Source organism: Chamaea fasciata, unplaced genomic scaffold, assembly GCF_029207755.1.
Source record: "Chamaea fasciata isolate MVZ Bird 193981 ecotype frontalis unplaced genomic scaffold, bChaFas1.0.hap1 SCAF_3, whole genome shotgun sequence".
Classification (NCBI taxonomy): domain Eukaryota; kingdom Metazoa; phylum Chordata; class Aves; order Passeriformes; family Sylviidae; genus Chamaea; species Chamaea fasciata.
This window is the reverse complement of record NW_027094088.1, coordinates 32959805-33014369: the sequence shown is the minus strand read 5'-3', so window position 1 is coordinate 33014369 and position 54565 is coordinate 32959805. Positions and strand designations below refer to the sequence as shown.

Sequence of the window (54565 nt, the reverse complement as noted above, 5' to 3'; positions counted from 1 at the left end):
AGAAAATAAATATTTATGAAATTCCTAGAATTAAAACCTTGTCCTCCCTACAGCAGGTGCTTGTTTGTCAAATGTTCGGTTTTGCAAGGCCTGTGTGGATGACTCCTCCTCACACTCGGTTCCACCCCTCAAACAGTTAATGATGTCCTCAGTATTCATGGAAGCCCGGAATTTCAAAAAACACATGGAGCACAAACAGGACTTCTTTGATTTTAAAAAAAAAAAAAAAATAAAAAAAAAATCACATTTTTTAACATTTTAAAATTTGCTATTTGCCTTTCAGCCACTTATTTTTGCATTTTTATTGAACATGGCTCAGAGTAAAGAGGGTATAATAGATACCCAAGAGAATACATCTTCATTCAGTTGGGAAAACAGCTGATTGTGCTCTCTAACAAAGCTGATCTCTCTGAAAGGTTATCTACTGACTTGAGCAGTTTATTAAAGTAACTAAATATTTCAAACTACATGTTTGACTACAGGAGGAGTACAGATTTGTTTCTTCTCAAATTGCTAACAGACATTTTGGTAAGAACAGCGTGGCAGATGAATTTAGAGGATGCAGCAGCAGAAGAAAAAGCTTTCTCTTTCTTACTCCCTTAACTCCTCCACACAGAAAACCTGTCTATGGTGGTGGGTCAGTCATATGTCTGAAACTGGAGAAAAGTGCAAAATACATTGTTTTGGCAAGGATGGACCTCTCTTATCTCTTCCCTTCCTTACCTCAAATGTAGAATTTCATGTTCTTGAATACTGTGCCCAGCATTAGAATTCTTATATCATTTTCCAGATCATTCATAATAGGACACTTACAGTTCTTCTACAAATGCTACACTAATTCAATGTATTTACTGCATATCCCTAAAAAAAACTTAATAAAATCCTGTTCTAGTTGTTTGGGTTTTCATGACAAGTCCAGGACCAAATATGAACAACTCTTGGTCTTAAAATAAATACAAGCATTGAATATTGTGCATATTTATCGAGATCATTGTGTGTTTGTAGTAGACTTTGAATGGAAAAGAGTCACTGCAACTGTGACATGATAAGACAGTAACTCCACTCAGGCATCCACCTTTAACATCTTCCCAGCAATTTCTCCAGGGCTTGCTCTTGGGTTTCCTCACAACCCTTTTGTGTTTGACAGGCTCTAATCATTGTTTCCTCCAAGAGGGATGATAAGAAAAGCAGTGTGTAAATGCTGATGAAGAAAGGGGAAATTGTGAAGTATGCCACAGCTGTGATGTGTCATCTACACCAAAACATCCATGTCCTGTTGTAGCTGCTGACTCTGGCCCTCGTGAGCTGCTAGAATAGCTGCTTGGGGAAAGTGTTGTTATGAGTACCTAAAGGCCTTGCTCAAATCCTGGATGTTCATATCAAATTTGTTGAGTTTCATAACTTTAGCCTAGCTGCAGAATCCTCAGTGACACAGAACTCATACAAATTTCAGTAAACAGCATTTTGCACTATCCTGCCAGTGTTGTTGAGATTCCACTCAGGACAATTACTGTAAATCAAAGTGCCTCATTTGCATTGTCCACTCGAGCCTGGAGTTTCCTTTTGCTTCCAGTAGCTTGCAGCCAAGCATCCTTATTCTTCCAATTCCTGACACATTGGGCTTTGGTGTCTTGCCTGTCTCCAGGAGCAGAACAAAATATGAATGATAAAGCACTTCAAAATGAGAACTCATTGCTTTAAAATTTCTTGGCAATGTATCTTGAAAAATCTGTGTAGGGAAAAAAAATATTAACAATTATAATGCAGATCAAAAATTGGACCTGAACCATATAGCTTTACCTTTTAACTTAATGCACAGATATCTCAAACCAAGGATATGAGTGGGCTGAAACAACTAATCACATTTTGGCACAGACAAGTACAAAAGGAAACCCAGAACTACTTATTCAACAGCTTGAAATATCAGCTGCTGCATGCAAGATCTTTACAGAGCTCCTCTGAAGAGAACATACCCTTTTAAAATTGTGATTTTTCATTTTAAAAATGTCAGAAAATATCTCAGGAAAATTACGGAAGAATCCAGCATTATTGATATAAAGTGTGAATCCACTGAAGTCTCATAGACATAAGGTCCCCTTACCTCCACTCCTAATTCCATCACATACATTCCTCTCAGCTATCAGGGTCCTATCACACATTTTGCATATTTTCCATACATATGTTCAGAAATGTTATTCAGCAATAAAAAACAGGTCTAAAATGGGAGAAGTGATGTAAGAGAGAGCAGTTCAAAGAGGTATAATAGTATCCTACAAAGCTGTGTCCCCCCATGGCTTTGGGGCTGCAAGCATCTCCGCATATCTTTGCTCCAAATATTTGCCAAAGACCTTGACTATAGGACTCCCTCTGTGGGTCCTTGGAGACCAAATAACTGAAGGCACAAAGAAGCATATTCATTTGTCCTTCACAGAGAAAGGAAGTGGATAACTATGATTCTGTGACAGGACTTTTACCTATAGCTCCTCTGCAGCTAAAGGGCTACAGCTGTGCTGCTCAGTAGGGGTTTCCATGTCACTGAACCCTTTTCCACCAATGTGACATGAATGACCCAAGTGTACCTTCATTCCACTCTTCGTCTGGAATCAGCAGCTGATTTCAGTGACTCAGACTCTTCAAAACAGAGTAGTATCTAAACATAAGCTGTTCACCCAAATGATACCCAGTAACCACATAAAAAGGAGAAAAAGACTCAATCGTTCCTTGCCTGTACTGTATCTTGCCCTACAGAATTTAGGTAAATTACATTTGAGAGCAGCTACCTCATTCCTTCATGTGTAGGAGGGGAAGACAGCTTCTCCTCTGGCTTGTTCTCTTTGTAACTGCAGGCTTTGATCCTGTGCTTGGACTAGATGAGAGAAACCTAACAGAGTGGGCAGAGACAGACATACAAGCATGCTCTCCATTATTTCCTCTACCAATGACCTCTTCTGGGCTGCTGGTATATTTATATTAACCTTATCTGACATAATTTTGCTCTCTTTCAAAAAAATAATTCTTCCTGTTCTCACCTACAGAGCAGCAAAAAGTACATAATTTCACAAGGGATTTCCTTTACTTCTTATACAGATAATAAACCTAGAAGCCCAAAATATGACCTCTTAAATAAAATGTCAGTGTATGATTCCTTGGCACATATGAAGTTCACCACACCTGAAAGGGGAAGATCCAAGTCTTGCCCTTCCTTCCCTCCTGCTGGCTGCACATCTTCCTTTTACCTTGTGCTGGGTCTGCCATTCACTGAGAGCAAATATGAGTCACAGAGGTAGTATAAATACAATCCATTAAAAAGTGAATAGTGTTTTGCCCTATTAAGAAACTCAGAAAAGGATCTGACAAGCATCTCAATCAGCACATCCAGGAAGTTGGACCCTGAAATTAGAAGAGAGGAAGAAATAAAGGGGAAGGCAGGAAGGTCGAGATGTTCTTTTGGAGGGAAAAAGCTCAGTGTCTGTCTGAGTCCACAAGTAAAACACTGAAGGCAGAAAGGGGGAAAATCAAGTTTGAAGGTTGCTGATAATAGCAGCATCTCAAACCCTTCTCAGTCCATGGGATGGCTTTGAAACTGTCCTGGCAAATACCTCTTACTGCTCATGTAAAGCTACAATCCTATGGATCTTTAAAGCTCCTCCTGTCCAGCTTCAACAAAGCTGCATTTGAGGAAAAGTGACTGAACATACATTAAAAATGAGTTGCTAGGAAAAAAGAAGCATTTCTTTACTGCAGCAATATTCTTCAATGTCAAGGAGCTGCTGGCAGTGCTCGGCCTCTGGGACTATGCCTAAAGAGCTGCAGCAGAAAAAAGCTCTTTCTTTTATATGCAAGTGCCAGGATACTGTTCCCCATCCCACCCAGGCACAGAAATGGCCCTAGAGATCCATAGATTTTAACCTTCAGACTTTATTACCATTAATTATATCTGGAAGTGAAGCCAGGATCCCCAAGAACACGGTAGCAGGAACAAAACAAATCATCCATCTGCCTAGCAACATGGGTTGCCATGAGTACCTCTCCCCATGCTCCACAGGCAGCAGGGGCTCGCCACTGAGTGCCGAGCCAAGCTCAAGGGCCCCGTACTGGTAAAGAAAGCTTGCTTCCTCAGGTGAAGACCTTGCATTCCATCTCCAAGACCTTCCTCTGGAGCCTAGAATGTGTCAGCCAGCAGCCTGAAATTTGGAAATGAGGGACTTCCAGAGTACTGAGAAAATGCCAGTGGAATTGTTCTTGCAAGAAGCAAAAGCAATGAAGTTGGGAACATCAATGCTATTAAAACTCCATTCTTCCGTTCTCTGTTCTTTTGAGAAAGTTCTTTCCATGTTTTAATATCATGTCAAAAAAAAAATCCCCAATAACATACTATCAAATCACTGACTTTTCACACTTGAGAAGAAAAGAAGAAAAACCCGTAAGGGGTACTGAAGAAATGGAAATACTTTACAACATCCCTAGCTCGCAGATCTTTGAGTCACAAACCATTCGTAGGAGGTTGAGAGACAGAGTATTTAAGATAGTCATTTGTGTGGTTCTCCACTGAGCACCTGCTTTAGGCCTCGTGAGGAGAAAGGATACTCAAAGAGACAGGTTTTGACATATCTCAGAACGTTCATTTTGCTGTTCTTAAAAAAGCAAAAGATTACTTGATAATTAATATTTAATGTGGTTATCTAGAAGTGTTTTAAAAGTAGAGATTCATGAGGAAGACACAAATTCAAGGTTTCAGACTGACAGTTGGACAATTGTAATTGAATGGGACTGTTGTATACTGGAATTATATTTATGTTACCAATATTGCGAAGCTAACCTTAAAAAAAAAAAAAAAAAAGCTCTTTGTTGTTTGCTATATCATAACATGCAATTTAAGAGTATAAAGGCCATAGCAGAGATAAATAAGCCCAAAGTGCATTTCACAAAGATGTCAACCATGACACAGAAGTAGTTAACCTTGGGATGAGAGGAGGAGCTAAAGGTTATACATCTGAATGATCATATATGGCCCATAATCAGTTGAGGCATGATATAGTACTTATTAATGCTTAGAAAAATCTTTCTAGCCCATGAGTAGAAGAACTACTTCCTTTTCTACACCTGTCAGGATTATTTGGGCATGAAAATGTTGCTGTACTCACTAAGTTAGTAAAATCAAAACCAAAATGAACCTGGGTATAGAAAATTTAAGCACTTCTGATTATTCTACTTTCTTCAGAATGCAGATCTTCAGTTATTAAAAAAAATCTAGACCATCTGCTTGAGAAGATAATGTTTGGATAACTGATGTAACACTAGCCTTTTAAATCTACAGTAGGATAGTAAGGGAGAAAATAATTTTCCATAACAAGTCCCATTATCATGTTCAGGATTTTACTTTACAAGTCTGACCCCGATACCTGCTCAGGTTAACTTCAGAATTTCAGTGGGAATAAAGTTAAGGTCTGGGGGACTGATCTTAATTCACAATTTATTCATCTCCACTAACACAAATGGTACAGGATTAAGCCTAGTGTTGTAGCATAAGCACCACCTCAATTCTCAATCATCTCAGTGTTTTTTTTATTCAAAAGACTAATTGCATGGCTAGCTTGTTTTTCCAGGTTCATGAATTACATTTATTGCTTAAATATAAACTTTAACTTTGCAGATATCAAATGTATTTCCATATTTAAATAAATTTAACTCTGCTCTAACTAGAGATACTGTACAGAGTATGTTATGTAGAATTCCTATACAGACTTACTATTGTAAAATGAAAGTTGCTTTGAAATAAAAATATACTTTTTAAGAGGGGGAAAAAAGAAACAGAACTAAGATGCATCCCAGAAACATTTTCTATACCTTCAGAATAAGAAAGAAATTGAACTCGTATTTGATTCCCTTAGGAGTGATAGGGAACTTTGATGCCCTGTGGCAAGAAGATATATAGCTATATTAATGAAAATCTAATCTGTGCTCAGAGACTTTGCATGTTGGCTATAAATGTAAAATATTCATACCACAATAGACTGTTAGACTGTCAAAAGCTGAAGTTCAGCCAATTTTACCAGAAAGAGTTGACATTTTGCTGTATTCTTCATTCTAGGGAGCTGAGAAAATAAGCTATCAAAACCACTCCTCCACTTGTAAATTTTGCCAGTGCAACTATTTAGATTTGGCATAAATCTAGAAGTAGGAAGTGTTTGTCTAGTGCACTGTTCAGACACAGTAACTCAAACTAAGAGCAGTAACAAATACTTTGGATTGGTGAGTTTTCGTGTCACTGTGCTAGGACAAGCAGAGGCAACACCTCCTTTTGTATCACCTTCTCTGCCCTGACCCAAGAAACGGCCTTGAAAGGATCTGAGGAGAAAACTGATTCAGCTAGAAAATACGCCTTTTTTGTGGTTGTGGTTACCAGGTTGGCTAGTGAAGCAGAGAGGAGAGTGTAAGAACAACTGACAGGGGCTGAGGAAACAGACTTGCCACGGAGGAGCAGCCCGACGCTTTTGGCGAAATCCTCCAAGAAGGGGCTTTTGTTCAGTCACTGGCTTGCCTTCCCCCAACTCAGATGGCTACTGAGCTATCTTCCAGTCATGCTCCATCCACATGGAGATGCACAGAAGAAGCAAAAGCAGGGCTTGGAAAAAGAAACATCATCATTTATTAGACTAGCTGACAGAGCTGAGGGGATAAAAAAAAACCAAAACAAGCAACACAGTGGTTTGGGACATATAATCCTTTTTTCTGCTCTGAAAAGAAATTGCATCCCTTCAGCAGAGCCCATTGGTCATCATTTCCAAATAACTGTAGCTTTATTACATTATTTATTACCTCATTCAGATTGTTGGAGTGAAATGGCTAGGTGGGAGCAGCAAGGTAGAGGTGAGTGTTTGCAAAGGAAAACATGGTAAGGACATTTGCCTTGGGGGACTAAAAGACAAGCGGTTGTTACATGCAGAGCCCTAAGGAGCAGAAAACTGCAACATGCTAAACTGATTCTAATAGATCCCCCTGACAAAGGAGACTTAACAGGAAGAGGCACTTAAGCATCCTGATAAAGCCATTTAAATTGTCTTTGGTTTGGACATTCAGAGCTATATCACTTAAGAATTTATGAAATCATGCAATGAACCACACCAGGGAAATGAGAAACAACCTGAGAAATAACCCAGGAAATACAAATAGGCCACAAAGTACTAAGGGGTTATTACTCTGTAAGATGAGTTCTCATTTGCTGAATAGCCACATAAAGACATGCACAGCGTAATATAGGGAGCAACAGCTGCTTAAGCCATGGCTGCTGATGAGACAGTTGCTTGTCAGACACACTGATCACACACAGGTCAGTGAGTAAAATTATTCCAACATATAAAGATTTAAAGTATAGGAAAGCTGTGATCAATGACCTCCTCACTTAGGGAAGTCATGGCTAAGACTACACAGGATAGCAAAAATGGACTACTTAATATATATGTAAGTTTCACCTGCTAGTTGAACTTTCCAAAGTGGAAATACAAGTTTAATCTGAAACTCTGGATCTGTAAACCCTAGATAGGTAAACTCTTCCCAGTTCTATTTCATTATCACCATGATTTACTCTCAGGAACAGGATGGCTATGGAAATAAACCTAAAAGTGGTATCACTTACAGTGCAAGATATTTTTTTTTCTTATTGCTTATTGAAATATATATTAAAACAGAACAGTTCTTATCTGGTTTATATAGACTTGCATGATACAACAGTATTTATTTAGACTTGCATGATACAACAGTATTTATTGGCATTGCTGTATGTATCAGCAACACCTTGAGAGCTGGAGTTATTGTCAGTTCAGATTAACTCAACCAGACAGAATCCAATTTTTTAACTGAACCACAAATTCTGGAGACCTGAAGACCAAACCTTGCTGCAGTGGTTTGAGGCAATAATGTCTTTTAGTGACCCTACCCTCCACCAGCAGCTCACATCTCTCACTCTGTAACAGAAGAATCCAGTAACAGTGGGTGGGGATGTCCTGGTATGTCTCTTTCCACCTCCTTTTCCCTCACCTTGGCTATTCAACACAGCACAGCATATTTAATAATTTAAATTGATAAACATAGCTCTGGCCCAAGGAGTGGTCCCAGGACACATCCCATTTTGTCACTTCTCAAACAATGCAGCTTCTGGGACAGTAATATCTTAAATCACTGTGGCTAAACTAGAGACAATCTGCCATTGAAGTTATTAAGTGTGGGTTCTCTGTTACCAGACCTCAGCTGGGAGCCTGGATAAGTATTTTAACTCTCATTTTTCAAAGACCAAGACATGTAAGTGAATGTTCATCTGCAATTGTTCACCAGATTAAGAACCAACCTCCAAGAGCTCAGGATACCCCATCTGAAAAGTGTTGTGTTGTATATCCATTGCTTGTAGGCTGACTATCAGTGTATTTTACACTGACTATCAGTGTATTTTAGGACAGTATTTGTTTGTTTCTCTCCATCCCCTTTGCAACTAGTTTGTCTTTTATGTGCAGCGTGGAGCACCCAAGATGCATTGAAGGTACAGATGGTATCCCCAAGTGCTGAACCTTCTGAAAGGGTTCTCCTTTTGTGTCCTGTGTGCCTCTTTAAACATCCAAAGATGCTTCTGGAAGCAGACACAATACTTGAAGCCTTCCCTTCAGTGGCACCACCGCTTTTCCTCCTCCTATAATGAAATAGCTGCATGCTAGAAGTAGAGGTTTCACAGAACTGTAGACAGACCCGTGATCGCCAGATCCCAAGACACCAAACCAACCACACTATTGATCTCTAGCCCTGACACCAGCGAGTTTAACAGGATCAAGTAACAAGGTGGTGCAGTAACAAGTTCTCCTTTCTAACTCATGGTCAAATATTTACAGCCTTCAGAGTGGTTAAGGTTGGAAGGGACCACAGATGGGGTCATTTGGCCCAACCTCTCTTGGTCTCCCCAGCAAGCTTGCATGGCCACAATAGTCTTTTCATTAAGCAGTTTATCTATGAGACCTTTCAAAATGGCTACCAGAAATCTGCCAGGATGCTCATGAACTAATCTGGTAGCCATGGAGATACACATGATTCTTCTAATCTAAAATTTCAGAAGTCTGAGAACCTCTTGTTCTCCTAAACAATTCTAGCAGTCAATTTTTTCATATATTTTCAGAAGTCCTGTTCCCAGAGTGACTGAAGAGCTCCTCAGTAAAAACAACACAGTCCCAGAAAGAACTAAACAAGGTTTTTTGTCGTGAATTACTTGCATTTGGTAGTAAAAGCAAGAAGCTGATTTTCAGAGCTCTGTTTTTATCACTTTCCAACCTATGTTCATTGACATAAAATATAAATGCATAAAGTTATCAGCCTAGAGCTATTGGCTTCCCTGTAGATTTGAGAAATGAGAAACACAGAGGAGAATGTCTGATTTGAGACTTTGAAAGAAATAAATACCCATCCCTTTTTTTCAGTAGGGACAATCTTCAGTAATATCAGAGTTAGAAAGGAGTTGGAGGTGGGGGACCTCCATAAATTCATAGATCACACAAACCTCCTGGCCTGGCATCTTATCTGCATAAGGTGTGGTTGGTTTTGAAGGGGCCAGTGCCATTAGCAGCAATTCAGAGTTTGGGAAGATATCTTTTGTTTTTAAGAGAACCATTGCCAAATCCTTTTCTCCATCCTCCCCACATCTTTCAACAGCCTGGTGGATTGCAGCAGATAAGAGCTGGATTTATATTAAGCATAAGGTTTCATAGACAAATCTAGCTTGTAAGAGCCCTTTTTTAGTCAACTTTGTGATTACAAATAATTGCCTGGAATTAATCACTTATATTGTCACTTGGAAATCAAGAATAAAAGTGCTAATTTCTGGAAGCTGGAGAGAGCATACGTGCTATCTACTGAGAAAAACTGATGGAAATATGCACTGAGAAGAAAAAGATCTGTGAGGTATTGCTGTTGGAGGAATTAGAATGAAACCTAAATGAGAGGATTTTAAAAAAGAACAAAAATGAAGAACAGAAGTGAAAAAACCCACAATCAAATACTTGAAACAGAAGCATCAGGAGAAAATGAAAAAAATGAAAGTAAAACTCCAAATAGATAGTCAGATAGAAAAATTGTATTTGTCAGAGTGATATATAAAGAACCTTTAAGTTCTGGGACGGGGAGGTCCAAACAAAAGCCAAAACCAAACAAAAAAAAATTGAAGAGAGGATGATCTACTGATACAAAATATCAGCAGATCTAAATGGCTAATGGAAAAATCCCAGTCTTGAGGCATATACTCATACTCCATCCCAGTCATAAGGCAAAGATATATGCTTAGCTTTACCTCACACAACACCAGTGAGTTCAGCAGTAAGCTCCACCAGTGTAAATCACACTTCTCCCTCTCTTACACCCCCAGTTTCAGCAGATGCAGCCACAGTAAAGGCTGGGGAAGAAAAAAAAAAGGCAGGAATGAAATGCAATTTCCAATTCAGATAAAACATCAGACTGTTAAAAGTACTGAAAGGAAATACTTCTTTATCCTTACAAATGTGGTTCCATAAAGACCTAAAGGGCAGAAAGGGGAAAACCAACATACTGTTACCCAGCTTTAAATCTTTTAATTTTGAAAAAGAGACTGTTAGGGTTTTAAGAGATCCTGGTGCCCTGCAATTAGCAACTTTATTGCTAATTGCAACACTATTTAATAAATTTTCTTTTCTTAATTCTAAGGAGTTTTCTCAGTTTTGATATCCTCTAGAATCAACAGAATCGCTGAAGTGACTCCAGAAGGAAAAAGCAGTAAGTTAGTTTAATAAACTTGATAAAAGAAGGAAAGTAAAATTCAATTTTCAACAAAAATGGTTAAAATCCAGAACATTCTGGAAGAGCACAGTGTTTACCACTGGTTTTTTGGGGTTTTTTAAAACTTTGCTTTATTCCAGAACATTCCGGAAGAGCACAGTGTTTACCACTGGTTTTTTGGGGATTTTTTTTTAAACTTTGCTTTATTCAAACTTGTTCTGGATACTACCGAAGAAAAAACCCTTAATACCCCAGCATGAGGCAGCTGACAGCCCACCCTTATGCATGTGTGCAGGCAGGCCCCCTGCTGCTCCACCAACCCTTCTCCTGCAGCCCACACAGGGTGAGCTGCTCCAGCTCCTGCACTTCTCTCTCTTCCTTCCTGCCCTCTGACTGAGAGCCACAGACTCCCAGTAAAGCCATAATACACATCCCAACCAAATTTTTCCCTTTCTTGTGTCAGGCTGTAGACTTCTTCCAGCCTTGGCTCAGAGGTACGTTTGGTCTCCAGGCACTCATTCCCGAGCAGATCAGGCCCAAAGCGCTGCTGGCTGTGGGTGATGAGCGCATACCAGCTCTTGGCTGTGGCAGGGTTTCATTTAGCTGTCTTGCAAAGGGAAGTGCTCTGTCCCTGGGTCCAAAAGTGCAACATGGCCCCTCATCACACCAGTAACAGTTTGTATGCTGGGGAGAGGAGGAGGAAGGTATGAGAGAAGGAGGGGTATTTTCACAAGTTTTGCTGCTGAGTATCGAAATGGGTTTCTGTGGATTTGTTACCTGCTCACAGCAAAGAAAGTGGAAATGACTCAGCACCCATGTTCATTCACTTCTTCCCAGGCTGTCAGTTTGGGGGTTATCTGGGGTAGAGTTCTCCTAAGCAGCCTTCATTCACTTGGAAGCAGACGGAGATATTCAGCTCATTTCATGTGGGCTGCTGCAAGCTGTGATCCACTGCCAGTGCAGGTCAGGTTCAATCCAGATTTCTCAATTTTCCAGCAAAGCTCTGCATCATTATGATAAAGTATTTCAAGTATATGAAAGCATTTTAGATATATACAAACGGGTGAAGAATATAGGGAAAGCTATAAATCAGCAAGTGAGAAGTACAAAGGAACAAAAGGAAATATTACCAGAAATGTTTCCTCATAATAAGGGTGCTTCAAATAATCAATGGACTTAAAACTTGCTTCTGATTTATTGCTGTTTGCAAAATCATGGTATTAGGTAGAAACTCATCTTGTTAAGCCTAAGCACTTGGACAGGGATGGCTAGAGTTAGTTACTATGGAGTTAAAAAAAAATGTTGGCTTTTGTGATGAGACCAGCTTCAGAGAAGAAAGAGAGGATAAAGGAAAAGAAGCTGGTTTTAAACATTCATTTAAAGATTTGCCATCTGAATGCTCTGCATTAATTTACTTTAAAGCTGATCAGTTATAACAGCTTTTCTCCATGTAATTGCTTATTTTTCAAGTGCTTTGTGGTTATTTTGGTTTGTTTTTTACTAGAATATCTGTGACTTTCCCAAGTGGAACATACTGGTGATAAAAAAATTCTTTTAGATATTGTGGCCAATCTGCATCTTCTCTGTTTTGAAGGTGTGAGATTTGTGCTTGAAGTGCATGTCTGTTTTCACTCCTTTTTAACGATACTTTTGGTTGTAAATCTTTCAAGTTTGTAAAGGACAGACAAACCCACTATTGTCACACAGAAACCAGTTTTTATTTCAGAAACACTGTCCTGTCTATGGTAATAGGATTGTTAAAGCAGTTCTTTGCTAAGACTGGCATACTGTGCTCACCTTGCTTCCTACTTTCTTAACTTTTGCTGTTAAGGATCTCTTATTTTGCTGGTACGTGAAGCAGGAGAAACAAGTGCAGATGCTTTGTCTCAACAGAGGAACTGCCAGGCAGTTCTGTTTTCTTTTGTATGAAAAAGAACTCATAAAATCCAGAATCTCATTGAGGCCCTGACCCCGTAATGAACTCAGCAGTCACACGGGTCTGGGGACACAGGAAAAGCTATGGATAGAGAGCCCTGGATTGCAAATACTGCGAGTTCAGGATGCTGCTCAAAACATGTTGGCCTGATGTTATTTGAAAGGATAGCTTTATGTTCCTATCAGAAAATCTTAGCTGGACAGTTGAAGAGCTTGTTAATTCTTGGATTAGCTACCTTACAACAGAAAACCCTTAGAAAACTTTTGACCCTCCTCCTCCCTGACTTTACTGGCACTGTTCCTTCAGAACTGTGTGACCTGATGGGATACCTGGTTGTTATTCATAATATGTGCTGGAAGGGCTGTCTGTCTTCTGGCCGTGGTGCATCCCAGAAATATTCTTAGCCTGTGGATGTGGAACAGCAAGGTTACATGACAATGCTTTTCTTCTGCTGTTTATTGTCAAATAATTGTTCTCAGAGACTTTGAGAACTCTCAGACGGAGGTTTTTTATGCTTTCCTAGGAAATTACCTGTAGTCTAGCATTTGCTAGCAGTTGCTTTAATGTGTTGCCAGAAGAGTTTCTGTTGCTAAATCTTTCATATGAAACGATGCTGGTTTCCCTCAGCCTAAAAAAGAAAAAAAAAAAAAAAAGAAAAAAAAAAAAAAAGGCTGAAGGCTGAGCAGATTTGCTCCAGCAGAGTGGGTTAAAGAGCAGTCTATGACAAAATGGCTTTCTTTCCAGGGAGCATTCTACAGTGAAGTTAACTCCACTAATGCAGTTTCCTAAAATGAATCGACTGGCCAAACCTCTGACCTAATTTCTTTATCCTCCTTTTAAAGATGATATAGTGTATAGTCTTAAGGTTTGGTAATGGTTATGCTGTGATTTGCCAGTGCATAGTTAGGTTTTGTGTAGTTTTCTGAGCCAATCATGTGTGATGGGAAGCGAGTGGGCAGAAAGGAACAGGCTCCCTTTCCTTTTCTTGCTCACTGTGCAGAGGGGTTTTCCTTTTCTTTTTCGAGCTGACTTCATTTGGGGCTTAAAAGAAAAGTAGCTGGACTTGGGATACTGATTCCAAAGGTAAAAGCCAAGAAATCTGCAACCAAGACTGTGAGAAAAAGCAGTTCTGTACTCTCCAAGTTACTTTTTGGTGCTTTGGAGTCTGCTTAGCAGACCTCAGGATTTTGTAACAGCTGCCTTGTAGGATTGCCAAGGCAGTGCCTAAACAGGGAAAGCTACCTGAGGTCTACCTATCTGTCTGGGCTCCAGCTGTGTGTCATACAGAAGTGACCGTCCTGAAAGTGTACTAACATGTATTAATGAATATTTTAAAATAGTTCACTTACTCCGCTTTGCCTATCACAGATTTAAGGTATGCAGTTGGACCACAGTAATACCTTTAGTTACCATAAATTATTCTTTTAAATTCTAGGGGGTTTATGTGGGTTTTGTAGCATGGCCTTCCCATGCAATCTGTAGAAGCCACTCTTTGTAAACTGAGGGGACAAAGGAGATGGTCTAACAGCTCGCAGTACTCTGCTGCCACAAAAATTGTGTGGAGACTTCTCTTTTTTGGCAAGAGCATCTGATGAGGGAAAGGAGAAAGCTGTATTGAAGAAGCTTAAAGAGTAAAATTATGATAGGCATGTACTGTGTGTACTACAGAGATGGTTAAGTACCAGGAGAGAAAACTAACCCAAAAAGGTGGTTATCTGGACATCAGTGGGGGTTGTTTTTTCAAAGTCAGGTTGAACAGAAAAGTCACATTTAAGTAAGAGCTGGTCTGTGACTGCCAGTTGTGAATTGTCCTGTCTCCATGATTGTTTGGGTTTAGTTACAGATCTTGACCATATGTGTGTTCATATGTGAGCAGAAAGGTACACTGAAGATGACAGTCAGCCTTAGAACCTACTTATGATTGTTTTAATAGTCCCTTAGAGAGATTAACTGATACTCCCTTGAAATGGTTCTTTGACATTGTCTTCTCACAGGAGAACCATATTTTTGGAAGCTGATTTACAATGCCTCTCTTTTTACCTCCTCTTCCACAGACTGACTGCTGTGCAGAGGGGTTTAGTCTATCTAAATTTCCAGAGTTCACAGCTCCCCTCTAGTGAATATGTGGCAAAAAAAAAATCTCCAGGAACTGCAGATGTCTGATTCGCAGAGCTAAGTATCTTCTTATGAACTAGTTCTTGAGGACTTGAGATATGTGTAGTCAATAAACTTCTGTATGGCTCTGAATAAAGCCAAAATGAATCCTGGTTTTAATGCTGGAGAACGCAGCCTTTTTTTCCAAAGCCAGGCTTAGAAATTGTGAGTCATTGATTGCTCTGAACTGAGAAACTGTTTCTCAGAAACTCATGAGCTTGGGTTTTGGATATTTTTGTTAAGCAAAAGAAGTTATTCCTTGGAAATGGGAAAAAGGGGGATTCTTTTTGGTATGGGGTCAGTGAGGGTGACAAACACGGGTTGTGGCTGATATGTGATGTCCTGGTGTAGCTTTGCAGTACTTCCTTCTGCTTGGTACATCATCCAGCCCACAGGGAAAGCAAAATAGCATTAGTCTCTTAAAAAGGACTTGTTTACTGACTCTGGGGTGACAGCTCACCTGGAGGCCCAAAGGGTGCTATGGCAGAAAGTGTAATAAAAGATGCTTCTGAGGAGAACTAGCTAACCAAACCAGTGCCAGAAACATGAATTTCAGTCCCTTGAACGCTGACAGATCTATTGTAATTAGACACTAACTACCACTTGGGTCCTGAGGATGCTTTCAGACCTAACTAATCTGGTTCCTGTGCAATTAATAGGCCTTATTTTGGCATATGACCACCTCATTTCTGAGATGAACTGAACTCCTTTGATATTAAAATATCATGGAGAGATTATAGATAGTACAAGGCAAGGGCAATCTAGTTCAGCATCCTGACTCTGATGGTGAGCAGTAGTGCATGTCAGGGAACGAGGAGCACAGTGCTATTTCTCCAAAACAAACTCCTGGCCTCCTGGAGATTCTAAGATTACCCACACCTATGGAGATAAATAAAGAGGGGCTAAGAAATCATCAGAGCTGCCTGTTAGTCATGCAACCTTGCTTGGGACAAATTAGCACTTTAAAAATGCCTGAAAATTTCTCATTGGGTCTAGTAATGATTAATGAGCATTTCATGAGCAGTGATGAAAAGGGAGAAAGAAAAAGACTCGCTCCACACACTGCCTGCTATCATAAAAGGCAGCATAGTATTTCAATAATGATATCCATTCTCTTTTAAAGCAATCGTGTCTTGAATGTGAAAATCTGAAGGCAGTGTTAATTGAGGGTAGATGGATTAAGGACACGCAGAAGAGACCAGGAACATACTGTGATGGTCAGATGTAGAGTAAAGCACAACAAGAGGAGCCAGAACAGGACAGACAAGGCTCTAAGAGAGCAGAACAGGGAAACACAAATGCCTGGGTTCTCCTGCAATACTGGAGGTGTGTGGAAAGGCTCAAAGCCCAGGTGGGACTGGACTCTTGTGGTTGTTCAGTGCTCTCCTGAAAGCTTGCTCTTGTTTTTGTTACCTTTTTGTCACTGCTGTCAATAAACAGGAAGAGGAGAGAGATTTGGAGGGCCTAAGGGTAAATAATGGAAAGAACATTATTGGTGAGTAGAGGAACTAATTGAAGTCTAAAGGAGAGCAAACAAAAATGAGGGAAACCAGAGTAACTGATCTGTTGCAGGGCCAAGTCCCAGAGGGAGGATCCCTAATTACTTTTGAGAGGGAAGACTGGTTTGGAAAGAAAAACAGTTTAGGTTAGAAAGTAACACAGGTAGGAGAAAAAATGCTATATGATTGATAAAAAGTGCATAGTATTGCATCTGTTATATATGGGGGCAGGTCACTTTTCATTTAAATGGAAAGGAAGATTATGTTTCAATATATTTTGGGACCGAAAAAGGCAATTTGAATGGAGAAGTATTGTGGTTACCAGCAATCACGTCTTGTTTTTCATATGGCCATCATCATACAAGTAGCAGGTTTGCACACTAAAGTTTAAAATGCTTTTGTTTAGTGCTTTCTTGTTTCAGGAGGTTTCATTACCAAACACTCATTTTTGATATGGCTGGCATCTATCTGTGTGTTCTATAAAAAGCAGAGTTGAAGGATTCACTCAGTATCTGAACTAAGAGAGGGTACAGCAACGAGGAGAGCATTCATCCTTAACTCATTTTTATCCTTCAAAGTATGAATAAGGCAAAGGCAAACTCTTGAAACACAGGACTCAAAGAGGACAGGGGAGTATCTTAAGAGAGATTTTTTCCCAGGGACAGATGTGTAATAAATATGTATTTAACTTACATATAGAAAAAGCTTTTTTTATTTTTAACACTGAAAGGCAGTCATTAAAGTTATGCATCTATTTCAGTGATGTATGTGTTATATTTACTTAGCTTTATGATTATTTACAACTATTTATTTATTGTTTACAATTGAATCAACTGACATCTGAAAATCAATTGGGATTTCTCACTTCTGTAATAACAGGTAACATAACTGTAGTCTGAAAACAGTCTTGCTATACCTGTTTGGTAGTGTAATTAAGTGTGTGGTTAGATAGTAAGCATTACCCTCACTATGATGGTATGAGTTAACCTCCTTTAAAAATAATAACTTTATCCTCCTAAGTGGTTTAATAATAGACAGCTGTAGTAACTTGAAAAAATGCCTCAAGTTAATAGTGCTTAATTTCAGCAGGGGGAGGGGAAATGATTTATACTTTATCTACTTGTGCCTTTATATACAGGCTTGGATGCTTCAGGGTAAAGAATCTCTCCATGTGCCTCAAAGCTGTTAGCTGTTTTGTTTCTCCATGGTAACAGGAGTATAAAGCAGTATGAGCATGTTACTGAAGTAGGGAGACATGACATCGTTTAGGAATGGGATTACATGTGAGGACTGCAGCTCTTGGGTGATTCTGAATGAGGGTGTTTTCTGGCACACAGGCACTGTCAATATGTGCAGATGTGCTCATTTAAGGCAAGGCTTAGGGATACAAAGCTGGCCTAAAAGAATCTGTCAATCCATAAAGTTTGTGGTGGTGGGAGGGATTATCAGACATCAGGGTCGATTAAACTCTTCCAGAAATATGACTCCACATGTGAAAAGCCCTGTGCAAGACCAAGGTCTAAACACAGGGCTCTGACTGAGGTTTAGATACAAATCATAAAGAGTTGATGATGTCTTTTGTTTAAATTTGTTTACATACCAAAAAACAAACAAACACACCCCCCAAAAAAGAGGGTTGGAGAGGTAAATGACATCCAAATTAATGCAGAATTATCTGTAAATTTCAGTCAGTAATCTTGCAATATTAACTAGTTTAATTTTGTTGTCACTTTGGCAGAATAGTATGTCAGGAGTCTCTCAGCAGACTAGCTAAGATTGTTCTTTCATGAAGAAATGGACAAAGGCAATGATTTAGAGTGGTACAAGTTAATCACACACTGACCTCTCCTTTGCATCGATGTACTTTTATCCTTTTCTTATGCAACTGAGGTGACTCTGACTTACTGGTCTGAAATAAAATCTACTAACTTGACCTTAAAGTAAGGAAAAGATTCTGGCAACTTTCTTCTCATCTGTACAAACTGCATCTCTCCCTGTCTCTGTTCCAACAAGCTGTTGTGCAGAGCTAGGTTGAGCTAACCTTGCCTACCGAGTCGTGTTTTCTCCAAGTAGATGTAGCCTGACTGAGGACAGAGAAGTGTGAGTGCGTACGTGTGTGAAAGAGCCCTTTCCTTGTCTTCCTTGTCTCTCTTCCCTTCCTCTGGGGCAGGTAAATGTAATTTGTTCTGGTTCAAGAGGCCACGCAATCTGTACCAACACAAGGCAACTTCGCGGCAAACACACCTTCCCTTCTGTTGCGCTTCATACCGATCCTCTGGCGGTTCAACTTGCATTTCTTTTCTTGCAAGTGAAAATTAGCTTTTTATCCGGGCTTCCTAAGGAAGGCGACTTGTAGGTCTGTGCTGCCTTCCGCTCGTGCGAAATCCTCTCCACTGTTTGTTTTCATGTTAATTTTGACTGAATTGGAAAAATCTAAAATTCTATGGCTGTGCAGCTTGTCTGGCTGGGGAGGGCCCCACATTAACGCTGTCCGGAGGGGGAGGCAGGGGGAAGAGGGAAGCCTGCGCAGTTTTGGCGAGCGGATTGGCCCCGTCCAGAGCTCCAGACAGGGAGCTCATGCACAGGAGAATCTTTGTTACCGCCGGCTCTGGTTAAGGCTCAGCCCCGCGCCTGCCTCCCGGCGCTGCGGGAACGGGGTAGCTCCGCTCCTGCCCTTACGTAACTGCGTTAGCAGGGCTGTGCCAGGGGAACTATTTCGAGCAGCAGTGCCCCTTTTCAAAGCCTGTACGCAATAAACCGTGCGGGACTAGGCCCGACATGGGCGCAGGGGAGCCAGGGGAATCAGGACAGGGCGCTGCGAGCCTGTGGTCGGAATGCGGTCCCGTGAGGCGAGGGCATTTCGGTCGAGCTGTGGCCTCACGCGGGCGGCAGCTGGCAAGGGGGAGGCTGACAACCCGGGGCGCGTTCATTGTGCAGGAGCGGCGTATCGGTCGATCCGCCGGCGCCGAGGAGCCCACCGGGACAAGGGCGGCGGGGTGCGCTGCGCTCGGGCGGGTCTTTACGGTAATGCGGTCGTTACGGTAGCGCGGGAGGGCCTACGTGCGCGGGGGCGGGGCGGCGCGCGCGCGGCGCCGGAGCGTGCGCGGCCCCGCGAGGCGCGTCTCCCTCGCGAGCTCGCGGTGAAAGGATTTGGCGCCAGGCGGGTCCGGCTCCGCAGCTCCCGCAGCCGCACGAACCCCCCGCGCCTCCCGCCCGCACCCACCGCCCGCCGGGGCACCAACACACCGCAGGCAGCGCCAGAGCCGCCCGTCCGTCCCTGCTCGCCGCCGCCCGCGCGCCGCCCAGGGACCGAGCCGCCAGTGCCGCCGCCGCCGCCATGAGCTGCTCGCCCGTGAACGTGAAGAAGCTGAAGGTGTCGGAGCTGAAGGAGGAGCTGAAAAAGCGGCGCCTCTCCGACAAGGGCCTCAAGGCTGAGCTCATGGAGCGGCTCCAGGCCGCGCTAGACCAGGAGGAGGCCGGCGGGGGCGGCCCCGCCAGCGGCGCGGCCGAGCCCGGCAACGGCAGCGTGGAGGGGGAGGCGGCCGAGATCGGCGGGGGCGCCGCGCAGCTCCGCCAGGGGGGAGGCCCCGGCCAGGCCGCGGCCTCCGCCATGGAGGACGACGACGAGGAAGGGCTTGAGGCCGCCGATGGCGACGCCATGGAGCTGGGCGAGGAGAACGGCGAGCGGGCAGGGGCCGGGGGCGGCCCCATGGAAGAGGAGGCGGGCGGCGAGGAGGAGGAAGAGGAGGAGGAGGAGGATGAGAACGGCGACGACCAGGGTTTCCAGGAGGGGGAGGACGAGTTGGCCGACGAGGAGGAGGCCGGGGACGGGGACGCCAACGGCCACGGTGACCAGCAGCCGCCGCAGCCCCAGCAGCCGCAGCAGCCCCCGCCGCTCCTCCCGCCGCGCGGCGCCGCCGCTGCCAAGGAGGCTCCCGGCAAGAGCGCCGGGGGCGCCTCGGGGCCCGCCGCCGCCTCCGGCCCGGCGGGCCCCGCCAAGCAGCAGCAGCAGCAGCAGCAGAAGAAAGCGGAAGGCGGCGGCGGAGGCGGCCGCCCCGGGGCGCAGGGCGCCGCGGGTGAGTGAGCGTGGCGGCGGGAACCGGGGTGGGGGGGCAGGGGTGGAGATGGGGGCCCATTAATCCCATCCCCCCGCCATGACGGGGGCTGCCCGGGCGGGGGTGGGGGGGGGCGGTTTCCGGGGCGCGCGCGGGAGGACGTTGGCGGCCCCGCGCCTCGTGCTGCCCCGGCGGGGGGGGCGGGGGAGGGGCGCGGGGGGAGGGGCGGCGGAGGGGCCGCTGGGGCGCGCTGTGCATTGTGCGCCGAGCAGCGCCGGGCGCGCCTGACGTCACTTCCGCGCTGGGCGCCGCCGCCGCACGGGATGGCGCTGGGAAGGCCTGGCGGTACAATGGAGGCGGGAGGAGGAGGAATCCCTTCCCTGGGGCTCCCGCCCGCGGCCCGCCGGGAGGAGGCGCAGTCGTGCGGATCGCACGGTGCCCTTGCGAGAGGCCGGCTGCCCCCGTGATGGGCGGGTGGTGATTGTGTTGTGGGTCTGGAGGCGCGGAGGGTCAGGAGGGGAGTTTTTTCTTTTTTTTTTTTTTTTTTTTTTTTTTTTTTTTTTCTTTTTTTTCTTTTTTTCTTTTTTTCTTTTTCTTTTTTTTTTTTTGGCCTTTTCAGTGGGGGTCGGAGCATTGAGGGCCGTATTGACTGCTGCATGCTGTATTGGCAATTTCCGTGTGCTAAATCGTTTCTGATGGGCGACAAGTTTTGAGTCTTCCGTGAAAATTCAAGATACGCGGTTTTACCTTAGTAACGCAGCAGCATTCCTTTTTAAGATGCTAGTGCTTATTTCGTGCTGGAGCTTGCTGCGGCGTACAAAGTCGAAGCCATCATATAGATTCTATTCCCAGTTAAACTAAAACTTAAAATAAATATTTGCTTCTGTTCCAGGAGATGGTAAAACGGAACAAAAGCCTGGTGAGAAGAAGAGGGGAGTGAAGAGACCACGTGAAGACCATGGCCGGGGATACTTTGAATACATTGAGGAAAACAAGTATAGCAGGTAAACAGAATTGGTGCCGGGCAGCATTTTGTGATGAGGAGAAATAGAGTACAGAAACGTTTTTTTACTTGGTGAAAATACATGTGACTTCAGTATGTTTTGTTTGGTTTTGTTTTTTCAGGGCCAAGTCCCCTCAGCCACCTGTGGAGGAGGAAGATGAACATTTTGACGATACAGTGGTTTGTCTTGATACTTGTGAGTAAACATGCTTTCCTTTGCTCTGGAAAGATATGGTGTTAAGGCTTTTAACCTTAATGCCACGCTTTCTGAAACGGGGAGGATACATTGGTTGATTTTCCTTACCAGGTAACTTTAAAAAAATTAGAAAAATACTGCATTTCTGCCCGTTTTTAGCAAACAAAAGAACAGAAGGATATATGAGTATATGAGCAGTAATAAGCTTGATTTTCCTGTGGAGTCTGTAGAGATAGATGGTTCTGTGAAGAAATCTTAACCAGAGCACTAATGTGGTCTGGAAGCTTGGGTGGGTAAGTGTAAGTGTAGAGTGCACACAGAACACCCTAGAGACAGCTTGATGAAACTACTGTCCAGCACCACTGCCCAGAAAGCTCAGAGAGCCAGTAGCACAACTGCTTACAAAACACAGTTTGAGAAATGAGCATCCTACATAAATTCCTCTGTTTATGTACCAACCAGTGGAGTGTTCTTTCTTCTAATAAGTTTAACAAAATGTGGTAATGCCTCCTCAAAACTGACCCATTCACGTAACCTGTGAGTATGGGCTTTTGGGTGGTGGTTTGTGCAAGTGGGGTGGCAGAGAAAATAGGTCAGCAGAGCATAGAAATTGAAAAGTACCTGCAAACAGGGTTTTGGGGTTTTTTTTTGAGGCAGATTAAAAACATTACTATTACTGTAACGCGCCATAATGGCAGAGTTGACATTTGTATTCTTGAGAGTAAGTATAAGGACACAGCACGGTATTAGAAAACTTGATCTCGAAGTAGTGCTTGAACTTGTTGGATTCTTATTGTGCCATGGAAGGAAAGCTTAACTTTTGGCATTGTCTGGTATATTTGTTAGGAGTTTCAGGTGGTTTTGTTCCACAAGAAATGGTTTGAAATGGAAGGAGGTATTAGTTTACAGTCACGTAAATTGCTGAATATACCATCCCTGACATTTTGCTAAGTAAGTCTCAAGTTTCTAGCTGCTAACCTGGTGAGTAGCCACTTCTGTGGGAGCTTTGGATTTTTCCAGTAGCTGAGTAAATAGATACTTTTCATTATTATTGTTTCTAGTAGTAATAATGTTTTATAGTAGAAAATCTTGTTACTGGACAAATTCTGATTTAAAGTGTTGACAGACTCTTTAGGGACAGGATTCAAACACAGCTGTAAGGCTGAATTGTGTAACAAATTGGCACACTCTCTCCTGGTTAGTGATCCAGACGTGTAAGAGGTTTAGCCACTCTTAAGTGCTTTTTATTTCCTGTGTCTTGCAAAGAAGCTGTGACTTCAGATTCTGTTCTCATCTCCCATTCTGAAGGTAGCCTGCAAAGGTGGGTTTCTTCTATGTGATTTTATCTGCTTTTCATGCAACAAACGAGTTAGCAGTACTAATGAGAAGACACTTGGATCACTAACAGCATTTTTGGAATTCGGGATGGTTGTGTGCAAACAAAACAAAATCTTGTGCATAAGAGTTGCCAGTAGTACAGGGCAAATTGCATTTTAGTATATTCTGGCATCATGCAGGTTTTACACCAGAGCAGAATTCCTCACCATTTGCTCATTTGCTCCTTTCTTGTAACCATCAGATAGGTTTGGAGCTGCTTCTGTGGATTCCTTGCTCTGGGGAATTCAAGTGCAGCGTGCTGCACCTCTTGTTACCATTTGGCATTGTTTTTCTGAAACCTGCTGGGAGATTCATTTGCAATTTCATTGTGTGCAGTTCTGAAGATGCTTGTAAAACCAAGGTTCTGCTTAGGTTCTTAGAGTGATAGGTGAATTCATAGTGTGTAGGTTGTGTTTCTGAGCTGAAGTTGGTTTTCTTAGCACACTCTCTGTGCTTAGCATATTTGCATCTGACTTAACTGCCTTTATTTTAATAGATATAATCTAATTTGACTTGCTAATTGACTATATTAACGAAAGACTACATTCAGTACTTAAAACATTTGTGTTCACATTTACTTCTCAGCAGCCCCTTACGTTTAGGCTTGAGCAGTGAGGCTGCTTCAGAATCAGGTCTCTAGAGGACACTGTGGAGAGCACAGTGCCAATGGTTCTTTACTGATGGAAAGAGGTAACTGACCAAGAGGATTCAGGCACATAAGGTGGAAGTTAGGGGGTTTTAAGCAGATGGAAAAATTGGAGGGAAATTGGGTTACAGAAGTGAAGATGGCACCTTGAAAATGACTTGTTAGCTAGCTTTTCCTAAGATTTTTGGCTGAGCTTCAGCCTGCAGTTCCATCTACACATGTTGCTTCTGTGAAAGATCCTGGGTACTTGCTGGCAGTTTTGTCTTAAAAATCACCTTTTGAAAGTTGGTATCATCTTTAATGCATAAAATTGGACACCTGTATTTTATTTTGTAATCAGAGTAAACAGAATGATTTTTATGTTAACAGATAACTGTGACCTACATTTTAAAATCTCAAGAGACCGGTTTAGTGCTTCCTCTCTGACCATGGAAAGCTTTGCTTTCCTTTGGGCTGGAGGGAGAGCCTCCTATGGAGTTTCTAAAGGCAAAGTCTGCTTTGAGATGAAGGTGAGTTAATGTTTATGGGAGACTTTTGCATGCTTAAATATTTATAATTGTCACATTTTTTGGACTTGGGTGAAACTAATTGATGTGAACAGGACTCTTAAACAGCCATCTCTTACGAAAAGATGGCTCAGTTTGCAAAACTGTTTTCTCTTTTATAAGAATTTCCATTTAACAAACAAAACGCCAGAAATTTAAAAAAAAAAAAAAAAAAAAAACCAAAACACAAAACACTGCATTCGTTCTGAATGTGAAACTTTTGGTTTCATTTTTTTAACCATGAGTTCTATTTGGCATCTCATGCATCAGCACTGAAAGTATTTCTATACTCTCCAGTTCAAAGTTCACTTGTACTTTCTGAAGATTACAGAAAGCTCGACTTTTTTATTTAAGGTATATAAATTATCTCAACAGTCCTTTCTGGTTCTACTTAGTCTTTGAGTTTGATCTTCTCTAGGCAGGGATTTGGGCTGGATGACCTCTAGAGGTCCCTTTCAACAGCATTAACTGACTGGATGCATAGAATGTGAGTATTTAGCAGGTAGTTGAATTTTGAGAGCAAGAGTTCTCTTGAAGGATGAGATTGGCAAAGAACAATCAGCCTTCTAATAAACTGATTTCTCCAGCCTGTTGATTGGCCTGTGTATATTAATCAGTGCTCTTCCTCTAGTGCTTTCAAATGTAACTGTTACCATGAGAATTGGATACTGATACTGTTATCCAAGCTTTCGCATGGAGTAAATTCTGTGTCTGTTGATACCTATAACTTTGAAAGGCTTGTGAAGTGAAATTTATGTCATTATTCATTGTCCTGTTCACTTTTAAATGAGTTTCAGCTCGGTCACTCGGAATAGTTGCAGAGCTTGTTAGGATACTGATGAGTTTTTCACTTTATTCACAGTAAAGTTTCTAAAGACAGTTAAACAGCTGGTTGCATGTTGATTCCCATGCATTTAGGTGGTTTATGGGGGTTTCTGGAGTGTTAGTTGCTTTTTTTCTTAAACCTGGTTATGGTGTTTGGAAGCTGGCAGCTTGCCCAGGAAGTCTGCTTACAGTAAAATGGGATAGTGTAATACTTTTCTAGTCTCCAAGAAGCAGATTTTTTAATACATTACACATTTTCTTAGCTAAGTAATTTACTGTTAATCCAAATTTCATAGCAACTGGGGTTTTTTAACAAATATACATGTTGTTTGTGATTTTAATACAGTGTCAAAAGGACTTCAGGCTTTTGACCACTAACAGGAACTGCTATGACAAAATGATGAAGATTTATGGTATCTGCAATCTTCATTGCTAAGTCAGGAGATAAAACTCTTCAGTCACTAGTTGTGTTTCATATTCGTAAATATGTTTTATTTTTGCAGAAGGTGATCACTTAGACTTAGCAAAGATTTAACCAAAGTGTAAAGGTTCCAAGTGTTACCGATTGTTCTTCCATCTTGTTAGTGTATAATAAATACTGCTTACCTTTTACTGAATAATTTAAAAATAGGTTACAGAAAAGATTCCTGTTAAACACCTGTATACAAAAGACATTGACATACATGAAGTACGAGTTGGCTGGTCACTGAACACAAGTGGAATGTTGCTCGGTAAGACTTCAGTGTTTACTTTTGTGTTGATGTGGCTGGAGTTTTAAATAACTTTTTCTGAAGCAGGGAGGACAAGCTTAGTGATTGTAGTCTGTGTTGTGAAAAGTGGTCTTAGTTTGAGTCATTCGCTGGAGATGGTGTGAGAAAGTTCATCACTAGGACCAAATAAAGTCAGAAAGTAATCCGACCTGTCAGGGTTAGGGCCATAATTTAAGAATTAATTCTTCCAGTGATCATGTGTGGGTTGTGGAGAACATTGTTGAATACCTGATGAGATAAAGGATTTGTCTTTTTCATGTAGTGTCATAAGTAGAAAAAGGGGAGTTGCCCTTCCCTCCACTTATAAAGGGTGGGGCATGGTATAAAATTTAACCCATGGTAACTGCATTATCTTCTTTTTTGCTTGGTGGGAAAATCTTAATTTCTGAACGTAGCTGGAAAGAAAGATGTACAACTTCATTATATATATGACAAATAATAATATTTATAACTTGATGCTGAAAAACATCTTTGGGGAAAATATTGGTGAGTTGGTATGTTCTGACATCAGCAACAGCTTTCTATTTAAGTTACGCCTGAGTCCTTGTGTTTGACACTTCTGTTAGCTTGTTCCTTGCAGCTTCATCCTCAGCTGTTGCATAGGCTGACTGTCTGCTAAACTCCCTTTAAAATGGGAGGGGTAAGTGGAGACTAACTTCAGAAAGCCTTTCTGACTACGTTACAGCAGGTATACCACTGCATAATCAGGTCTTCACAGTTTAAAAATATTTGTTCATGTGTTTATCTGACAGTTCAGCTTTTATTGTCAACATGAATCTGGAACCAGCAGCATAAGGCTTTTAAATAGGGATGAGGAAACACTGCTGTTCTATCTCAAGTGAAAGTATTGAATAGAAGAATGAGCTTGTATAGCTGTTGGGGGGCGTCATAGCTTGTTTAGGCATTAATAAAAATATTCTGAATATCAGCTTACTTAAGTAGCTGTAAGGTGAGTTATGTCTACAAGGTTAGATGGGGAAAGCCGAGTTGTAATTAGTTTAAATTGTTCCTTCAGGTGAAGAAGAATTTTCTTATGGCTATTCTCTAAAAGGAATAAAGACTTGCAATTGTGAGACTGAAGACTTTGGTGAGAAGTTTGATGAAAATGATGTGATTGGATGTTTTGCTGTAAGTTTTCACTTGTATTTTCTTTTGATGGAAAACATCCTTGAGTTTTTAGACTACTTTGATGTTAGAAGCAGTAAAGCAAATACATAAAATCGTGGGAGCAAGACAAGTTGTTTCACCTAGGCAGGCAGTAGAAGCAGCAGCTATTACTAACAGTGACTGCTGGCAACATGATTTCATATTCATGGACAAATGTCATTAAAGCCTTTTACAAAAATGCAGATCTTGAACAAGATGATCGTTGACAGTGACTCATTAGAAGAGAAAATTGGCTTTAGTTCTTTATGAAATAACAGTTGTTACAGAAGATGAGTGAACATAGCCAGTAGAGTGAAGTGACTAATTAACTGTGTAAAGTGAGTTAATTTCATCCAAAATAATGCTTTGTGTGAAAAACAGAATTTTGATGGTGATGAAGTGGAACTCTCATATTCCAAGAATGGACAAGAGCTTGGTGTTGCATTCAAAATAAGCAAGGAAGTTCTTGATGGGCGACCACTCTTTCCACACGTTCTCTGCCATAACTGTGCAGTTGAGTTTAACTTTGGTCAGAAGGAGGAACCTTACTTCCCTGTACCTGAGGAGTACGCCTTCATCCAGAAGGTCCCCCTGGAGGATAGGGTCCGAGGACCAAAGGGACCTGAGCAAAAGAAAGATTGTGAAGTAAGTTTCTTCTGATCATCTCAAAAGTTGTTCAAGCAGATGGATAGAAATGGTAGAGATAAGGAGACTATTCCACCTCACTCCTGACGTTTTTGTTCGGGAGCTTTAATACTTAGTGTCTCGTGACCTGTTGGCTAAAACTACCTTCCCCACCCCAACACCCCCAGATCCCTCCTCATCCCTCCTCAGTATCCATTAGGGTTGCTGGGCTAAGTTGTATATTAAAGAAAATCTTTGGACTAGAATCTCAAATACAGAACTTTTTGTCATAGGTGGTGATGATGATTGGCTTGCCTGGAGCTGGCAAGACTACATGGGTTACCAAACATGCAGCAGCAAATCCTGGGAAATACAACATTCTTGGGACAAATACTATTATGGACAAAATGATGGTAAGTGATAAGACATTTTATTTCTTGATATATTGAAAACTTGCTGTAAATCCATGATCTGTGGCTGCTGTGAGGTTCCTTTGTATCAAGGAAACTGGCTGCTTGTTAGCTGGTGACCATTCTTGTTGAAGAAAAGACTGGCTATGGCACTTAGTGCCATCGTCTGGTTGACAAGGTGTTGTTGGGTCATAGGACTCAGTGATCTCAAAGGTCTTTTCCAGGATAATGATTCTGTGTAAAGATTTTATTGCCTTGCTGAGCTACTAATTCACACACAGTGGGATTCTGAAGCTTTTTATGGTAATATGTAAGAAATAGTCATCTGTTATTGACTATTGAATGCATTTCTACTTCTCTGTACATCACTGTTCTCAGAATGGAACATTTAGCTGGAGTTAGTATTGTGATGAGTATACCTTGAACTGAATGGTACCAATTCTTGTGGAGTCTTTGTTGATAAATCTCTTATTGTCCTATAGAGGATTGAGAATTTCAATTATGACTTTGCAGCTTCTGTGGCCTTGAATTGAACAACCCTTGAAGTGTGGTGGAAAGCAAAGAAAAATGTCAGCCACGCGTATCAGGGCTGCAGTGACTGACTGTGGAAAATCTCTCCATAGGTTGCAGGTTTTAAGCGTCAGATGGCGGATACTGGAAAACTGAACACACTGTTGCAGAGAGCTCCACAGTGTCTTGGAAAGTTCATTGAGATTGCAGCTCGTAAGAAGCGGAATTTCATTTTGGATCAGGTAGAAGCTTCAGCGGAAAACGGTTGAGGAAATTTGTTAGAGGCTGTATTGTAGTAATTAATTGGGATTAAAGTTATGTTATAATAGCAGTTCTTTCAGTTACTGACTTACTACTCATTCAGGGGACACGAAGTTGAGATATTAGTACGAATGCTTGTCTGAACTTCTCTAGATTTATGGGATGTGGGAGGAATAGTGTTATAACACGTTGATACGAGCTCGTAACTTTGCATTATGCAGCATCTTTATGTCCAGTTATTTGTAAACTTCATTGCAAGCTCTTGTAGAGGTGAAGTCTATACACCATAAGTTGACTTCCTTAACTCTTACAATGACAGCTACGTGTAGTAAGTTACTGCATTTTTTTCAGACAAATGTGTCTGCAGCTGCGCAGAGGAGAAAAATGTGCCTGTTTGCAGGCTTCCAGCGCAAAGCAGTTGTTGTTTGCCCAAAAGATGAAGACTACAAGCAAAGAACACAAAAGAAGGCAGAGGTGGAGGGAAAAGATCTTCCAGAGCATGCAGTTCTCAAAATGAAAGGCATGGAACATAATCCTATACTGTGTTTTAGGATGCTGAGTATCTGTTTAAAGGATTAAGTAAACGTGAAGTCTAAAAAATCACTTTATCTTAAACAGTTGTACTTATACAAAACTGGAAGACTATTGTAACTTGGTAGGATAACACTATATTGTGTTCCCTCTGCTGCAGTCCTTAACACTACTCAGTTATGGTGATACGCTTCATGCAGATGCACAAAGCTGTCTTGGCATAAAGTGCCCTATATATGTGACATATTTGGCAGAAACTGGTGTTCTGAGTGGAGGCTTATAAAAGAAAAAAAAAAAGATAGGCAGAATGTTTTCGAGGTTTGGAACAGTACTGGCTACTCCATGAAGACCTGTTTATTTCCTTTGTCACTGTTATATTTCCTAAATGCTCAGATTATGTAATTTTGTCCCTATGCTGAGGGGATGGAGAGGGTGGGAGGAAGAATGGGGGAAAGGTGGTTAAATTGTGGCTTTGATTGTAGGTGAATGTAGATGCTGAATACTCAGTGTTTTTGCAATTATAGGGAACTTCACACTGCCAGAGGTAGCAGAATGTTTTGATGAAATAATCTATGTAGAGTTGCAAAAAGAAGAAGCTCAGAAGCTTTTGGAACAGTATAAAGAAGAAAGTAAGAAAGCTCTTCCACCAGAAAAGAAGCAGAACACTGGCTCAAAGAAGAACAAGAAGAGCAATAAAAATCAATTTAATAGGGGTCAGAGAGGACGTGGAGGATTCAACATGCGGGGCAACTTCAGAGGAGGAGGTGAGCCTAGAAATAAATCTGTGACTTCTAGAGGTTGCTGCTGCTGGGGAAGAAGGTAGTAGTACTTGCATAGCAATTATTATGCAGTGGGAACCTCAGTCTCAATTTCAGTAAGTTTAATGTTTTAGTGCACAGTTAATTGTCCAGCTTGAGTGAGAGGCTTGTCCTACCTTGGACTGTTTCGTTGATCTTTGTGTAGGAGATCTGTAAGCCCTATCAATGACTTGATTAAACTAACTTTATCCCTGCAGTCCCTGGCAATCGTGGTGGATACAACAGGAGGGGAGGCAACATGCCTCAGCGAGGTGGTGGAGGTGGCGGTGGCGGCGGTGGCAGCAGCGGAGCCATTGGCTACCCGTATCCTCGCGGCCCTGTCTTTCCAAGCAGAGGTGGCTACTCAAACAGAGGAAACTATAACAGAGGTGGAATGCCCAACAGGGGAAACTACAACCAGGTGATGCAACTGCAATACTTTGGATGATGTTTGAGACAGCTCTGGTAACCTGTGAGGAGTCACAAACTTGGTTGTGGTGCTGCACTGATGCCGCAGTGCAAGGCCATTCTAGTTTAGTGCATGTGCCCTGGACTCTGAGTGTTGTGTAACAATTGCTGATGTAGAGGGTTCATCTTAGGGCTGTTCATGTTCTGTCCTGTTAAAAATGGTTTTTAGTGCATGTGTGTGAAGGCTTGTCTTTGTTTTTTTTGCGAGTTTATTCCCTTTCCCCAATAATTGTAACTGTTGTTTGGGCTGAGGGTCAAAGTGTGTCATTATTAAACATGTAGGGAACTTCCTGAAAATAGCTTTGCACAGTCTTTGTTTTGGCGTTTGGTATCAAATGCAACTAGTAAAGACACACTAGCCTAGATTTTACCTGATGGAGTATCGGTGGAAGTATTGGAAAACAAAAATGGGATTACTGAAGAGCCAGCAGATGGAGCCCAAGCCAGTAAACATGGCTCAGGTTTGCCTAATACTGACAAACAGGGGAAAAGCAAAATTTTATCTAGTTATATCAATGTCCCTTTGTTATACCACAGCTTCTGTTTGAAGTTTTGTGGGCTAGCTCTTCTATTTTCAGTTGTGTGACCCATATCCTTTTGTCTGATCAGATAACATATTGTTGTAGCAACTACAGCCTTTCCTAACTAAAAATAGACAAGCTCCTGTATTTTTAGTTGTCCTGGTGCATTTAGCAGCTGGAAATAGGGTGAGTCGAAACTGGATTAGCCAGCTTTCCAGACCAGGCAATGGCAGTTAGAGCTGATTTATTAATTCTGAGGTTCTTGCCCCATGCTTAAAAAGCAGTTGCTTAGAGGAAAGGGAGGAGGCTTTTGGTATTCTGGTGTTTTTCCGGGAGGGGCTTTTTGGTGGTGCATTTTTCTCTTAAACTGGGCTGATACTTCTATATGGTATGTGGTATTTTGGTGGTAATAAAGATTGGTATTAGGACACTGCTGAAAAATGCATGTAGACGAAGTAGTTAAAAGCTGTTGTCTTCTTGCAGAACTTCAGAGGAAGGGGAAATAATCGTGGCTACAAAAACCAATCTCAGGGCTACAACCAGTGGCAGCAGGGTGTAAGTAGCCCCAACTTTACCTTTTTACTGATTGTTAACTTGAATGTTGCAAAATGTTGACTAAAATAAATAGATGCATAAGCAAAAGTGGATAGAAAAATCTTCTAATGCTAGGTAATATCACTATAAATAGCTTCCTTTGCAAAACTTAATCTGCCTTGATGGTCTTGATATATCAAATACCAGCTGTGGCTTAATGTTCTTAATGGTATGTAGTACTTGGCTTCACATTACTGCTGTGAAGTGAACTTAACTGCCTTCAGTTGTTCAGGAACTTGCAGCTATTGGAGAGGACTTTAATCTTCTCAAGTTCCAGGGGAACTAGATGTTTGTTAAATGCTTTTTTTTTTCCCCAAGTAAGAAACTTAACCATTATGTGATGATTACAGGTTAAAACTAACTATTTATTAATCTGTTGCAGCAATTCTGGGGTCAGAAGCCATGGAGTCAGCATTATCACCAAGGATATTATTGAATACCCAAATAAATGAACTGATACATATTTCTCCAAAACCTTCACAAGAAGTCGACTGTTTTCTTTAGTAGGCTAACTTTTTAAACATTCCACAAGAGGAAGTGCCTGCGGGTTCCTTTTTTAGAAGCTTTGTGGGTTGATTTTTTCTTTTCTTTTTTTGTACATTTTTAATTGCAGTTTTAAAGTGATTCGTAAGAGAACCTCAGCATTGTGCACGAAAAGAGAATGTGTCAGTATTTCAGGGTTCTACATTTTATCTGTAAAATGTGACTTTTTTTTTACCACAACAGAAGTAAAACGTTGCTTTGTACCTGGTGTCTTTTTATTAAAGAATTTTCTCCTTTCTCCCCATCCCCCAATTTCTAAGAAACAGTCGTGAGTCATGTCACAATACGATAGATATGTTAGCAACCAGATTCGTATGGAGGCATCTTAGTAGCCCTCAAATACCATGAGATTATGTAAAGCTCCCTATTACACTCCATCCTCTCTATGAAGCTCTTGGGTGGGGAGGGGAGGAGGGGGAGGCAAAAGTTTCTGGCAATAACTAGGACTTTTTTGTAACATTTGGAACTCAATAAGATGGTGGGGGCAAAGAGGAAACCTGGGGCTAAATAGTGATGGTGGAGTGTATGTAGAAGCTCTTAAAGTTGTAAAACTCGGTTGCTTTATTTGTGGAGGCTCAAACTTGTGAAGGTACAACACCATAATTTTTTTTCCATTTGTTCTGCATTTTGATTCTGAAAAGAAGCTGGCTTTGCCCATTTCTTATTAAACAAAACTTGTTGTAAATCCAGTTGTCTAATGGGATCTATATGAAGTTAGCTGTGTGTCTGTATAACTCTTTCCCCACAAAATACTGTATACCTAGTGTGCTTGTAGTAGTTACTCCACCATTTTGTAAGCTAATGAATCTGTGAGTCACCCATTTTATATCTTAATTTTTAATCATGTCAATTCTCAAATGGGTGTATCTCCTTAGCCTGCTGATTCCTTTTCTCTTTAAAGAAAGTGGGTGGAGAAGTTTAACTCTATAGACGTTTGTTTGCAATAAAATAAATTCATTTTACTCTTGTTTGGGATTGTCGCCATCAAGGTCTAAAATCCCGTTTAATGCTATAAAGAGGAAGAGAATGTACGAAAGCGACGATGTTGGACAGTTTTAACCTCATTACTGTACATGTTGAAATACTTGTGTTTCTTTAAAAAAACTGGTGGTTGCTCTGTTAGAGTTCTATCACATGTATAATTCACAGTTTAACATGGTTATATGTATAGGGCAAAAGTCTTTGAGTTGCGCTTGCATCATGTAAAATCCACTTAACCTCTTTATTGTAAAATAGACATTAGAGAAGGAACAGGAGATGGACAGGGAGTAAGACAGGAGGAAGGACTGTCATGGAGTTTAACAGAGAGCTTCAATTTGTTTTAACTGCGGTTTTGTTCAGCTTTATGCTTCTGTAAAATTGTAGTGGCAATGTTAGCTGCTAACTTGCGTTTTAATGCCGTAAGACAGGGAAAAGATGTACCCATTGTACGAGGGACACGGGGTACACGTGTGAGAACACGTGGCACTGCCTCCACCGGGGCCCTGGGGTGTGCTGGCAGTCCCCGTGACAGTGTATGGACTAGCAGAGGCTTCCTGGCAGCAGCCTAGAGCTAGAGTCGTGTGCTGTGCTTGAAACTTTTCTCCAGTGTTAGTCAATTTCTAGTAGTCTTCAGAAGTAAAGATAAACTTGTGTTGCTCTTCTAGCCTTTATAGCAGATGCCATTGCATATTGACATTAAACATTAACGGCACCACCTCCTTGTTAATAGTGCTTTAAATCATCCCGTTACTTTGAATGAGAAAAATGTAAATTGTCTTAAGAGAAACACTATTTAATGAAATTTGGGGAATTGAAACCCAAATATGTTTTGCTGAAATGGAGTTTTCTTTAGACTTGCAAAAAAAGTTTAGTGTAATTAAAGTCCATTTCCCTTCTACCCTCCTCACAAGAACTAACAGTTTGTATGGAGTGCTGATCCTTTGCTTATTTTGGTACTCGATAAAATGATATAGTCTTAAACTAAAATATAAGAGCCTACACTTACTACGTGGTTGTAAAGCCTGTATTTCAATTCAAAAGTCTGGGATGTTTCAGTTTTTTTGCTGTACGGTGTTTAAAAAAACCCCATCAAAACAGCCACTCGTGAAGTGCTTCAACTCTCACACTCAAAAAGGAGTATCCTGTTTCTATTAAAAATACTCCTCTCCAACAAAAGCTGTTTTGGTAAATTCAGCACTATCTGAGGACAGAATTCAAAAAAGCTTCAGCACGTGCTCTACTGGGACACGTGTAGCTCAGGGGGTGGAAAGGTCCGTACATGCCGCTCGTGATTTGTCACAGTTGAGTGGCAAGCAGCGCTTGCATGCAGCCGTGTACTCAGCCTGGGCCCGCCCACGCAGACTCGCTCTCAGCGTAGCTCTGAATAGTCCTAGAGAAGGGATTTATTTTGCCATATGAAAATGGCTTTTATAGAGAAGCAGTTACCTAAAGAGTCACTAAGAAAAACACAGTTTGCATTTTAAAAGGACGATATGAAACATAGCTGGTGGCTATAGAAAGGTGAGGAGGGCACAGCTGTACGTTGCCAAAACGAGAGGGTGAGCCATCTGTCACATTCAGTGATTTCTTGCAGCTTACAGGGCCTTGTTTACATGCAGAAAAGTACCTGGATTAGAGCAGCCGTGCTGCTGGTGGCGGTGACACAGATAGTGGCAAACATACAACACTGGGGTTTGGGTTCATGTTTTGGGGTATTTTTCCTTTTGGAGTGCAAAGTGGGTTTGGCTTTTTCTAACTGAGATGGGGTTTTTTCCTAACAGTGCCAACCTGGATAGCCTCAGCTTTGGCTCTGCGACAATAGGACCCTGGCACACGGTGCCTGTGCAGCTGTTGGCAGCAGGGCCAGTGCTGCTGCTGGTGCTCTCCTTGCAGCCCGGCCCGATGGAGCTGCTGCCGTCTCATCCGTCACCACCCGCCCTCCCTGAGCGGGCTGTGCGCGCTTAGCGGCAGGCCCAAGGCAGGGCTGTGCTGCGTGTCCCGGGAGGAAGCGCCCGGTTAACCACCAAACAAACTCCAGTTGTATTCCTGCCTTTGCTAGTAACAGTCGCTAGGATACACACTGTGTACATGGAGGTGCTTCCCGACACGCCACGGTCTTGGCGAGGGGCGGTGTCCTGAGTGAAAGGCCTTTGTAAACAGACAGCTGTGGGCCATCAGGGGCACGTTTTGGTTCTAGGGTGGCTTATGAGATCCCTGTCCCCAAACCCGGCTCTGCTGTCAGGAGCTGGCCTTTCCAATGTGCTGGGCTGCTTCCTCTGCTGCATCGGGAGAGCTGCCACCTGTGTGTAGGAGCTCAGTGTAAATGGCACCTGTACAGGAGCTCCTTTCAATGCCTACTGCAGGACAGCTCAGCGGTGGAGACATTTTTAGACGTTGTACCCACTTATTTCTGATAGTGGAATTAATTAAATCAGTCTTCTGGCAGCACCCTGAGCAGTCCAAGCCACTTGCATTAAAAGAAAAATTCTTACTCATGGTGTAAGCCGCTGGTTTTTTTTTCCCTTGCAACATGCCAAGCAATGCTTTTAATAGAAATAGGTGATGAAGTCATCTTTTAAGATTAGGAAGTTTCCTTGTCCATGACCTTTTGAAAAACGAGGCCAGTGCTTTCTAACAGGGCAACCTCAGACTAAGCCACAAGAAATCAAACTGAGTTGCAGAGATGTGAAATACTTTGACACTTCTGCAGATGTTAACTGCCAGGGTCTGGGCTCTCCTGAGCAAAGAAGTGTGCACATGCTGTATTTGCAAACTAGCAAGGGAGGAGCAAGTACAGCTGGAGACAACTTGGCCCAAAGCACTGTGGAGGATGGGGGGAAGCTCCAGGGTGTCAGAAAAAGCTGCTGAGGGGAAGGCGGCAACTCAAAGCGCAGCTTTGTAACTCTGGTGTGTAACAGACCGGCTGTGGTGAAGTTACAGCAGCGCCTCTCACACACATCCTCATCCCAGGCAAAGCCCCCATGCAGGCAGAGAGGGGAAGGAGGCCTTCTCTCTAAACAGTGACACATCAGTGGTTAGTTTTGTGCAGCTTCTCTGCTTTGCTAGGCACCAGCCATCTCCTCCAGCACAGCAGGCCTCTCCAGAGCCAGCCTTTACAGGGAACTGGCTGAAATCAGGACTTGGCCAGCAATTACTCTGGATGTGACTCTTGCCTTAGTTTGTCTTTCTGCCAGTACTGGGAGTGACAGGAGGATTCAGTAATGAATTGGTTGCTATGTAAACTTAGCTGTAGCTTAAAAAAGATGCTCAGTGCTTAACATGTTGTCGACATCAATAGCAAAAACAAAGGCAAGTGTAAAAAACCTAGAAATAAAATTACTTGTGGGTGACTTGACGTGCAAGTGTTACTTTAGAGCAATTTTTTGTTCTCTTTTCTGGTTTAGTAAACAATCTTTGATCTGTAGAGTACTTTTGGTCCCAGAAGTTACTAAAATCGAAACTGTGAGTAAGACAACTCAGTTTTTCCCTCAAACTTTTTCATGCTCACAAATTTTTTACAACTTGGTAGCCCAGGGCAGATTCAATTTCCACTAATGATGGGGGAATTTGCTGCCTCGTTAGCACAAAAGGATTGAAAGGGTACTCGTTCTCCCGGTGTTAACTCTCCCTTAGCTAGGATCAGATGGCTTCTTACTGGGACACCTCTGATAACTCCTATGGCATATAAATGCAAGTATGTGTCCTCTAGTCTAAGTGTCGCCTTCATTTATGACACATTAGCCTGCAATAACTCTTCTGCCACTCTGTGCTCTGGAGGTTTTCCTCCAGATGTTAACAAGGATTTTTTTTGCCTTAGACATGGGGAGTTCTGAAATGATGCTGATGCTCAAGACAGTTAGAAAATTAAAAGGCCCAGAATGGTACTGAAGATCTCCCTGGACATAAATACACACTTAAAATACCAGTGATTTGTTTACAAGGTGGGAGATGCAGGAAAGGTCTGATTCTCTCTTTTCAATTTCCATGTAAACTACTCATATGCAAGCTAGAGCTGTATTCAGGCTCTGCTGAACTTTTGGCTTTGTGGGGCTGTTGAGCAAGCAGGTAAGATAAGCTTTGTATCATAAAAGGACTTTTGTCTTTGCTGTAAGAAAGTAGTGAGAGATGGGTGAAAGAAATTAGTAAGTCTTGAAGGAGGTATTTACTTGTAATATCTTTTTCTGAAAGAAGTGACACTTAGGGTTTGCTCCCATCGTGCTCAGAAACAGGACTCAGAAAAGCTGAGGCGAGTCCACATGCAGCATCAGGTGCAGGTTGTGAGCAGCAGAGCTGCGTACCCAAAGCCTGGCATCTCCACACAGTGCACACTTTGCCGTCTCTGCAGTGTGCTCCCTGCTGCTGCCAGAGCACCTGCGATGCTGTGGGGCCTCTCACCCAACCTGGGAGCACTGCATGGGAGAGAACAATTCCTGAAGACAAAAAGGGATGCTCCTGTGGGAGTCAGCCTGTCCTCTGCATGGCACTGGGCTTCTCCTGCTTCAGGTTTTGCAGATTTTCTGTCTCTCTGTAGGCTGCAGAATCATATACATTTGCTTCTGGACATGGAGTCCATCCTCCCACTTGTGGCAGGACTGGCACCTGTGCTCAGGTCAGCTGGGGCTTTGTCTAGATGATGCTTGAAAACCTGCAAGAGTGGAAACTACATGGCCTCTCTGGGCTGCCCAGTGCACTGCCCCCAGGGTAAAACAGGCCTGTCCTCCTGCCTGGCCTGGAACTCCCAAGCTGGAGTTCGTGGCCATTGTCCCTTCCACACCTCCTGCAGCTATCAGGAGATGTTTGGCTCCATCATTATAACCGTCCTGCAGATAATATTAGGCTCTTATTAGTTCACCCCACAGACTAAAATCATCTTCCACTGTCTTTCCAGAGGGCAGGCCTTGAGCTCTGTGGACACCTTAGGAGCCCATCCATCACTGGAGTCACTGGAGTCTCTACAGTTTTTCAACATCCCTGTTTGAGCAAGAAGCCCAAAGCTGGACAGCAATACTAGATGCACTGCTCAACAGTGTCAGTACTAGTGCATAAGTGCATCCCTTCATTCATTGGCCACATATTTCCTGACAGGGCCCAGACTGCAGGTTGACTTATTTGCAGAGAGAACACTGTCCTGGCCCACATTCAACTTGGCAGCCACTCTTAAGTCCCACCCTCTTCAGCAGGACTGCTATTCAGCTTGCTGCTTCCCAGCCTCTAGTGGACATTCCATTAGGCAAGCAGCTGCCCTATAAAACAACAACAACGACGACAACAACAACAATAATCTAATCTATTGTTAGTGAGGCAAGCACATCAAAAAGAAACCCTAGCTGTAAATTACTTGGGCAAATTAAATGTCTTGTATGCTCCCCACATTTAGTCTGAGAGACCTTAGAGAAAGCAGCTGTGATAGTGCAGTAAGAATTATTTCAGTACTTAAGTATCAGTAAACACATTTAAATGTCACAATCTGGGCATCTGGATTCCAGACCTAGGATATTCCATCAATCACACCTTTTGCATGAACTTGCCTGCCCCTTTGTTACAAGAAGTATCTCCTGTGTGGAGCAGAGCCCACCAAGGATCCCACCAGCTGCCAAAGCTCGAGATGACTGGCTGGTTCCCATATGTGGCTGTGATAGAAGCTGCTTCCTCCAAAGGAAAGGAGGGTGGGAGCAATTACTGCGATCCAGTGCTCCAGTCCGCAGGGCTGCACGCTGAGCCCAGCCCTGCCTGGCATTGAGAAAACTCCACAGTCTGCTTGGCGCAGAAGGTGGTGGAGGCCGGGAGACACTTCCTGAAAATCAGCATCTCCCCAGCGGCTCCCGGACGTTCCTGGGAGGGGGCTGCTGCTGCTACTGCTTCAGCGGCCGCGTTGGCACAGCCCCGGGATATTTATGTGCCTCCACAGCCTGGCAGCCAGCCAGTCCCTTTTTATTTTTTTTTCCCTTAAGGAAACACCCGCAGAAGGGAAACGAGAGACTCCAACCGTTTCTTTCAGCAGATCCTCGTGCAGACAATGAAGAAAAGTTTTAAGGAATGATCTTGCTTTTATAGTGCCTTGAAAGGTCCATTATTTACCAAGTACAAGTAGCCTTCTCTAGTTCCAGAATAAACCAGGGAAGATTACAGTGCTGAAAGCAAGCGAAGTGCTGGTGGGGGAAGGGAGGGAGTGCATGGGCTCTTCCTTGAATGGTGGCTGTATTCCAATTAGCATGGATCCCGCAGGAGGCCGTCGGTAGAGGGACAGTGCTGCTGCTATTTCAGTATCTGAACCCCTCTGAATTTTGTCCGGTTTGGTACCATACCAGGAGCGTGTGACTTCACACAGAGCTGCGGTTTGTGGCATCTCAGAGCATTCGTGAAGCGTGGGGAGTGTGGCTGGACGTGTGTGTCCACAGAGCCGTATCCCTCGCTCTGCTGGAAGCGAGCCCTGCTCCGAGGGAGCAGCTTTCCTGCCCATCTGGTGGGTGGCCGCTCCGTGACCCACGTAAGTGCTCCCGAGACAAGTCTCTTTGAGAGCGCAGGTGTGGGTGACAGAGATGAACAGACTGAGGTATGGCGTCGCCAGCGGAAGGATGAAAGGTGGTAAGAGAAATTTCTGAGTAGAAATTAATGCTGACTGGCTTTTGGGAAGGAGAGGGCTGTTGTGCCTGCTAGTGGGGGTAAGAAGCCCTCTACGGTACTGGTTCAAGGGGAGCTTGTGAGGTTTAGGAAGAACAGGCTGAGCTCTTTTTATGCATCTGGGAGTCTCAGTAGGCAGTAAAGGAAGAATGTGACACTGGGATACTACCAGAGCTAAGGAACCGAGTCAAACAGGTTCTGTCATGGCCTCCCAGTGCTGCCTCAGGACGGCCCCCAAGGGCTTTAAATATTGGATGAAAGCATTATAAGCACGGCACGTAACAATCACTGGTAGCTCCAGATTTCTTTGGGGGGGTCGGAATAAGGTTTCTGCCCCTGTATTTTGAGGAACAGGCTGTTAGAAATATTTTTGCCCTGCATTTGCTCTGTGAAGGACTCCTGCAGTAGCCAATTGTGGTAATGTATCGGCTCAGTAATAAACCTGTTATTGGCTTCTCATCTTCAGAGATATTGCCACTAGCTCAGCCTGAGCCTGAACAAAGGGAGGGGTGTTAGCTCCCCTTTAATTGCTCAAGTAACATAACAAAGAGCAATGGGCAGGTGGGCTGCCTGCATCTCTCAGCCCGTTTCCACAGCATCTGTGCAGTGTCACGGTGATTACGGTGGAGAAAGATCTCTCACTGAGGACACCTGGCAAAGGTAAAGGTGGTAAGAACTCTTGACCTGGATGACAGAAAGCGTGAAAATCAGCGAGAGCTGTAAAGCTGGTAAGTGAACTCCAAAGACCTGCCATGCATGTATATGCAGGACTGAAGGCCAAGATGTGCCACGGATAAAAGCACACTGTGAGCACAGGAGTTATCACAACCCATTTGCCATCAATAGGAGAGATGAGGATCTGTCGTCCAGGGAGAAAACTCACATTTGCTGAGAGCACACCTGCTGCTCTTTGTTACAGCATTTGACAAAATAAACAAGGAGTTAAAAAAATGTGCAAAGCATGTGCTTCCTTCTCTCTAGAGCACGGAAAAGGGGGAATCTTTGTTCCTGCTAAATAGATCACCACACTATACAATCTGGGTCGTTTTGGAGCTGTGGCAAATCTAAAGAGAAAGATCCCTGCAGTTGTAATTGTCCACTCCCATGGTACATTTTAGGTACTGCCAGAGGGCTCCTGGCATGTTCAGGAGAGTTGAGGGTTTTGACGCCCTTCTGCTCATGACAGATGACAGAAGCTGGCAGGATTAAAATAGCCTCAGAACAAACTGCTCTTAATCTTGAAAACAAGCAGACATAAGGATGCCGTGACCTATTCCAGCAGAAACAGGCAGACCCCCAGCTGGATGGCTCTCAGGCAAACTCAAGCAAAAAAACCCAAAGGAGTGTGTGAAAAAGAGGGGACCCTACCCTTAGCCAGGGTGCTGTTAGCCATGAACAAAGGTCTGTATTTTCCTCAAACTGTGTCATCCAAGGTTCTATCTCTCATTAGCCTCCTCCTCCACCATTTGAAGGTTCAGCGGCTGCACATGCTTAATGTAATATTTTCATTTTAAGTGTAAGAAAGGTTCCTGTTCCCAGGCCTTGAGTCACATTGGCTAAAACTCAGTTCCACTTCTCATATGGAATTAGCTCTTGGTTCTTCACTTAGGGAAAAAAAAAAATCAAAGGATCATCTTCTTGAGCATCTGAATATACTGTAAAACTTTGTTTTGATCAGTTTTCCAAGGCAAGAACAACGTATTTGTTTCAAGAGTTGAATGGAGCAAGCAAACAACTTTCCTGGGTAACCACTGAGCTCTTGAGCTAAATGTCTGGATAGGAACAAGAGAAGTATGGGAATTAGTCTACTAAGCTGGAGAAAATCTTTTACTTGGGAGCTCATTACAGCTGAATTCACATAGTACTTCATTGTTACCTGGATTGCTTATACCAAAAATAACAAACATACTTCCTCCAGACCCAAATAAAAAAACCCTACCAAAAGCCAGGCTCAGTGACAGGACATGACCTTTCCTTTGCAGCACTTGAGGACCTGGGGCAGGCGGTGACAGAGTCTGGAAGCCTGCAAAATGCAGTGAGGGCCAATGTCTCCCTAAAATCTCTGCTTGGGTAAAGAGGTAAATGACAAGTTTGGGATGGCAGCTGTAATAGCCTCTGCTGTCACCTTCAGCAAAGTTCCTGGGTTTTGGCCTGTTGCATCTCTCAATGGCTGAAGAAGGACATTTGCTCCTGTGTGAGGCACAGAAGAGCAGAGGCCACCTGATCACAAGCAGCTTTGGGAATGGGGCTGGCAATTAACCTTAGATCTCCACATTTCAGCCTAGTGCCTCCACAGAGACCTCCCTTCCTGAAGGGCCTGGAGTACACACCTTGCACAAGTGGCCTCTGGCTGCTGCCGGAGTGCCAAGTGTGTGCTCCTGCTGGAGAAGGCCGCAGTGTCTTTTCCCAGAGCATCGCTGCTGCAGGGAACAGGAAGAGAAAGGTGGAGGAGCATTGGGGCCATAAACCCATCTCTTTATTTTGCTGGTGGTTTAGGTTCCTTCAGGGAAGGATTTCACCAACTTCGGGGATAAAATCTAACTGCTTGTCAGTCACCGTTCAGTGACCGAGTAACATAACTGTAGGTAAAATAAACAGGGTTTTAACAACTTAGGGTTTCAAGGTGCTATACTTCATTCTCTCCCTTTTTATGGTTCATTCTGAAGGGGGTGAAAACCAAACATTTTCAAAATTACTATTTCTTTTCCTTCCTAGTAACTGTTTGGTAGGTTTTAATTTAGGCAAAGCAAAGCAAACACTATCATATCTGTCATTAGCTGGAATACTTTTACATTTCAAGTCTGATAACAAAATAGAGGTGTATATACGTATTTCCACCAATTACTTAAAATTTATGAAATTAGCAGTAACAGATAAATAGGGATACAACTCACTAATTTTAAAAAATAGTTATGTCATTGTTTTCAAATGTTAGAATTACTTAGGTAACAGAAATTTCTGTTTTCTTGTCAGTGTATCCTAATTTATGACAATTAATAGCTTTGAGATCTTTTATCCTGTCTCTCACTCTTTAATTGGGGTAACCCATGAGTCACTTTCAATTCGCTCTCCACAGCTGGCAATAACCAGCTGGAGCCAGCACTTCAAGGAATCATGGCAAACTTTTTCCACTGCATGTTTGACCATGAACATTCTTCCTTCTGCTGTTGCAGGCCCCCTCTTTCACACCGAGTCCTGCTCACTGCTTCCTTGTCTTATATCCCTGCCCTGTTCGGCAAGGGCCCTGACTTTTAGTTAATTCCACCTCAAGTTTTAGTAAACACTGGAGCTCCAGTGTGCTGGCCAGGCTGCCTGCACATTGCCTCTTCCCCAGTTTTTCTGTGAACATCTGGCATGCTCATTTTACACTCTGCACAGTGAAGCAGAAGTGTTAAATGGGATCTCTACGCAGTGCAGATACAGCTAGCATTTCATAGTTATTGCTAAAACTGTAGTTAAGCTGCTATTGGGCTAATATCCTTAAATGCAGTAACTTATACCAAAATAAATTAATACCAGAGAGGATTTAATGCTGCAATTTTCCCCAGATTTTTTGGACTTTCACAGTATCATAATGCTGCTTCTTTTTTTGCCAGTCACAGTATTTTGTGTGTTTTGAAGGATGCCATTATGCACATGCTAACTTCTTTCCCATCAGCACAAAACACCCTTCTCTTCTTTCTCTACAACTGCTACTTGCCAAAGAGTAAATTTTCATCCCTGTGCTTTTGTTGCCTAAACCCCCCAGCTGACCTATGACCTCACAGCCAAAAGACCCCCTGCTTAGGTTGCACTTTCTTTTCTTAGGTCAGATAGGAAAGAACTCAATCATGTATTAAAACAGGAGCTTGTTAAGACCAGCTTCATGGCTCGCTCAGTTTCCCACTGCTGCTCCAAGGGCTTTACAAAGCAACAGCTCCCACCTCAAGGAGAAGGAGCCCCCTGTTCCCCTTGGCCCCCCACACAACACAGAACCAGGGGAAACATTTTTCTCTTCTGAATTAGTTACCAATTAACTTCTCAGTTTGGATTTTGCAGTGAGGACAGGAAGTGTTTCATTGCATTAATTCTTCTGAAGACTTTTTATATAAAATATCGAAGTCAATATCCTCAAGAAAACTTATCTTTGTTTCCTCCAGAAGAAACACAGGGAATAAAGGAACAAAAAGGAATTGGAGTATGTAGGTTTGTTCTCTTCCTATAAGAGGCTAATCCAGAGGGTAAAAGTTTAATTTTCTCAGTGTAAATAGCATGTTTGTTTAGTGCTCTCAAGTATATTTCCAAATAAATGCATAGAGCAATACTGCTGTTTACATCTGGATTCCCAAACCCCCCCTGTACATATGTGAGTTACCAACAGATCACAAACTCTCTCAGACTAAGCACAAGGTGAGGCAAAATGACTATTTTTTGCTTGGTGAAATGCCTTTAGACCAGAATGTGCTTACAGCATAATAGACCATAAATCATTATATGAAAAAACAAAACATTGTGTCACTCTAGCAGGCAGAAGCAAGCGAGTGATGGCATCACTCACCTTTTTACCAGTATGCTATCAGACCTAACACTATATTTCCAAATCAGATGGTTTCCTTGAAATTTTGTAGTGGTATTTCTTTAACTGAAAAATGTACAGTGAAATAGTTAAGTGGAATATGCTTTTAAAGAAAAAGCAAACATTGTTACTTACAAATAATGTAAATTATTATTCCACTAATAGTGGAATGCCCTAAGTAGCAAGACTTCTAATGAAGTAAAAAATTATTTACTTACATAGTTTAGACTGCTCTGAAGTGTGATTTTATTCATCGTTTCAAACATACAGAACAAAGATGGAAATCCTTCAGCTTCACAGTGTGTGCAAGTTATCTGGTGTTCCTGGAACTGAAATCTTACAAAGCCTGCTGCTATCACCCATCTTGCACAAGCAAAGCCATCTCCTACTGTTTACATATTGCTGTTTTACAAACAGCAACGTTAATAGCAGCACTGAAGGACACATTTACTCAATAGGTGATGGAAATATTTTCCTGTATTTAAATGAGATGTAATCACAACTTAGCTAAAACAAACCACACTCTGTTTATAATGGAAGTTAAAGCAGTCCCAAATCAGTGTCGTTAATCCTCTGAGACCCTGCAGGAGAACACATCAGCTCCCAGATGTTTAACAGGACTTCATTCCAAATGTGTGCAGTCACATACATACATGAAACAAAGCAAGGCTTGTACAGACTTAACAGATTCACTATGAATTTCCTGCTCAGATTTGCTAGGAAAACCATGATTTACCAGTTTTAGACACCTCACAGGCTTGCAGTGTAGACTGACTTTTTTTTGGACCACCTTTTCCCAAAAATGTATTAAACCACAACTCCTCCAGAGCAACCTATGAATCGCTTCTTTCACTGCCAGTTTGTTCCTTTTCTGGATCAAGATAACTGCCTTCAAATAAAACTCTGTTTTTCATTCCTTCTTTAAGCATTCTTTGCCGGATCCTTTGCTGGGCCAAGTTGTACCTGCAGTAAAACCTAGAGAAGAGGATAAAAAGACAATACTATTCCCTGCTTTATATGAGTGGCAGTATCAAACCAGAGCCATTCAGGCAGCTGAAAAGTTGCAACCACATGTGATAATGCTAGTAAAATTCAGCATGCTGCCTTTGGAATTAGGACAAAAGGATGGGGTATGCAAAGGAAAAAAGAACTAAGAAAACAGGAAAAAAGTGGGGGAGTTGATCACTTAGGATTCAAGAAACAATCCTTTTAAGTATTTAAATATATATATATATATAAACATAAACATTCAAATCCATTGAAAAACTTTCCTTTAAAGAAGATAAGTATTTTGGGGAGAAGGAAGAGGACGCTTGGCTAGTGAAGTTTTTTAATGTAGTTTCAAAACCAACATGAAACACAGGGATCATGTTGTACAATTCAGCCAACACAGGCCTGTCAAAACTGAAGAAGCATTTTACATACCAGTATCCTAACATTATGCAAATATAGCCACCAACTGCAACATCACAAGATCTTCTAACTCTACCTGAAAGAAAACATAAAAAAAAATCTTATGAAAAGTTAGAGAAAAGAACTTGTATGACTTCCCATTATTAATAACACCTAATAGCAAATAGAAGTTGGTTTTTCTCGCAAATAAATATATAAAACCCAAAAGGAATAAGTACTTACTAGTTGCTAAAAAATGTCCAAGACCCATAACTAAAGACCCCAGGGAGCCATAGAGCACTGAGTCTCGTGCACATGGGACATTTTTAACATCGAGAAATCCCAGGAGTTTAAAGGACTGTAAGACAAAACAAAACAAAACAAACACCCAACCATAAATTTTAAAAATCACTGCTGTAGAAGTCTATGATGACAACTCCACTGTAAAACTGGCCTGTTATCTTAGCAGTCAAGTATAACCAGTTGAGAACTTACTGCCTCCAGGGTTATAGCTGACCAGAAGTGAAGATGTACAGATATATCAGGGATGTTTTTGGAGGAGTTAACTATTAATTTACGTAATATAGTTTTGCACAAAACTTTATCCATCCTTTCTACTGAATATTAAAAAAGAACTGGTTCATTTTTTACCCTCACATTCCCAAAAAAAGGAAGGGAGGAGACCCTCAAGAGTCCAGGATTTTTGTTACATCACAACAAACAAGGTTACAATCAAGGATGTGGTTAGTCATGCCATGTAATTTTTGTACCTGAAACAGCAAATGTGCTTGAAAAAAGTTAAGTTACTGGAGAATGAGAATGTAGTAGAGAACCTTATACTGAGTACTGAATAGAAACGATTATAAACCACTAATGTATGACCTAAACCTATGTCTAGGCAGGGGCTGGGCACATGGGTCAAGGTCAGGGCGGCTGGCCCTCAGTAACACCTGCACATTGTTCTGCTATCAATCCTTTGGTCAGGGACGGTGTGAGAACACGTTTCGTTCAACTGTGCTTAAATCATTAGAGCATGAAGAATCATGTGTGCAACTGTACCAAAATTCATCACAGGTAATTGTTTTAATTTGTTGTGAAGGTATTCCATTTGGTCAAAGTAGATTTTGAGGACGGAGTACTACAGTACACAACTGCTTGTGGAGGGCAGACAACTCTGTGAGACAAGTTACCGTGTCACTGTGGTAATGGGGATGGCAAGCATGGAAATCCCCATCGTTAGTTTTACCCACGTTCCCTAGGGACAGCCATCAGCTGTCCCTTTGTACAAGCGAGACAGAAAGGATGCGGTCTATGTTGGTCGTATCTCCTAATGAGCAATTTCTAGTGCTCTCATGTGGAAGAAGTCACTTGATATGATGTTGTTGTTGGCTAATGCATCCATGCAGCGTGATGAATCCTTTTAAAATAGCGTCTCACCTGTTGCCACGCTGGGCATCATTTGTTATGTCTCTGACCACCGGCCTCACGAACCCTCCGCCTCACCACGGTGCTTCGCCCACCAAGAGAAAGTCCCACGGAGGGGCCGGAGGGGAACACGAACAAACCCCCGCCCCACCCACCTGGCCCTGCAGAGCCTCGGCTCTGCCGTGGGTTTCCGTGTATTGTTCCCTCATGATTTCCTCGGGCGGGGACACGGCGGGGCGGGGCGGTGGGGGGACGGTCACTGCTGCTCTGCAACGACCTCCCGTGTCCCCAGCGCGGGGCTGCCGCGTGCCGCGCAGCTCCTCCTCACCATCCTCCTCCTCCTCCTCCTCATGATCACACTCATTCTCATGATCACACTCATTCTCCTCCTCGCCCCTCGCCCCTCGCCGCACCCCCCCCCCCCCCCGCCCTCCATTACCTTCCTCGGCTCAGAGTCGCCCTCGCCCGCCATGCCGCGGCAGCGCCTTCCCGCCCGCACCAGCGAGCCGGGGCTGCGCCCGCGTACAGAGCGGCGCCGAGGGGAGGCCGCTCCGCCCGCCCCGTCTCTATGGCGCCCGCGGAAAGGGCGGGGACGGGCGCGCCGGCGCCATTTTAGGTCCCGGCGCTGAGCGAGATTCCAGCGCAAATCCTTTGTTCGGCGAAATGGGTCACGGCGCGGGGGGCGCGCGCGCGCGGGCACGCGGCCGGGGGGGCGGGGCGGCCGCGCTCGCCCCGCCCCCCCCCGCCTCTCGCCGCCCGCCCGCTTCCCGCCGCGGGCGCGCGCCTGGGCCGGGCGGGGCTGAGGGCGGCCCCGGCATCCGCACGGCGCCGGGAATCCGCACGGCTCCCGCAGGGAACACGCGGCAGCGCCACGCTCCGGCACCCCGGGCGCCATAGGTCCTGCCGTAGAGGCCCTGCCGCGGTCGGGCTGAGCCGAGCTGTTAAAAGCTAAAAGAGAAACAGCGGGAGATGCAAACGCGCTCAGTGGGTAGCTCCTAGTGGGAGAAGGAGGTTATGGGATCCTTCGCGGAGCGTGGCCAGCCAGAAGGATGTGGGGATGTATATTCCCCACCGCAGATCGAGGAGAGCTGATTGTCAGGGGGAGCATCCCAGCGTGCTGGAATGGGACGAGGGAAGAGATGGCTTTTGCAGCTGGGCAGAAAGTGCCCGGGTGGCAGCGGGAAACGAGGTGGAGGAAGAATTGATTCAAAAATGGCCTCCTGTGGGGCCGTGCGGAGCAGCGTCAGGCACAACCCCAGTGGGTTCAGCCGGTGTAAGCCTTGCTAAATCACTTGGACATGCTGGGAGTGACCCCTTAGGCGTGTCACTGTACCTGCAGTAAGGATGAGAAAAGGTAAATAGGGCCAAGTGACTTGGGACAGAGGTACAGTTCTCCAGGATACTGTAGAAATACATTTTGCCGCAAGAAAACAAGACTCTCCCTGCTATGAATTACAGGGCAGGTGTACATTCAATTTAGGACCTTTTCCATCTTAGCAATGAAGTATAACAAGGATGAGAGATGTGTAATACTGCTCTTTGTTCTAAAAAATAGTGTGTCCTGACTTAGAAGGCATGAGATAATCTTCAGACATTGTTAAATATTACTACGTGTTTGGAGTTTTTTGAATCCTGTGCTGAATAAAATGGTCTTTTTTACACACTGAAATTTATGTCCATTTCGATTTTCTGTTACTACTTTTTTTTTTTTTTCCTGTGTTAGGGGGATTTTGGAAACAATGTACTTCCACACAACTGAATTTCATGTTTCACTAGCTGAAAAGCACTACTGCACAGTTGCATGAGCTATTTTAAATCTCCTAAGGGTTAGAAACAAATCTCAATCATTCCTAACAGTCCCAATCTATCACTGTTTTGTCATCTTTGTAGACCTTGCAGGCAGAGCTCTTGGAACATACTGATTCAATATATTTACAATCCATTTTAAAAAGATCAGTAGGAGCCACTCGAATTGTGAGTAGTTTGACCTTTTAAAAGTTAATGTATATTATGTGTGTGGTGGTGCAAACATAGGACATTTGCTATGTGATGCAAAAACCAAAATTATTGAAATAATCTTCCCTTGGAAAAGCTTGTAACGTCTGGTTTTATTTTAGTTGGTTTAAAAATTAAGCAGTGACAAATACTGAGGAATGTAGCGAGGAATCCCAAGAGAATGCTGACATGTCTGAGATTAACAAGGGCACGGTGGTGAAAAAGAGACACTGCTTTTACTGCTAATGGGGTGGCCTGGCCTGCAGCAGCTCTTATTTTGAAGGAAAAGAATGGAAGGATCTTTTTTGCTTTGAAAGAGTTAAGATAGTGGAGAGCAAAGTACACAAATGGAGCCTCTTCTGTCTGATAGTCAAGAACAGGCTAAGGAGAAGTACATGGTTTTCCGTATATGTCATTTATCCTTTTCCCAAATACCCAGATCACACAAATTACACTGCGATAAACAATACTATTCTATTTTTTTTTCCCTCTCCTTGGTACTTGGTCATTACTTTGCTTTACTGCTGCATCTCACAGCTCTGCTTCTTGTCCTTCAGAAGCTGCTCCAAAATGAATTACTGTTACCCTTTGTAGAGTTAGAAGTACACAGGGCTGCTTCAGATGAGTGAAGATGCTGGAGCTGGAGCCTGCTTAGCTTAACAGAAGAGGGACACTTGGGATAGCCTGAAGCATGCAGCCATCTGTCCCTCGTGTCCCATAGGGACCTGAGATGCCAGGGTGTGCAGAGGCCATGGGGTGATGTCCTCCAGCACTTGAGGAGGGCAGGGCTCTTGAAGCGTGGGCCTCGTACTTCTGCTGCATTTACCCTCATGTGCTGTGAAGGCTCTGGGACTAGGGTCTTCTTTTTCACATCCTGGGTTCAAATGAAAATGAGAGTAGCTACTTCTGGCTCACTGAAATGCAGGTTTTAGCCTGTAAGTTGATAAAGGAGGTTGAGGCTGTGTGAGCATGCGGTACTTTATACGGATGATCGCACAGGGAATGCGAGAGCTGCTGGAATATGCCCACTGCCTTGCCAGTGTGACTTGCTACAAGAGTTGGACTGACTTTTATTTAAACCCTCGGTACACCTGGCCCAGCAGAGGCACACCCCAGAGCATCTTCCACTGTATCCTGCCAGTGTTCATACAGGGAAGGTGGTACAGCAAAAGCCTCTGTGTGCATGCCTTCCTCCATTAACAGGGACACTGTGCTGTTTCTGGAAACCAGGCGTCTTGTATATGCAAGTTTGGAATTGCTGCCTTGAATTTCTGGCCCTAAAGGACACAACCAATATATCTAAACATTCTTGTTTCCTTAATGATATTGACTGGAGCTGGAGACCCTTGGCAGACCTGCCTATGCATGGTCAGTTCCGTCCATCATAGTGTGCTGATTGCCACCTGCTCTCAGCTGTTTGAACTTTTCCTATATTTATGCAGTTCTTCTTTTTATTAGCACTGATCAGTAAAGTGTAGCATCCTTAGCTGTATGGCTCTCCATCCCAAAATTGACAGCTGGTCAATGGTTTGGATTGGTTTTTGACAGCATCTTTGTTCTGTCAGCCTTCACCTGTGTTTAAAGGTCAGGCCAGGCAAAATTCTTGTCAGTCCAGCAGCAGGAAAGAGGCCGCCGTGTACAGGACATGAAGCAGCAGACAGAAAGTGCTTATGTCACAATAGTGCAGACAGGAACCTGGCTCACTGACTTCTCCAGCGCTTATTTCCTTCATCAGAAGACTTCACTGAGGGGTCTGATCCCTACATACATGGATCTTGTCACTTCTGACACAATTTTGGGCTGTACTCCCTAGAAGGAGGAAACCATCACGCAAGGGTGGAATTTCCTACCTTTAGCATCTCTTGGCCATGTAAATTACTCCTATGTTTTAGGCTGTTTATGTAGCCTTGTGGAAAAGCAAGCACCTGCAAAGGCTGTGACAACCTGTCCAAAGAAATAGAAAGACATTTATTAGACACTGGGGATGACAACCCCTTTGGATTGATGGCCACCATGGACAGATAACTAAACTTCCTGGTGAATTCAGCATCTCCCAAGGGCTGGATGCTCCGCCCAGGGTGTTTGCAAAGGCTGTCCTGGTCTGTCCATAGCAGTTGTTACTGGCAAGCGGAGGCTGCTCCGCCTGTTCATATCCATAGATATCAGCTTAAACTGTGTTCTGAGGTGGGCTGCTGACACCAGAGGTGGTCCAGGCCTTCCTCCTCTTTGCTGTGCAATCCTGCCTTCTCTGTATCACCAGCTCTGCTGCCTGATGCAGCTGAAAGTTAGCACTACACGAAAAGCTGCTTCCTGGCCATGATGTGGAGACAAACAGGTTGGTTTTTTGCGAGCAGTGCTGATTTACACCAGGTGCCTCAAGAAGTTGCTGTATTGAAGATGTTTGGAAGGTAGCAGTCCAGGGTTCCTAGCAGCTGAGGCACACCTTAAGGCAAATTTTGGAGCTGTCCAGAGGGGCTTTGTCTTCATGGTCACCCTGAAGATACCTAAATAGCAGTGAAGCAATTACTTGTGATAACCATGTGCCATTTTGTAAGCCATGAAATCAAGAGGTACTTAGAATTCATGAAGAGGTACCAGAAGTCATGAAGAGGATTATTATTCCCCTCATGTCCTCAGTTGCCTTGAGGATGTTTGTCCTTCCAGAGGAGAACATTATGTTACTGAATGCAAGTGTGTAGGAATAATGTGTTCTGGAGTTATGTATTTCTGAGCTGCCCTTGCAGCCCAGAAAGCCGGCTGTATCCTGGACTGTATCAAAAGAAGAGTGGCCAGCAGGTTGAATTCTAATCCCTCTGCTCTTGTGACACCCCAGCTGCATTGCTGCATCCAGCTCTGGGGTACTCAGCCCAGGAAAGGCATGGATCTGTTGGAGTGAGCCTAAAGGAGGGCCACAAAGATGCTCAAAAGGCTGGAGCACCTCTATGGAGACACCCTGAGGGAGGTGGGGTTTTTCAGCCTGGAGAAGAAGAGGCTCTGGATAAATCTTATAGCAGCCTTCCAGTACCTAAAGGGAGCCTGCAAGAGAGCTGGAGGGGAACCTTCTGGCAGGACCTGTTGTGGTAGGACAAGGAGTGATGACTTTAGACTGAATGAGGGTAGATTTAGATTGGATATTAGGAAGAAATTATTCCCTGTGAGAGTGGTGAGGCACTGGAACAAGCTGCCCAGAGATGCCCCATCCCTGAAAACATTCAAGGTCAGACTGGATGGGGTTCTGAGCAACCTGACCTAACTGAAGATGCTCCTGCTCATTGCAGGGTGTTGGATTAGATGATCTTTAGTAGTCCTTTCCAACCCAAGGTACTCTATAATTCTGTGATTCTGTGATGGTTTTCTGGGGGTAAATGGTTATTATGACAGCTGCAGAGATACTGTAAGTTATGTCAGAGTAACCCTTGTGGGGTCAGGGCAGGCATGAGGAGTGTGTGCAGGCTGCTTGTTGCCAAGGCAGTCAGCAACCACGCTCCTGCAATTGAATTTTTTTTTAAAAAAACTTTTTTTCCCCCAAGCATTAATGTTAATACAAATTAACTTTCAACTGCATGACAGTTTTATTCTGGGTTGGCTTTGCTGATTGTTTCTGTAGGTTGACTTTGCCTAACTTATTCGTAACTGCTGGTACAAACAGTCTTTTCATCTGCAACACATAAGAGATTTTAATTCAATGTACTTCTCTGAAAGCCAAGGAAATAAGGGCAGGCTTCTAATAGCTTTATTTTTTTCTGCCAGATCTTTTAATCTCTTTATGTTATTTAGGCACTTGATTCAAAAAGGAAGAGGGTTTTGTATAAAAAAAGGCAGCTTATATAAAACATAAGGGTTATAATTGCAGCTATATTGTTGGATGTAGAGCTAGATTTAAAATTTCCTGACTTACTAGTATAAATTGAACTAAAGGATGCTTCTGACTAAAAATAGAGCAATTTTTCTTAAATATTTTTTTTTCATATAATGTAAATTACTTTGTCTATTAAGCATGTCTTAAATGTATCAGTGGCAAATACTGACACTTAAGTTTTCTTGTATGTCACTGTAATCCACTTCAAGCAGATGATGGTACTATTTATTTCTGCATATTTGGTCTTTTTTTCTTAATTTGCAATTCTGTAAGTTGCAGAACTTGGAGGGTTTTTGTGAAACTGAAGACATTGGGAGATATAAACTGCTTCTGACACAAATTTGAATGGTGGCCTCGTAACCACAGGGTCATAGGCACAAGAAGGTGGGACTCCTTTCTTGCCTCAGAGGTACTTTTGTTTGGCCCTGTTTCATTCCTAATGTGTTCATCTAACTTTACTTCAAAACTTCCCCTTCCATTTCCCGTCTTCATTTTTCAAAACACAGTAGCTGCCCTGAGGTTTCTATCACGAAGAGTGTGGAGGGTGGTTATTATGAACTCTGCACCTCATGTTCCACGTCTGTCATGTGAACGTGTCAGGCTTAATCTTTATTGATTCCTGAGGGAAAACTGAAGACTAGAGCTAATAAGGTATTTGTATGGTAATTGTTTCTTTTGAGATGTGGTTTCTGAGAATTCATGACAAACTGAAAAGAGTATGAAATTTATTTAGATATAAGCTATTTAAATAGCACAACAAAATTAGAAAATTCATAAGGGGAAAAATACATTGGAGATTATTAAATACTCAGGCACCCTCTCAGACATAAGAACTCCCTCAGCACAAGTCACTGGAGGCTGCAAGGGTATTCTGAGGAGGTATCATGGTGTGCTTTTCCTGTCCTTATGCTTTTCCTTATATATCAACACTAGATAAATTAAATTTTTGCATGACTCACTGAGACTCTTGCAGTTTGGCCAAGATTAGGCTAAAGCCCAGAGAAGGGAAAATGATATAACACAGACAGTGACATCACAACTGAAGGGTAAGAGAGGAAAGAGATGGTGTGCCAGGAGGCACTTTGGTGATGTGTTTTGCATGCAGTGTGCTGTTCAAGTGAATGTGTAATTAGCAGCATACAGCGAGAGAGGAGTCACATTCAAGGAGCAGATAATATCAAAGTAGGCACTCAAACCAGACAACTGGAGAGATGTTGAGAAGCCATGCCATGTATCAATTTCAAAAAATTATGATGTATCAGATAGATCTTATTATATTTATTGGGCTTTTTTCCTTTTATTTTTTCTCTTTTTGGGGTGGGGCAAGGAGTTTGTGGGTTTCATTTTAGTTTTGTAATCAAGTTTAAAGTAGATTTCACTGGCTTATCCCCATCCCACATTGTCTGGTGACATGACTGTCTGCTAGTACCCTGCCAGATGCAAGGTGTTTTGTTCCACTGAGAGTTACAGTACATTCCTGAGACAGCTGCCATCCAAAATATGTGGAGAGATTCAGAGAAGTCAGTGTATGTTCTATCATCATG

The 54565-nt window shown here is 43.0% G+C and overlaps 2 protein-coding genes across 2 annotated transcripts; one reads left to right on the top strand and one right to left on the bottom strand.

Moving 5' to 3' along the window:
• The first annotated feature begins 19504 nt into the window (after positions 1-19504).
• Positions 19505-32878, top strand: HNRNPU (heterogeneous nuclear ribonucleoprotein U). Its single transcript, XM_066178532.1, has 14 exons — positions 19505-20447; positions 21319-21430; positions 21552-21625; positions 24018-24157; positions 25650-25749; positions 26804-26916; positions 27316-27579; positions 27852-27971; positions 28592-28720; positions 29091-29259; positions 29795-30034; positions 30286-30488; positions 31540-31611; positions 32033-32878. The coding sequence occupies exons 1-14, from the start codon at positions 19709-19711 to the stop codon at positions 32084-32086; spliced, it is 2529 nt and encodes an 842-aa protein (XP_066034629.1). The 5' UTR covers positions 19505-19708; the 3' UTR covers positions 32087-32878.
• Positions 32879-44184: 11306 nt separating this feature from the next.
• COX20 (cytochrome c oxidase assembly factor COX20) lies at positions 44185-47831 on the bottom strand. The gene is made up of 4 exons (XM_066178530.1): positions 47607-47831; positions 45986-46100; positions 45776-45839; positions 44185-45325 (listed from the first exon to the last, which is right to left on the bottom strand). The coding sequence occupies exons 1-4, from the start codon at positions 47637-47639 to the stop codon at positions 45184-45186; spliced, it is 354 nt and encodes a 117-aa protein (XP_066034627.1). The 5' UTR covers positions 47640-47831; the 3' UTR covers positions 44185-45183.
• Between the last annotated feature and the right edge of the window lie 6734 nt (positions 47832-54565).

Excerpts from the sequence above, each read along its gene's own strand:
- HNRNPU (XM_066178532.1), top strand. The coding sequence starts at position 19,709 with ATGAGCTGCTCGCCCGTGAACGTGAAGAAGCTGAAGGTGTCGGAGCTG. Across the intron at positions 21,431-21,551 it reads GAGGAAAACAAGTATAGCAG|GGCCAAGTCCCCTCAGCCAC; the intron begins GTAAACAGAATT and ends TTGTTTTTTCAG. Across the intron at positions 29,260-29,794 it reads TGCAGTTCTCAAAATGAAAG|GGAACTTCACACTGCCAGAG; the intron begins GCATGGAACATA and ends TTGCAATTATAG.
- COX20 (XM_066178530.1), bottom strand. The coding sequence starts at position 47,639 with ATGGCGGGCGAGGGCGACTCTGAGCCGAGGAAG. Across the intron at positions 46,101-47,606 it reads GCGACTCTGAGCCGAGGAAG|TCCTTTAAACTCCTGGGATT; the intron begins GTAATGGAGGGC and ends TTTGTCTTACAG. Across the intron at positions 45,840-45,985 it reads TGGACATTTTTTAGCAACTA|GTAGAGTTAGAAGATCTTGT; the intron begins GTAAGTACTTAT and ends GTTTTCTTTCAG.